The sequence below is a fragment of the Corvus cornix genome, chromosome 6, assembly GCF_000738735.6.
Source record: "Corvus cornix cornix isolate S_Up_H32 chromosome 6, ASM73873v5, whole genome shotgun sequence".
Lineage (NCBI taxonomy): Eukaryota > Metazoa > Chordata > Aves > Passeriformes > Corvidae > Corvus > Corvus cornix.
Genome location: NC_046336.1, coordinates 9,186,484 through 9,258,572, shown reverse-complemented (window position 1 = coordinate 9,258,572; position 72,089 = coordinate 9,186,484). Strand labels below are relative to the sequence as shown.

At 40.2% G+C, this 72,089-nt stretch overlaps 1 protein-coding gene across 7 annotated transcripts; it reads right to left on the bottom strand.

Annotated features, from left to right (window-relative positions):
* Positions 1-17,924: 17,924 nt before the first annotated feature.
* On the bottom strand, positions 17,925-65,211 carry GPAM (glycerol-3-phosphate acyltransferase, mitochondrial). 7 transcript variants are annotated; one of them, XM_039553567.1, is made up of 23 exons: positions 65,124-65,211; positions 60,903-60,975; positions 47,523-47,693; positions 46,022-46,152; positions 43,940-44,062; positions 40,907-40,980; positions 37,944-38,057; positions 36,603-36,752; positions 35,801-35,897; positions 34,655-34,791; positions 33,248-33,347; positions 32,299-32,511; positions 31,810-31,923; positions 29,813-29,898; positions 28,761-28,876; positions 27,926-27,996; positions 26,530-26,794; positions 25,883-26,025; positions 24,463-24,540; positions 23,567-23,707; positions 22,628-22,817; positions 22,460-22,518; positions 17,925-21,290 (listed from the first exon to the last, which is right to left on the bottom strand). In XM_039553567.1, the coding sequence occupies exons 4-23, from the start codon at positions 46,121-46,123 to the stop codon at positions 21,174-21,176; spliced, it is 2,490 nt and encodes an 829-aa protein (XP_039409501.1). In that variant the 5' UTR covers positions 46,124-46,152; positions 47,523-47,693; positions 60,903-60,975; positions 65,124-65,211; the 3' UTR covers positions 17,925-21,173. The 7 variants fall into 7 exon arrangements, with proteins under 7 accessions (XP_039409501.1, XP_039409500.1, XP_039409499.1 ...); XM_039553566.1 differs by lacking the exons at positions 60,903-60,975; positions 65,124-65,211 and adding an exon at positions 48,361-48,448 and having other exon boundaries at positions 47,523-47,690; XM_039553565.1 differs by lacking the exons at positions 60,903-60,975; positions 65,124-65,211 and adding an exon at positions 48,361-48,439.
* Positions 65,212-72,089: the final 6,878 nt, after the last annotated feature.

Sequence of the window (72,089 nt, the reverse complement as noted above, 5' to 3'; positions counted from 1 at the left end):
TCTGAATCTCCTTTACCTGTAGCTTTCCCCTTAGAAAATAAGAGGAAGCTCAGAGATGCATCCAACAGCTGGAGGCAAACAACAAGCAAACTTTTATTTCTCCACTCTGCTAATACAGATGCTATCAGCTCTGTTTGGACCAAAGTGAAGCTCTCCAACTTCCCAGGAAATCCATGGAAGCAACTGGGCAAGGAGATGCATTGTTAGATGTGTTTTGGCATTAAATATACCATGGACAAAAAAGCTGCATTTCTGATGCGTGACCTTCCACACTAGCAATTAAATTGAGTTTTAGTGTGAAAAACAAACAAAAAAAAAAACCCAAACAAAAATCTCAAAACCATTTCCCTTCCTCTTAGTCTTATTAAAGCTATTTCTTTTTGTCCCAGCATTTTTTTTTGTGTGTGTGTGTGAGGAAGTGTCACTTTTTAATTAGCTTGCTGTTCTTCTGGTTCATGGGTAAAATGCTTATTTGATTATTTGTTTTTCTTTCCCTAAGATATTTTAGAAACATTCTATTCTTCCCAGGTACTATAGGCATCTTCAATAAAGGAGCATATGCTTGACCTTCCAGTCACTGTAATTGAGGAATGCTCCACTGGCCCAAATCAGCTTCCCAGAGCACAGCTGAAAATTCAAATGCTGCCAAACATTTGGTAAAATCCCATCCAGAAGTGGCTTCATCAAAGCACTCACCTTTCACCTCAAAGGAAGAACAGGAGAACAAAAATTACTTGGTCAGGGTAGTTCCCTGCTGTGGGGTGCAGGAGGTGGCCAGGTGGACGCTTCTTTGGCTAAGAACTGTTCAGCAACTGATTTATCTCCCCAGAGTTTGGAAACCTTGAGAATATCTCTTTCCTTGATCCCGGTTCTCAGCTGAACTACTGTTTCCCGTTCCAAGGGATCCATGACAAACCTACAGTGAGGCCTGAGTGTTGGCTGCTGCCTTTCCTTCCACAGCACTTAGGAGTATCTGCTCCACAGCATTTTAGCCCAAAAAGTGAAAAACAGTCAACCATCCCAGAAAACACTGGAGAAACTCTTTAGTGGATGACTTCTACGTCTGGGATAAGACAGTAAGGGGTGTTTCAGAAAGACTGAACTGGCAACAAAGCTAGGAGAAATTTCCAAGAGATCAACCCAGGAGACAGGCTCCTTACAGGGCAGGTCCAGGTCCAGCCAGGAGCCAGAGTCACAATCACAGCCCTGGCTGCCTGCTGTGGGTCTCCTGGACCATGGGCAGGGGTGGGAGCAGCTGGGCAGGGACACAAAGGGACATTAGTGCCCTCCGGGGCTGCCAGTGTGACCCACCCTGCATGTGAAAGATTACATTTGCAAATTGTAACTCCAGTATAAAAGCCAACAAAAAATAACCTTCAATTTTATGATCTCAGCAGCTTTCTGGGCTCTCCTTCAACTACATGAACACGTGCTGGGATTAAGCTTTTTTTCAGTTTGTTTTTTCACAAATATTGCTAGGCAATTATCTTCAGTACCAGATTAGGTGATCCAGCTAACAGTTCTCAAGTGCTGGAAGTCTTCCTTGCTCATCATTAGCACTCAGTTCACCAGCTGACTGAATTATTGCTTGTAAGTACTTTTGGATTAATTATCTCTTGTGGGGTATTTTGAACTGTTTGAATCGTGGTACATTAATTTTTTGATCTTAAATTGTAAAACACCAGAGAACTGGACCCACAGAAATGCTTTATTCTACCCTATTTTATACTGTTTACACTATTTACATGGCTACTTCTGATTCCTAGTTGGAGTGAAATGTATATTCCAAAGTAACTGTGTCCCGTTATACAGTTAATTAGATCCCTGACATCTCTAAAGTTTTCTCTCAGAACTGAAAGGTCAATCCAAACTATGCTGATTTTCTTTTTCCCTTTCCTACATCAGGGTTTTTAGCCAAAACCTTTAAGAATTACAAAGATTTCCTGAGAGCTGGCAGACCTGTATGAGCCAGGGGTTAGAAGCTGGATTTCATTCTTTGCCTCTGACTTTTCAGGCATTCTCCGGCCTCTCTCACATCTCTGAATTCTCTGATTTCATTTACCATTCACAGGGGTACCATTTGTCATTCACATTTATTTCCCGTCACATGGGAAAAAGATATTTAGCAGCATTGTGCAAGGACATGACAATCCCACAGAACATTTTTCAAACCTAACATGAAATATACAAATGAAAGGGAAAACATTATTATTCAGTTCTAATTGTGTGATTCTTCTGCAGAACACAAAGTTGTCAGCTACAAGGTCGATTTTGTACAGTTCATCACAGTCTGTTTGCTTTTTTCAAATTGTTCATCAGTGTTTGGATAGAGAAAATTCATGTCTATCACTGTGGGATTAATACTGTAAGATTTCCTAAAAGAGAGCTGCACCAAAGAGAATCCTGTCAGGTATGAGCATACAAATTTCATGCATCTAAACAACTCACTTTTTAAAATGTCCTATTTTGAGTCTGCCATTGGTGGTGTGATCCATCCTAGGGCTGTTGAATTTTTCTGCTCCTGGATTTTCTGGAAGTAGAAAATCTTTACTTTTTAAAACTAGCAAAAAAGAAACAATTCTATTTGTAAATCCTCAAATGACAGAAGATCAATATGAAATCTGCAGAAGCACAATCTTTCACAATTTTAAAACAAGCCTTTTTTAAGAAGAAGTTCAAAGTGCGCCTCCCAGAACAGCTATTGAAACAAACCCATTTCAGGTCTGAGATGAAAGTCCATGATTTTTGCCAAGTTTTCCCAGGATTTATTCTGCAGTTTGCATTGTGCAACAATGAGTGATTCTGAGCATCACATTTCTCATTGCAGCAGCCTCCAGCAGTGGGAATCAGACCAGACACAATCTGTTCAGTCACATCTTCAAAGCAGGAGTCACAACAAACACGCAAAATTCCCACTTCACATGGAACAAGCTGGAGCACTTACATTAACCATTACTGCAGGCATTTAAGTAGATTTGACAAAAGCTACAAGAGAGTTACCAATTGGTACCTAAATGCCCCCAATCCGAGTTCTCATTGCACAGCTTACATGAAATGTGACCCTAATAATGGCCCCCCTGCTTGTTATGGCAGTGGTGCCCGCTGCTTCCCCCAGCTGGAGCCAGACCTTCCAGATCACAGTTATTACCACAAACACCACTTTTTGCTCTGTGTAGACACTGCCAGCAGTGCAGACGAGGTGGTCTTGTGCTGAAGGAGGTCTCCAAGCACTGCTAAAGATAAAAAATAGAATGTTTACTCCTTGGATAAAGTCACGTAGCAGCCAACCAAAGGGACATGTGTAGCCCAGAGCAGCAGAAAAGAGCTATTAAAAGATAATTGCCTAGTTAATTAATTGAAGACTTCTGGAACATATGAAGACATGAAATTGAAGACTTGAAGGTGCCACTGAAGATCTGTAACTGCTGTGGCTTCGCAGCTATGAAAGCAAAGCATTTCATATCTTCATGAAGGAGCACGTCCTCCTTCTTGCTGGCTGCTGGAGTTCTCAGCTCCCGAGAGGCCCTGCCAGTGCTCACCCCCGGGAGCTGGCAATGAGCTCTGCCAGTTTCAATATTAGTCAAGCATGATGTTCAAAACCACATAAGGCATGTACAGGCCCAAATTCCAGTAATTGTAGAAGGAACTGAATGCTCCAAAACCTTAGAGACCATCAAGCATTTTACCCTCATTTTCATGTCTAAGATTTCCTTTAAAGGAAAGCTTTTGGTAAGAGATTCCATGGGGAAAGCACTGATTTGCAGCTCTTGCTGAAGAGAAGCTACAAATCAGTAACTTCTGATTACCACAAGCAATGAGTAAATGAGTTTTCTTTGTGGTTTCTTAGTCCTGTTTGTAGAGGTGATTTTTGTATCACGTCAAAGCTCTCCATTGGAGGTGACAGCTGCAAGGTGGGATGAAGAGAGACGATCTGTGCAAAATGCGCTGGCAGAAGCTAAAGCATGAAAGTTTTAAATCACTTGCTTATGACAAGCAGAAGGACTTTGTGGCTAAGGTTTACTGACTCTCTGACACAGCAGTTTATCACTCCTGGCCATTCTGTCTCTCTGCTTGCTTCTACCAGGTAAAGTGCTACTAGAAATGAGACAAATGACAGCGCAAGCTCACGCACATATTTTATTACTGATGGACCCAAGGCGCTACCACAACCTTCAGATGTTTATCCTGATGATTCAAGGAACACAAACATTCAAGTCTCAGATTTTACTTCAGCTTGTTCTAAAGATGGGGATTAGCCAGGTAAGCATCATTTGCCAGGCCAGTCATATGAGATTTCACAGGAATATAGTCAGACTGTGATACTTTTGTCAGTCCCACTGCGGATGCAGAGAGATGACTCCTACATAAAGTAGGTCTTTCTGAATGGCTGTGTAGTCTGGCACACTAGAGACTCACTGGAGGGCTCCTGCACTACAGCTCTGCACAAATAATCTGAAGTACAATTCTCTGCTCAGCAGTGCTGTGCCTCCCTTCCAACCCTGTGGTCCCTCTCCAGGATAATATTCACTCTGCCTGCAGGGGTAGAGCACCTTATTGGTGCCAGCAATCACAAGAGCCTTGCTAGAGGACACAGGTTCCACAGGATTCAGTTAGGTGGTTTTTAATGTTCTACAGGAGAGCAAACTTGGGATGTGGTTGGAAGCATTTGTTAACCTTAGCAGACTGGTATTGTAAGGGCAGTAACCTCCTCCTGTCACCATCCTTATCCAGGTGACAAGAAATCTGCTGCCATGTCTTTCCTCTCAGACTCATTTCCCTTGCTGCTTTCAGACAGTTTCATACGTGAGCAAAATTGAAAGAAAAAAATGTAAAATGCCATTCTTAAAACATCTAAACAGGGATTTACCACAGAACAGAGTAACAAGAAAACTCCATCTTTCTGCCACACAAGCTCTTTTTCAGGAAAAAGGGTTCAAGGTTCAAGGGTTCACATTCATTGTCCTGGGTGGTTTTCAGAGGTCTCTGCGTGAACAATTACAGTCATTGAACATATCAGTTCAGTGGTCAAGACTTGAAGTAACCCAAGAGCCTAATTCCTGAGTGAGTAGGGAGAAAAATCTCTTTTAGGCTTTTATGACAGTATGAAGATCAGCAGAAAGGATGCACTCAGTGCTGTGGCCTGGCACCAGGCAGAGATGGGAGCCTGCAACCCACACTGACAATCTGCTCTTGGGAAGGAGGACAGGCACTGCTGCAGCCTGATGGGACAGAGGGAAGTAAAAGGATGAAACAACAACATGTTTCTCAATTCTAACTTTAATTTTTGAAGGAAAAGTCCTAATTTTACAAGTCCTAATTTCTTCCCCAAATCTGGCAGCAGCTTTACGAAACCAAAAGTGTAACATAGCCCAAATTTATGGGGTCAGAGTACACCCTGGCAAGGAGGGATTAGGAGGGACTCTGTTCCTGCACACACACAAATACCACATGCAGGGCACATCCACACTACCCAAATCTCACTGTGGAGCAGGAGCTGATTCCTGTTATGTTTTCTTCAATTGGCTGAGTCTCACTGCCTACCACTACTTATTTCTTTCTCTGTTGTAGAAGTGAGGAATATTACTGACATTTGCTTAAAATTATCCCGCAGTGGGAAAACTTATCCTGAAACAGTGTCATCCAGTGCCCCCCAACTAAAAGGCAGCCTGTGAGTAGAATTGACCATCAGAAAAAATAAACTTTACAACATAATTCAGCATCAGAAACAATAAACAATGAATTTCACATCTATATAGACCAGCAAAAGACCTATTCCATACTAAATATCTCTTTCACATATGCTGATGCACACCCCAATATCTAATCCAAATGATCATCTGCAGAGCAGGAATAGCAGTTAAAAGAGAAGAGAGAGAGATACAGTTGTAAAATATCAAGTGGGATATCGAAGCAGAGCTCTCCTGCACACATCCCTACGAAAGGAAAGAGATAATCGAGTTAATGTGAATTGGAAACCCAGTGCAGCGTGGTCAGAGGAAATGCCTGCCAGTTTACAGGAGCAATTCATGCAAACACTAATGAGCCTTTGAAACTCATTGATGCTGCACCGCTGAGGGATGCAGGAGATCACACAATAAAAGCTATCCTGCATTTCAGCCTGTGCTCTCGGGCATGAAGGTAGAGATTTGGAAATGAATTTTTAAGGTGAGTTATTTAACTGTGAGGGTTTTTTGACTTATGTCTTAGCCCATGCCCCAAGCTGCTGTCAGGGGCAGGATGACACAGATGGTTTCCTTACAGCAGGACAAATCCTGCATTTTGACACTCCATAGAAAATAAAGAGTCATGATAAGGGTTGTGTTTATTAGCTCTACAATATCACAGATAAATTGCTTTATTTCAGCTCTGCTGAGCAAATGAAACTCCTGGGTTCTTCCCTTCTTGAAACCTAATTCCCCCAACCACTTTGGAGAGGTACTCTGCAGAATTAAAATTCTCCCCAGGGAGATTTTTTAGGTACAGCAACACTGTTTAAAGATCCCTGCCAGGCTGCCCATGCCACTCAAAATCCTCCTGGAACTATTTAAAACAAGTGGAGTGGAGAGGTTGAAGTGAGGGAAATGTGAGAGTTGTGCAAGTGTGCAAGTACGTGATAACCTTTCTGAGAAACAAAGACTGTGGTGATTACCTGAGTCAAGAATCAATTTCTAATGCAGCTGAAACAGCAAGCTTGCTTTTTAATTTGTGATAAGAAGAAACAAAGCTATAAGGAAACTCTGATAACAATTTTATTATAGGTTCTGTAAGAAATTCACTAATAAAAGTGTATTAAAAACACTTTATTAAACTTTTGTGGTAGAGATTGAAGAGACTGAATCCAAGAGCTGGAGCAAAGTCTACCACATTTTTATGAATTCATAAAATGTTTCACAGGATCTCATGAGCAAGACCCTGCAAATTTGGAGCCTGAAGCAAATTTTTTTTACAGTTCACATATATAAAAACAGAACCAGAGGTTTTTAATGGCAGTGTTGACACATTGTTAACTCTACGTGAAGCTCGAGATGTTAAAAACAAAGAGGGGAAAGAAATGCAAGAATTTCTGGGTTACTCTGAGTACATCTGTTTTTTCTGTTATTTTACCTGGGAGCCAAACCATTAATTGAAACAAAGACAAATGGTAAATCACCGCTGAAATCCTCCTTCATGTCAGTGGAAATTAATAGTGCTCTTCACAAACACCTTTGGATGAGACAAATTTATAACCTGACTGAGCTGCTCCCAGCATTCTTTTGTTACTATTTGTTTCTGTGCAAAGACACACTCCTTTTTTTCCTGACTGGAGAGGCAAGAAATTGGTGTTTGTTAAATGCTAGTTATGTAGCATTACTTTAAAAAGTAAAAATTTTAAAAAAGCGCCAAAACCAGAAAGGGGATACAGATCCAATAGAGGAGGAAGACAGAGAAATCTACTTAATAATTAACTTAATTTTTATTTACCTAGAGTTTTGTTAGTTTTCCTTTACAAATATTATGTATAGGAAAACAACTGCTGTGAAATGAAATACATTAAAGTGGTGTCAATCCTCTTTTTTCACAGAGACAATCATGATTGGGTTATCGTGCCAAGAAGACAGAGAATTGATTGAACTGGGACCATTTAAACAAAAAAAATTCACTTTCACCTCCTTCCTCCTTCATCAGTCTTCATGTATTGTGCCTTGCATGGGCTAATAAGAGATTCATTGCAGCCATGCTGTAACTGATTGCTGAATCTTTGCATATTTTCCCAATGTGTATGAAGATGTAGCACTGAGGCTCTCAGGATTAACAGATCCATGCTTTGAATTACTTCTCATTTCCATTCAAAGTCCATGCAATTCTTTACAAGGGCTCTTCAAAAGAAGTTCTGGAGGAAACAAAGCCATAATATTCACAGTAAATTAAAACTCAGCAGGGCTGAATTCATACGTGGTGAAGAAAGGAAATACAATAAGAAAACTGGTTTCACTTTTACATTTTTAAACAAGCAGAGCAATCATGGCCTTACAGTGATCATAATTCTCACAGCAACACAAAATTAAGTGTCTCAAAGGCTGCCCATGTCTGCTAGTTTGTCTAAGGATGTCCTGGAGATCTAAAGCATAGAGATTCCACAGTTCTGTTCCAGTTCCCAACAGGAGCAAAATAATGGAACAATGTAGGTTGAGAGGAACTACTGGAAGTCTGGTGGTCCAACACCACCCTCCTCCCCCCCTCCCCCGCCTCGACATAGGGCCAGCTTAGGACAGGCAGCTCAGACCTTGTCCAGTCTGGTGTTAGACCCCTCCACAGGCAGAGATCCACCAGCCTTGCTGTGCCCTTGCTGCAGGATTTCACTGCCCTCACTGGGCATGTTTTCCCTGGTACCTGATAGGAATTTCCCTTGTTGCAGCTTGTGTCCGTTGCCTCTGTTGTCATTGAAATTTTAAAGCATATCAAGATTGCCTTGGTGTATCTGGTATACTAAAAAAAAAAAATCCCTGGATTTTCCAATGTAATTTCTTATTCTGTACCTTACTTTTATCCTGGTCTGTTGTTGTCTTCTTAGAAACCATTTATCCATAGTGGCTTTAGAAGACACAGCTGGAGAAGTCCAGCTGAGGAAACAATCCAGTACCTTTCTCAGGCATTTGAAAGAGAAAGTGAGAATAATTGCAGTAGGACTTGAGAAATTTGAGTAAATATCGGATACCTCTCTGAATTCATTAAATGCCAGTCTCTACTATGAGTTAAGTTTTTAAATTACCTGGAGTCCAAGCCCAAGTTCTTCATCTGGCTGTGGTAATTGATTTATCTAACACATGGTATGTAATTGGCCTGCAGTTTGCTCTCAGCTCATCTCTTTGGGTAAGCCTCTGTGATTCTGATGACTGGGAATAATCTTGAAATTCCTTCCCGAAGAAGCAGAATCCCCTACACACTGATACCACTACACTGACAGCCCTTTAAAACACTCTGTTCTGCTATCTAAGGAGGTTTGCACATCATGCCTGGCTTCACCGTCCTGCTCCCAGCTCCGCACTGCTCCATGGAGTTTCCTTAACTCCTGCACTACCCCAGCATCTCCAGCCTGTTGGACCAGCCCTCTCTTCCAGCAGTTCCTGGTGTCAGCCATCAATAATATTCTAGGAGTGGGATAAAGGGTGAGGATTTTATTAGTATTTTCCCTTTGGCTTGATTCCTTTCTGAATGAATCCCTAATCTTAGATAAATTTTACCCAGGGAGACAAAGTTTTCCCAGAAAGCAAGAGGAGAGACAGAAGAAGAGAAGAGGAGGAAGAGAGGTCCTCATGTAGCTCTTCATGGCCCAACATTACTTTTTTGCAAGGGTGGAAAGATATAGTCCAGTTACTCCATTATTTCTCCTGCCCAAAAGTTTCAAGCAGGTGTTATGTTCTTATTTACTGAACTGGTGTCATTTAATGGTGTCTCAAATTGTTAAGCAGTTTCTGAATCCTCTCTTCTGATGGATGAGGCAATTCTGTCTTTACGTAATTCAGAGGAGCCACATGAGACTTAATTAATATTTATAAAGCATTCAGGATGCTCAGTTGAAAAGGGTGATGATATAAAAGCTCTATAAAAACACTCACAATTTTTCAAATTCTCTGATGTTGCAGGTCAAATTAAAGACTCGTTTTTCCCCCTCATTTTCTAGCAGCAATTGTGTCCCCTATGGGTTGTGTGGAAACAGTCAGTGCCAGAAGCCAGTAACAGAGGGAATTTAAAAGGAGTGGATGATCTATCTATACTTGTAATGGATGGCAGGCCACGAAGCAAAACCAATGAAATGTTGTTTCCTGTGAATCTGTGTCCTGTTTCCTCTAACCACCACCTCATCAGACATCCTCCCACAGCCCTTTGACGTCTGCCACAGGCACACAGTGGATCAGCAGAAGCTGACCCAAGGGCACCGAGGGCTGGTCAGCATGAGCAGTTCAGCCTCCCAGCTGCTGCACCCAGAAAGGGCAACCGAGCTGAACTGCGTCGTGATGACAGGAGAGCTTGTTAGGACATCTGCAATCACCCTGGCTTGTGCAAGTTGGTTGAAAATTGTCTGGAAAAGAAGACAGACATCCCAGCTGTCTGAAGAACCTCATTTCTTAGAATTGCAAAGCACAGCCACAAGCAGATCAGGCCGGACTGAGGCTCTTGAGGCCTCTCGATGATGTCAGGCTTCTACCTCTGCCTCACTTGCAAACAGCTCTTGGTGCCAGCAGAGAAATAAAGCACTGTTTAACTGAGGCTGGAGCAGAGTGGAAATGGTCCCATCCTGCTGCAGGGCAGTACCAAAGAGATGTGGTGGGGATCACAGCGACAACAGCAAAGGCACCGGACTGGAAAGGATGTGTTACAGCTGGCAAACACAAGCACCAGGCAGAGAAACATCACAGCCCACAGGGAAACGTGTGTTTATTTTTCAGGTCGCATCTACCACACAGAGGAAAATTATAGAGAAAGAGAGTGTGTTCTGTGTGTTTGCATCTCCATTCAGCTGTGCTGAAAAAGGGAAACCATCAAGCCCATAGATTTGTCTAATGTAGGATGATTTAATGGCATATGGCATAATTCAGCAAGTAACCTGAAGCTATCTGCCCCCACAGCAGCCTGTGTTGACAGCCTCTAGTCCCTCAGGAAAGGCTTCCTGGGGCTCCCCAGGGCTCCTTGGGATGTGGCTGCCTGTCTCCACAGCCACCTGCTGTTGTTTGATCCAAGAGCTGCTCTCACCCCTTGTGAGGAGACAAGGGGTAGCATGAGCTGCTTCCAAGACAGAAAGGCTTGGTTTATTTCTTATCATACAATGCCTGCAGCTGCTTCCTGCAGACAGTCAAATGATCTTGTCCCTGTCCTGTATCAAGTCAAGGGATCACTGGACCAAGCTCCCCAACCACGGTGCCTCGGCAGCACACTCTGATTGAAGTGTGGGGCACATGTGGGCCCATCTTGCCTTTGCTTTCCTCCCCTGGTGCCAGCTCCAACATGTTTCTGTCCATAAGCATGCTGACAGTGACCAGCGGTGCTTTGCAGGGAGCTGAGCTGGGACTTTGGTGTACCTGAAAAATAATCCTTAGGAAAAAGGGATGGAGGGGGTGAAGATGCAGAGTTTCATTCAGCTGTGCTCCCAGCAAAGCCTCAAGCCAGCTGCCTTGGAACAGGGGGCACAGCACTGGGGAGGAACTGAAAAGGGAAAGGGATGGGGAAAGAGCAGGATTTGTTGCGATCAACACTCTTGTCAAGACATGCACATGAGTGACCTTTCCTGGGATCACAAAGCCACCTGGACACTGGGACAAAGATGCTCAGCAGGGCCCCGGTCATCTCCCTGTCCAGCTCACACCCACGAGCTGTGCAGCAGTGAACAGCACTCTCTCCCCTACCCTGAAGGATTTCCTAAACTCAGTGGACTCCTCAGTTTTTACTGAGGACATGTTCAAATCTGCTTTGCACTAGAGGGGCCAACAGAAGGATTTTAAGTAAAAAACTTCTGTGTGCTGATGAATTAGCATGCTCACTGGTGTTTTAATGACTTCTTTCTGGGATACTTGAGGTCAAAAAGGTTATCTTCACAAGGAAAAGCCTGCAGAATATTTTAAAATTGAATTAGTGCTTGTAATGCTTTGCAGAATATTTATGAAGATGATGTGATACTGTGATAACACCTTGTACCCATACTCAGACAAAGTCCTGGAGTTGTCCTGCAGCATCATAAGAAGATTTATATCTAAAGGGGGATGTCTCGGTTTTGGAGACAAAATTTCAGGAGGAAACGCTCTGGAGTGAGTGTCTCCTCCAAAGGGAAAAGGGCCTCCCCTTTTCCTCCACCAGTAAGACAAGTGGGACACAGCAAGTGAAAGTGGAAAAAAACAAACTGTTTATTAACACCAAACAAAACAGGGTAGAAAAAAAAAAAAAAACCCTCAAATACAACAAATTCCCAAGGGGGAACAGACACACAGGCTCAGACCAGCTGGGGCCACCCTGCGAGCCTGCTGGGGCCACCCCCGCAGGCTTCCTGGACTGGCAAGGAGGGAAGGGAGGCAGTGAGGCAAGGGGAGGGAAGGGGAAAAAGAACAAGAGAAAAACCAACAGAACCTTTTCCTGCTAGCTGGAACACAAAAGAAACCCAAAGAGCAGCACAGCGCTCCCGGTGCACTCCCTGCCGAGCCCCGGAGCCCCCGAGCCCTTGGGCTGAGCCGTTCAACCGCCCCGCACTCGGTCCCGTGGCTCCGGGCCTGGGTCCATCCTAAAGGCACAGCGTCCTTGGGCATTGAGAGGATGGTTAAGGAATAAAGTGGCTTCATAACATCAGCCCAGGACAGGGGATAAGCTGAGCTGGCAGCCCTGCCAGTCCCTCTCCTTTCCACCTACCATGCAGAAGATCCAGTTCTCTGCCTCTCAAAGCTGTAAACCTGCCCCGTTGGTTTACATGGGGCAGGGGGAGGGGGTCTGATACAGATCTTCAACCCAGAACTCTGGCCTTGCATCTGGGACACTTCCAAACTTGAGCCATGTTCTGGCCAGGTCTTGGAGTGATAGCTTAGTTTCTTAAAAATGCCTGTCTGGACCAGAGAGCGCAGGAAGAAGATGGGTGAAGAGCTTCTCTCCTGATGCACATTTTCACTTGAAGATGAGTAAACCCACATGGTCCTTCAAGGTGGTGGTGGTTGTGTCAGGTGTCAAACACTGCCTGACTCCTGCAACTATAAAAATCAATCACAGCAACATATAAAACCAATTCCAAATGAAGTGCTTCCTATGTCTAGCAAATATTGCAGCTGGCTGCCCAGGAAATGATGTTCTGTTTCTAAGGGACAGTCCGGGGGCTGAGGTTTGGGAATGGTGGTGCCCAGTCCCTCAGTGGGAATCGCAGCTGTAGATGAAACTCCACCACCATCTGCTGGACACACTGGGGATGGAGCTGGGCTTGTCTGTGTTTTGCTAGGAGCAAAATGACAACACTTCTCTAAAGAAAAAAGTTTAAAAAAAATGCTGGGAGCAAAGTCCTTAGTCCCCTGTTTTACAGTCATCAGGAATTTCTTCTGGCCATGGATGAAAGTGGCAACTACATATCTCCTTTGGAGAGTCTGGTTTTATTTAATTTTACTGTAGCTGTGATAGATCTCAGATACAATTTGTACAAGTACAGCCAGAACGCTAAAGCAGGCAGACGGTCGGGGAAGAGTGTTTTCTTAGGCAATTTAAACAGAACCCCTTATGTTGTTTACACAGCAGTGAGCAGGCAGACTCCAGGTTAAGAGCTTGTGTGAGAATGAGTTGGGAGAAAGAAATCACTATACCAGGGCACACAGAGGACATTGCTGTAGTCAGAGAGCAAGAACGGGGGAACTGAAGAAAGTGAGAGACTGTATTGAAGAAGAAAATCACCCTGAGCTAGTTGGAGCAGGAGTCTCACTGTGCCAGTTATCTCCAGGAGGTCCTGCATACCCAAAATTTCCTGCACAAACCCACCTTCCAGCTTTGCTGAGTCTGCAGCACGGCAGGACACACCAGGCTACTGCAGCAGCAACCTCTCAGGCCTGCTGCATCGTTTAGATCTGATTCTTTAATAAATGAAGAAGTGAGGCTTTAATAAGAGATAAGGGAGCCTTGGACTGCCGTGCTCGGACTAATCTTTTAATGGTTGAAAATTATAGACAAGCTGCTCCAATTTCTTATCTAGCATTTTGCTTTGAATTATTAATAACCAATTTGTACTTAAGTTACTTAGTTCAGAAAATTAACTACATGTGTCACTGATTCCAACATTTTTCATTTTTACTGCCTTCTGCATTGACAAAGGGATAACTTCATATAAACCAATTAAAAGACAAAAACGCACACACAACCTCCTGCCCTCGTGTGCTCTCCCAGCTCTCTGGAATATATCCAGAAATACCAGCTTCTAATACGTCTACGCTTCTTTGCTTCAGACTTCTATAAACTACAACTTGGGTTAATGATTACATTAGGATAGAATTCTCCTAATACCTAAACCAGTTTTCCTAGGCTCCTGGACAAAAAAGAAACATTTTGGGGTAAAAGGGACAGATTCTGCAGTTTTGAGGGAAGAATGCAGGAGTTTTAAAGCCCAGCACCAAAAGTAATTCACATCATATCTAACTACTACAAAAATGTAAACACAAAACGTGTCTAAACTTCCTCCTCTCCTAGAAAAGGGAATATTCATTTTATTACATGCAGTGATTTCTTTTGGGGGATTAAAAGACATTTTTTCAAGGATAAACTAAGGAAACTGGAGGCTATAAATGGCCAGCCAGCCAGCAAGACAAAGGAAGAAACTTGCAGGCAAAGGTGCTGAACTACAATAATTTAGTTTAACGAAGGGGAAATATCAACACAGAAAAAGGCTTTTACTGCCTTCCAACAGGTAGTAGTTTAATTTGCCTTCTCCATCTTGCAGAGACAAGAGGAAGCCTGATTTAAAAAAAGCTGAACACCATGGCTAAAATTAGGCTTCAGCTAAATTAAAAAAAACATACATTAGCATGGTCATAAGGTGAGCCCCTGAAACTTTACATAGCTATGCAAAATGTTTAACTGGGGAACAAAACCAATCCCTCAGCCTCTCCTCAGCCTCGTCCAAAGAGGGACACCGAGTCAAAGGTGTGACACTGGTTTTACAGACAGCTACAGTGAGGAGATAACAAGCCATCCCAGGTACCAATCACACAGCAGCCCTCACACAGCACAGAGCTCTCTGAAAGAGGCTGCTTAAGTACTTTTGGGGAGATCCTGGAAACTCTTCCAACAAAAATGCATTAAAGTAGTGCCATTGTCAATTCTGTGCCATTTATAAATGTTGTTTTCTTTGGGTAGATACAATCACTGGAACCTGAACTCCTGAGATAATGCAACAGTCAAGCCAGCAGTAAACCTGAAGCTCAGGAAATATCACTTGGCTTTCAGTATTTCCAGAGCAGTGCCAGAGTTAAACTGTAAACTGTTAACAGATTACAGGGTTAATTTGTAATTTATTATTGTTATCTGCCAGGAACACTCTGGAAGATGAAAATGCCAGGGGCAGGATTCCTCTCCCCTTTTCCAGTCACCAGGGATTTTACTACTGACAAAAGTAGGAGACTCCTACACCTCTCTCTATGAAAATGCTCACACAACACAGTAAGACAATGCAGAGCCACAGCGATGTCTGATTTCTTCCCCAGTCCTCTCCTGCTCCCTGCTGGCACTCCATCTGGTTTTAGACCAGAAGAGACACTAAGCAAACATTTTTACAGAACAACCTTAATAAAGCCTTCATATATTTTACTCCTCAGTGATTACAGGAACAAAAAGTATAATTCATACTACAGCTGCTCCTGATCTCAAACACAAAGAATCAGCCAGACCACCAGCCAAAGCAGCCAGACCAAGCTGTTTCTGTACAAACACGTTCCTACTTTGCCCAGGAAAGATGCCCAGAAGGCAGAGCTTCACCTGTCTGTTCTGCTCACCACCACACAGCAAGGTCCAACCAACAGGAACAGGGACAGGAACCCAGTGTTCCCCAGGAAAAGGAAGCATTAGCCCTCCCAGGCCATCTATCTCAGCACTTCTCTTTGCCCACAGTAAAAAGATTTTACATTATCTACCCTGGTTTTTTCCCACTGCAACTGAAGACTAAATTCACTACTTTTATCCAATCTAGGTACTCCCATAGCCAAGGAATAACCCAGATTCTTCTCCATACAGGGAGCTGAGGGGAAGCCTTTTATTTTTCCCTTCCACCTTGCCCGCAGCATCCTTCAAATAGAACTCCTCAAACAGGCCATGGTATCCCAGCTGAGACCTCATGGACTGGAAAGTTTTCCCCCATGTTTGTCATTCATGTGCAGGAGTAAGGGTATCATTATGTGACACCTGCCCTTTCCACAGCAGCAGCACCCTTCTGAGTCACATTCTGCTTGTGGTCTGCCAGTAAACTGGAGTTTTCTCCCAAGAATTGCTACACAGCTGGTTTATTTCCTCTCCTGTGTACATCCTCTCCTGCCTGTACATCAGTTGGTCTCTCAGACGTAATACCCTGGTTGGAACTGCTTTCTTCTTTTTGCCTTCTTTCAGATCTTTCAAAAATGTGTCATTACCACTGGGGTCATGATGACCCCCACTGGACTACCTGGCTCTCCTAGATCTTGTTACCTACAAATGGAAGTGCAAACTCTTTTCTGTTCCCCACTTTAGGCCACTAATGAAGGTACTGAACAGACAAGATTCAAACCAGATGCAGAATCGTGTCCAGTTCTAATAGTAATCCTTCGACTCCAAAATTCTTTCATTCTGACTGTGGCTTGTGTTTCAACGAGAGGAAGAAAAACCACTTTATACCTGTACATACAGTTTTCCTCAAATTACTCTCAAATGAAAATAGAAAACAGCATCAGAAGTGACACGTGTCTAAAGCCATGCATGGGTTCAGTGAATCTTTGGGCCTAATTTACACAAACTGATCTCCATATCTGCATTTCCTCACCTCTCAGGGACTGTCGCTCTGGAAAACATTTGAGACCCAGACATTGCAAATACTATCAGTTTAACAACCAATATTATTACTGTGCTGGAGAACAACCTTTTCATGCAAATTATTCATAGCAATTATGCTTTGTATCTTTTACTGAAATTTTGCATTGCATAATTACATGTACATAGATTTGTATAACTAATAGTTATTCAGTAATTAATTAAATTTGTTTAACAAAAATGTTTCTGTAACTGTGTATGCTTTATGACAGATGAAAGCTGGAAGTCTTTTTGGGATTTATGGTCTCTCAGGCCTGAACTCTGGCACAACACACAGTGATGAACATTTCCTACATGTTTCTTCAGAAAAGTCCCTTATTCTAAAGATAGCCTCAACTATGATAATACCTTTTGGATAATTACATTAACAGGTTGGCCAACTTACAGGAGAATAAATAAGGACAATAATTCTCACCCAGCACTGCAAAACACAAGGAACATCTATAAATAAAAACTGAAAAGAAAATGTTTCAAGCAGCAACTCAGATCAATGTGGATCTTACCTTCAAAACACAGTTACTGAAAACACGATGTACCATGAGAGAACAAAGCAGAGACCTCAAAGCAATGATCCTTCTAAATAAGCCTGACAAACTTTTATTACAGAAAAACTGAATTAAGCAAAAACTAGAGATAAGTGCTTTATCTGACATTTGGGATTTCAAAAGACTGAGAAATAGGAAGACATTTACAGAAATAACACATAAGGTCATCACCAACAAGAATTGGGTTTAATTTAAGCTATTGACAATAATTGAATTCTAAGTTTCCTGCTTCAGCCTAGAGTTGTCAATTAATTGAGCCTTGCTTGCATGTGAACATTGCTAGAGGCCTCTTAAAGAATCAGCTGATTATAACTTTTTTTCCTGAAGAGTGAATCAGCATCCCTCCTTCTCAATTTAGGTAATGATCATCTATGCAGGTTTTATTATATTAAAGCCCCATTCCAATTAATTCACATTTGCCAGATGCTGTCACAATTGCTGACAGGTGCTTACTGGACTCCAGGTCAGCTTGAAATCACCACAAGAAGGGAAGTCTGCAGCATCAGAGCCATCCCAGGCTCCTGAATGACACACACACCCATGAGGAGAGAGAAACTGCAAAAGAACTTCATGTACATGGGGATGGGGAACACAGAGGAAAAATGGCACCTCCACTTTGCAACAAAACAGTGGCTCAGGAGTTGGGATGTCACCTCAACCTGCTTTTTAAGTGTCTCTGCTGCAGCACATACACTGGTAGAGATACATCTACAACAGAAGATTTTAATGCTTTAATTTCAGAAACTACCTGCAGTGGGACGAAGTTATTGAATGAATTCTCTTAGCAAGTTATTTAAAAAAACAGAACAACAAAAATCAAAATAACACTAGAAGAGCTTGTTAAATGTCATATTAGCAAACGGTTTAATTTATTAAAATGACTCCAGTACACCTCTGTGCTTCTACAACAGACACGCATTACACATAACAGGTAAAACAGTAACATTCTCCAGTCAGCAGTTCCAAGCTCATTAGCTCAGGAACACAAAACCAACAGTATCTTTACATCACCTCCCAGCTCAACCTTCTTCCAGGTGGTGCTAGGGGCACTTCTTTGAGGGGCAGGTAGGCAGTTGAATGCAAGTGTGTGTCTGTGGTTCCTGCTCAGAGAGGGTGAGTGCAGCCCTGTGCTGCCCAGAGCAGGCACGTTTGCCCGGACACTGTCAGGGTCAGTACAAAGTCAGGACTACGGGCAGTGAGGACGGGGATCACTGCGGCCGCACGGGGAGTGCAATTCTACATTTATCATCACCCTAAAAACGGGACATCTACAGGATGTGCATGGAAAGGTTAAGTTTCTCATAGCATGAAAGACACTGGCCCAGAAAGATTTGCACACCTGAGTATTATGCTCACAAGAATGACAAGACTCATGAAAGTCTTGATAAAGTCTTAAAATACAGTTGTGGTAATTCAGGGCCAGTCCTTCCTCTTTTACTGGTTAACTTTACTGAAATCAACTCGACCCGGAATTCTAACAGCAAAAGAATCATGAGAAGTTAATAAAATCAGAAGACACTGAAGGTGTAAATACAGTGCAAGTGTTGGTTTTAGTTTTTTTTGACTGTTACAGCCTGATAATTTTACATTCTGTGCTTTAATTTCAGGGGAAAGCATAGATGTTTTGTGTCAGAACATACACACTAGCATATATACACATATACATACACACTTGCTGCAGAATGCAAAGGCTTCCAGTGGTATATGATTCATAGTACCAATCTCTCACATGCAGGTTTTTTTTTCATACAAAACCAAAACAGTTTTAGAGGTGCCCCCTCCCCCTGCATATGTAAGTATTCATTAATGTGTATTCACATGCATTATTACCCACTCATTGATTTATGTTAACCAGATTTAGATTTTTAATTTTTTTTTTAATGTAAGCCATAAATGACTTTAGTTGCAACACCTAGCCAGAACACTCCAGTGACCACAGCACTCCTGGGTTTTATGGTAACTAATGCCTCAGTTGGAAAAACATTCTTAATAAAATGACTCAAGTTTTGTTTGCTTCATATTGCTTCATTTAAAAAAAAAAAAATTATGTATAATCTTTGCTGTTAGTACACTTCAGATTTACTGAAGTGCAGTAAACTATGAGAGCTCGTTATTCAGAAGCACCTAGACTTTCTTGATATTAAATGGAAGCCATCAGCAACAAACATTGTATGGAGAATTCATCAGGTGGACAAACAGTGCACATCAGTGAGTATGAGATGAAACTGTTTTCTAAACAGCTGGTAGCCTTCACAAAACAAACGATGTGTGATGTAGTCACTGTCCTGCTGAGACAGCAGGACACAAGAACACAAACAAGTGACTCTAGGGTCAGTGTTTATTCGTATTAATGTAGCTTTGGTTCAGAAATTCTTTAAGTGTTGTAGAGCACCTGGTTTAGTGACAAAACACATGCATCTCACAGTGCTAACAGTAGAATGCTAATAAACTATAAACTGCAGGTTTCAAATATTAATAGCATTTAATAAAAAAATTTACAGAAATATTTTTGTTGACAAATGTGCAGTACAAATCCAAGCTCCTTGGCCACAAACTCTAATTGTGTGCATCAGTTTTGTGCTGGCATAACAGTGCAAGTGCTGGGATTCAAGTATGCTTTTCCATGTTTGTGTTAAGCAACAGAGATTACATGATGAAGTTTGGGAGATTTTCTGCTCAAAAGGCCAGGATGTGAGAATCAAGCAAAGCAATGCAGCAAAGGAAATGCTTAATTTCCCTCATCTAGAAGGCATAAAGGAGGGAAAATACATTTCACAAGCAAACCAGCTTCACATTCCACCAAGTTATTGCTTCAGCTAAATCAGCTGTACTAAAATACAGGACTACAGGTTGCGATCTAAACTGCCCTCACATGAAGAGAAGATGAAATCTGCAGTGCAAGTTCTCCATGCAAAAGGATCAAATTGCAACATCAGAGTCCTGTTTCCTCGGGCAGAAATTATTTGCCATTCAGTTTTGCCTATGAATTAATTTTTTTCGTCAGTTAGATCACAGTCAAAAGTACATTGTTTATATTTCTGTGTTTCCAGAGGTACTACTTCATGCCAATTTAGGTCTGCTCAACAACAGAATACAATATGAACACTTGTTTCCAAAGAACTACGAAGCTGAACTGACGAAGTTATTGCTGAAATTTTTAGGGCCAAAATTAAAACCTATTTCACCAAATCAAGCCTTTACTCCACTTAAAAAAAATCTGGCATCCTATTAATTAAAAAAAACAAAAGAAAACACTCCCCCCCCCGAACTTAATAGGTATTCTTTTTTCAATTAAATAATAATCTAAGATTTTACAAGATATTCACATTCAGGCAACTGTCACCTGACTTTCATCTGGCTGAATGACAGATGCCATAATAAAAACAAGAACACTACTCTCACATTCTTCCTGACAGCAGTGATTAGTGCAATTTACCACTGCACTACACAGTTTTAATAGTGCAAGGTGTGCCTGCTGACATTTCTCACAATCACCTGCTACATGATCGTTATCCTCAGATGTCTGTACCTGTAATTTTCGTTAGAATTTTGGCATTTATGTTAATATTTCTGAAAAACTATGGCTTTATCCATGAAGTATATAGCCTGCCTAAGCAAAATTTTTAAACCATTTATTTAAAACAATAAAACTGAATTGGAATGAAAGTTACTTGGTTAAGCCATAAGCTGTGTTGCCACTAAACTCAAGATCTCAGGGTTAGCTACAGAACACCAATTTGTGTATTTGTGCATCTGTTACAGTCTTTAAAAGTTCATTTAAAATGTAACACTGATAAAAGTCACTCTTTTTTTACATCTAATTCTAATAATTTATCTTTTTTTGCAACATGTTTAATTACTTGTATCCAAAGTGTCATCTGAGTATCACTGTATTACAACAAGACTGGGACTGTAAGAAACCCATAAATGCACACGTAAGAAGGCACTTGTCTTCCAGTAGTTCAAGTCAGAGAAGGCCTTACCCAGACAGTGGCACCTTACACTTTGAAGGATTTGCTAATGTCCCCAGGCTTTGCCACAGTCTCAAAAACTGTCCTTGTGTCCCTGGACAAAGGTGCAATGTGTGGTCTATAATACCATGAAGCTCATGACGAATTCCAGTAGTTTCTGCCTATTGCGCTGAGGTAGGAATGTAGTGCTGAGTTCCAAAATGATGTCTTTCCTTTGCTTAGTCTGCTTGAAAACCTAAAGCACAACATGAACACATGTAAGCATCAGCATGGTACAGGAATCTCCTTTCTTCTGAGATTAAAATGTTACAGTCTATACTAAGTTTTCCCTCATTTACAAGATTTTTTCTTTTCATTTCTTGAAGGCTTAGATGGCAATGCCTTTAGGTGTTATTAGAATTCACTCAGTGTTGAAGCCCTTCAAGTGTTATGGAAGAAAAGAAATTGAGAAATAAGTACAGTGCGTGATAAACAGCCAAAACTCAACAGTGAAGGATAAAACAAGCAATCAAAGGCACTTACAAAAGTGCAAGCACTTTAAAAAAAAGAACTCATATGCTATGCTACAATAGATGCTCAGCAGACATTATCTAGTTCTACTTTTCATGCTAGTTTATGCTGCTGTTGGAAAATGATGGCTTCAAAATGTGCTTTCCTCACAGCTATTAAGAGTCTACAGGAAGATAACTTTACTAGGCCAACTATTTTGGATTATTAAATATATCAGAATTTAAAGGCAAAGACTTCAAAACCCATATCTAGCAACATTTTGCCTAAATGTCAAAAACTTTCAAAATTATAATGCTATATCTTATCTGGCATTCAGGAAGCCATGCCATTCTGATGAAAGAAAAACACTTCACTTGCAACATCTACATGGGTGATTTAAAATACTGGTGGTAAAGTACAAAACTGAGTGTTTATCTTAAGAACACCTGCATCCTCATGGTGAGCACTGAAGGTGTATAAGGATGGTTCTTCTGGAGCATCAGTCACTGCTAAGCCAAAATTCAGTAACTAATGCTTTTTTAAAGATTTAAGTAGACTTCAAAATTAAATTTAGCTGTTACTGAGCACAGAACATGCTCTCAGCCTTTCAATATTGTCCAATAGAGACATGGAGTAAAACTGAGGAACTTCACTTGCTGTGAATAAAAACGTCTAGTCACCCAGCTATCCAGACAGGCCTTCCCAGGGGCAAGAAGTGCCCTGTTCTACAGCTTGTGCTCTCTTTTACAGCCCTCAGCCTGAAGGAAACCAAAATGCTCCAAACCCACAATACATTTCTGCAGATACATTCACTGATTTTAAACTGACACTGAATAGATTCATTGAAATGTCCAAATTGTGCTCCTTATTGAAACAAAACTTAACAGTCACCAGATTTGAGCACCAAACACTTACTCCAATTTCCTTGAAGACTTTCACCGCATTTTTCACGTGACTGTAGGTAGCACTCTCAGCTGCAAGAAAGAAAACCCAGAGATAAACAAACTGCAGTTCAATTGGGGCTACCGTGTGGTAGAAAGAACAGAATGAATCAAACCCAGTTCCAAAACCAGTTCAACATACCATACACAGCAACATTCCTCTCTGTCCTGCTTATTAAGTGCCTGTGTAGCTTCTGAATATATTCAGATTCTAAAACAGGACCACTAAAATTGTGCACAAAGATGACAGCAGAGCTGTATGCCTCCAGTAAAGGTCCCAGTAACCTCTGCAGGAAAGTGATGTACTGCTGGTGCTCTTGAGACTGGCTAACCTAAGAAAAGGCAACAAAAAGTTCAGTGACAGAGACCAGTGGAAACCAGAAACGACCTGCAAGGCAGAACATGGCAAAAGAGCATCCAAAAGAAAAACAAAAGCTCAAAAACTTGCACCAAAACAAGTGTGGTGGCACAGCACAATATGAGAGCGTAGCAAGAAAAGAGGTTTATCATGAGGGACAAAACAGGCACTGAACTTCACAGACCAATGCTATTTTTTCCTCCTCCATGGTATTATACTATTTTTCCAAAATAAAATTAAAGACATCATGCTGTTCCGCAGCCAACAGAAGGGCTGCCCTACATTCACAGAGTTGGACAGAAGTTTTCAAGTGTTAACAAGTATCCTAAAGAGTGTTTGTGTCAGCTCTGAGAAAACTAGTAAAGTATCTAAAATCAACATAAGCAGCCTATGAAGTGGAATATAGGCTGAATATAAATACCAGTCAGATGTGCCCCTTTTAGAGTGCATGTTAAGAATAAAACCAAGATACTTGAGTCTTTATCAGTTTTCAGGACTCTAACCATTGCTCTTCCCTGTAAAGATTATTTGATGTTTCTTCAGCTCTTTTCCTCATGGGAAGCAGACAAAGGTATTTTATGGACTGTACAAAAAAACTACAAACTAAGATTGCAAATCAAGAAAAAAACCCCAAATAAAGAAAAATATCAGTACCTGTCCTGAAAAAGCAATTTGTATCTCTCACAAGAGGGTTTAACATTATTAGCCTAAGGAAAATACTACCTTCAGGTAGCAATCTCTCTGTTCCTCTCCAAAATCACTGTCTTCATCTTCCTCGTCACTTCTCCAAGATAACGGCTCAGGGAGTTTTTTATTCCACTGATGTTCTGTAAGACTGGGGCTAACATCCTCCTGATCATCCTGCTTAAATTTCAAAGACAAGGTGGTAAATAGGTACAACTTCAAATCCAGGCAAGCAATAGGTTTATTTTATAATCTCATCTGACTTATCAATGCATTTATTAACCAGTATTTAATGGAAGCAGGTGAGACTCAATTATAGGAAGCAGTGAGAAACGGTTAGAAAAGAGACATTTGGTGAAAAAGACTTTTTTCCTTGCTTCCTCCTGGGTGCCAAGGTTTGTTTAGCATGCACAAAAAGAAGTTTATGAAGCAAAGATATGCTGAATCAGCTGCCTCTGCTCCTAAGGTCTTCTTTGCACTGTGCACCTCTGGCAAACTGCACCACACAGTGACTCCCCTGCAGCCCCAAAACTGCAATTTGGGGAGTTTTACAGTAATTCTGAGATCAATGCAAAGGAATTAAAGAATGACAAAAGGTCTGGACTCCTGACTCCTGTATAGCAGAAAGTAAAAATCCATGTAGCTATGCTACGTTTGAAAGGGCTCCAAAAATAAAATAAATCCCAAGTTTCAAGACAATACAAAAATACTTGTCTTCCTAAGTAGCCTTATTGGTAAAATGAAATTATACACAGAGTCATGAAGCATCACAGGCTGACTGCACCCTATGCATTGAAGAATGAAGCAGTCTCAGTCCTGGGCACGTTGTTACAAGCTTTCAGTAACAATGTATATTTAGAACAAGTCTCACAACTAAGGAGCATGAACTACCCGTAGTAAAGTACAGAACTCCTACAGCATCTCTGCCATTTTACCTCGGCCACCAGAAGAATGCCATACTGGATCAGCCTTTCCACAGATTCATGGCAAACTTGGTAGATCACCTGGCAAGGCTGCACAACATAAAAGGAATGCAATGAAAAAATCACATCCATTACACCCATTATGGCAACATCATTCCCTGTTCAGTATGAGCCTTTTAGATATAGCAGTATTATTCCTTTTATGCAAGTTGTTAAACTTTTATCAGCATAATCCCAATGCACCACTCTTGTGTTTACCCTGGCAGACATTAAAAAAAATTATAGTGAAATAGGATATTTAAAACATGTCCAAGATTTTTCCGAAATGCATTACCACTGGTAGAAAGCCACATTAAATATTCTCCCCTTTTAACAGCCTCTAACCAAATTTTAGTTTGTTAACAATTCTGGAATAAAATCATCATAAAATTAAAATTATTGAAACTCGGAACAGCGACCTATTTGGAATTTAAAGGAAACTACACTTTCAAGAAATTCTCTTATGTGTTTTGAAACTGAATAAACAAAAACAACCTCTTTTACATTATTCATCACCATCCAGGAAATATTTTCTTAGTTAAAAAAATAATAATCTATTACTAACTCTGAAAACAGAAGGATAATAGTACTAAAGAACTCCACTATATGAGCTAACATTACTGCCCAGACAAAAATATTAAATTTGGTTTATGCATCTGTTAAAATGCACCAGCCAAATATGAGTACAAATTTAAAAACTGATTCAAGAATCTCTAGAACTTTAATTAACTTCTACACATAAGAGAAAAGAACATTCAGCACTTAAAATTGAAAGTATGCAGTGTCTGAAAAATAAGGTAACATCAGCTCTTGTCAGTGTTTTGTAACACAACAAAAACTGAAGTCAAGCCATGTTTAAAATTGCAACTAAGTACTAGGTGTGGCACAATGAGTACTGCACTCCTATGCAAATAAGGGATATCTTTAGAATATGGAGCCTTGCTTCCCAACATAATTTCAATCATCTGTGCATACTCATAGTAGCTGGGTACTCACAAAGACTTTTGCTTCTTTAGGTTAAAAAACCCCGTAAAATAAATAGTTTGGGCAGAATGCAAATACAGCTGTGATAATCCAATTACATGAGTGACACAAAATACGTTAGAGAAGCTGTTCTCTCAGCTTCCCACAACTCGAGGTGGGCTTCTTAATGCTGCCTTTCTCAGGAAAGGCCTAAAGCACAGCAGAAATATTCCAGCCCCAGCCCAGCATTGCCCACTTCAGCAGCTGCAGGAGCAGCAGGGGGCACTCAGTGTGTGATACCCATTGGTACCCACCACCCTCAGACTGCGCTGACAGTGAACAGATCAGAGCTGGGACACTTGCAGAAAGCATCCTGTAATTTTTAAGGAACAAGCAGGAAAAAACCTGGGCAATTAATGCAATTACTTACCAAAGATACAGTGAATTCATTAGAAAGCAAGTAGCACAAGCTGGCAGCTTTTCGGACCAGGTGTTCTTGACTGATCAAACTGGGAGAAGCAGCACTGGTACCATTTCTGTACCTCCTGCTCTGAATCGCGTGAAGGCTGCAGGCTGGAGCAGGAACAAACACAGGCAAAGTTTAATTTTCCAAAGAGCTTTATGGCAAAGGAAACTTCAAACTTCTGGTTTGTCTACTTCTGAGGGCTAAAAGCAGTCAAATATTACACATGCCATTCAAGAATACAGACAGAATTCACCACTATTTTGTGTCCAGTAATGTCAGATCAAAACAAAATCTCATTAAAATACTGCTCATCAAAGCACAGGTTTTGCCATGTTGGCACAGACCTCTGATAGTGCTTTGCCTATGGCAGTGACCAGTACACAAATACTTCCAAGAAAGATAAAGGATAAGGGGAAAAAAGAATAGAAACGTTCCACAAACAAAATATAAGTTTGCTTTAAAATTGTTTGTTAAGGTAAACATGGGCTGAAACAGGAAGTGAAAAAATATATTAAAGTAAGTAACACAAGAAGCTGATGAGGTTTTCTGTGCAGATACTTTGACTTCAAGGGTTACAAGAAAGTCTTTCCTTGATAAACCCCAAAACATACCAATAACAGCCTCTTTAATGAATACATGAAGTATTCCATTGCTGTAGAAGTTGAGTTCAAAGACAGCAGGTATTGTGATGCTGGGAGTGACGAAGAACTCATTGTTTCTGCTCGTGTTTGTGATATTTACACAGTTCCCCAACAAGTGGATGGCATGCATGACAACATCATCCGAGTTCCCTGAAAATCCCAAGTCAAAGTCACGGGCTAGGACCTCCTCCTTCATGGAGAAGAAATCTTCTACCAGCCTGGAAAGATCAGTTCCCTAGAATAAACACAGAATCACAAAGTTAAACAATTTTTCTACATAGGAGACTACCAGTAAACTACATAATCAGGTATATATCAAACACAATACACTAACTATCAACAACCCCAAGCACCATAGTCATAGCAGAAAAACTGATTTTCACTGAGGTTTTGATGAGCAGTTCCACATGTTTTGAATTACATGCAATTATATTTTACAGCCATGCAACTATTTGGGGATGCAAGATTTTTGTTTGCTTCTTGGTTTATTTCACAGTCTGCAGAGACTTGAATACCTCAAGGCCATGCCAGAGGTACCATATTTCTGTTACCTATGCTATAAAGTGAATGATCAATTAGATGGGAACATTGCACTTAACAGAACTGAACAACTGCTGTGGAACATGAGGAAAAAGCCTTTCCTCAGGAACCTCCTTTTCTTGTTTTCTGTCAAGATGGATTCAGATCACATTGTAAAATGCTTCTTTGATTCCACTATTTTAGGAAATTGGAAAGACTGGACTGAAGAGAATGGTGACACTTCCTCCACAAGCAGGATTATACAACTGACCAATATTTTTCCATTTATTCTCAACTTACATGCAATAAAAGCTTCAGATTAGAAGGAGAAGGAATTTTAGAAAAAATGCAAAACAAACTTGTAGGAGAAAAAAATTTCTTCCAAGTCTCATGCACAAGACTTCAGGTAAACATTAGTATCATTCTGCCATTGTGATAAAATATTTTAGTACTGAGGAACAGCAAAATCAATTTGGAAATTAATGGAACAGTTTCTAGAGTATTCAATAGTGAATGTGTTTTGAGATCTAAAAAACAATCCTAACACAATAAATGAAACCCATGTAATCTTTTAGAAAGGCATAACATTTTGAATTACAAAGATCTATTTCCACATAAGCATTTATTATCATCCCATCAATATCAATGCTTGTGTTCAAGCACCCACTGCTAACTAAAATATCAGCACTCAGACTACCTCAAATCCACTTTAATTTAAAATTAAATTAAATTTTAATCTTTCTTCTTTTATCAGTATAATACAATAGTAAAATCCATACTGTTTTTTTTTAGTAAGTTATCAAGGCCAAAGCAATGTTTGGCTATTTAAGCAGCACAGAAGCCTTACCTCCCTGTGTCTGTACAGCAACAAACAGGCAACAATGTGGGTAGACATCACAGCACAGGACTTGTTAGCAGCTAGAGGTGAACAAGATAAACTTGTTAAGGCCCTGAGACACTCAGAACAGCATTACAAATGAAAGAGCACCCACTATTTAAAAAATAATAATAGCGATGTGGGCACGGAACTGAACCCACCAAATGAAATACAGTGTATCATGTCTATCAAGAAACAATATTAAAGTAATCAGATTAAATTCAGTAAGAAGGCCAAATAAAGCTTAAATACTTACTTTCCGTGTATCTCTTGTACCACAAGCTACAGAGCTACTGACTGAAGCATATATCACATAACCTATAAAACCTGGCAACACTGGTCCATGCAGCTAGATGAGTTCATGTATGACCTTAAATAAAGCCATTAAGACACTCCAATAACTACTTGCATGAAGAGGTAAGAAATGAGTGAGTGTATCAATATGACAATCAAGCACTTCAGAGTACATAAAGTTTAGTGTACTAGTCCAACAAACAGAACAAAAATCTTCTACTTGATCAGAAAAAGAGTTTATTAAACTTTGAAGAGGAAGGAGAAAGACAAAGGATGGAGAATTGTCAAGATCATGCAAGTCATTAAATGATCACCTGAATGGAGACAATTAGGAAGTATGACATTACCATGCAGACAATTCATGCAGTCAGCAAAACAAAACAGGCAGCTGATAGCAACCTGGAAGGTGTCCCTGCCCATGCCAGGGGGGTTGAAACAAGATGATCTTTAAGGCCCCTTCCTATCCACACCACTCTATGATTCTGTGGTAGTGATACCCTTCAACACTTACTGAACAAAATGTGCTCAGCCAAGTTGGATATCAGCTCTCTTCTGAAGGGTTCACTGGTGATATCCCTGGAGTTGGGCAGTGAGGCCTCTGCACCTTCATCCACAGTATCGTTGGGTCTGAATACAGAATAAAAATTGACATGATGACATTTAGATTTTTATCAAAATGTAAAATAATCTAAATTGATTTTTTATATATACTAAGTGGACCACAGCACAAAATACCATTATAGTCTGGTAAGGGCAGAAAAATGTTATCAAGGAAAAAGCTCTACCGACCTTTCCAGATTATTTCTTCGCACTAAAAAACAATCCATAGTAAGACTACCATAAGAAAAATTGCAACCATTTTCTATGGCTACTCACAACTTTGCTGCAATACCAACTGCTCGCTTTCCTTCAACAAATATGAACAGTAGAATAAGCAAATCTACCTAAAAGACAGAGCCCAGTCTCTCTACAAAGTAGAAATGGTCTTTTGTATGGACTTAGAACTTTCTAAAGGTACAGGACTGACTTTGTCTCTACCAGGACCACACAGGTTTGTGTAAGTCCTGAAAAGACAACTAAAATGTGTATCTATGTAACAAATGCAGAGCTAACCCTTGAGCAGTTTTTCAGTTCTGAGTGACAGTCACCTCCTTGAAAACAAGGAGTACTCACTCCCAGGTCCTATTTGCTTTGGAATTATTCCAAAAATCTTGTGAAATGTTTGTAAGGTTTAAAAAAATCCTTCACTTACAGTAAGCATGTAATTTTTTCCCTGAGTTATTCCATAAAATTTATAAACAAACCAACAGACGTCACTAAAATTTAAAAAAAAATTTAAAAAGTCTCCTTGAATTTATTTAAACAGAGCTCATCAGGAAGAATCTAACTCTTATAATAAATTGCATAGTTGTAATTGCCTAAGTTTTGCACTTTTCTATAAACAATTAGATTATCCATGGGCAGTTCAAGCTCTGCTTGGAATGTAATGCAGAACACTAAAAAGATAAACAAACAAATCCCAACCTGTCCTGCCTTTCAACAACATCCAAAAAAAATCTCTACCTTGAGGGAAGTATAGCTGGTAACAAAGCTTGTTCCAAAGAAAGAGAAGCAGGCACAGGTTTTTGGCTTTGGCTGTTTACATATTCCTGTTAAAAAAAAGACTTGTTATTTTTTGTACATTTTCCACCCTATTCTTGCATTCAATTGATAATGCTATTACAGAAAAAAGGCAATTACTCAAAAATGAAACCATGACCAAAAATAGCTCACACCAAACAAGCAGTAATAAGGTCAGAGATATTAAAAGTTTTCAACAGCTTATTCACTTTTGACTTTATGTTATGCACAAAGCAGACTTCCCACAGCAAGGAATCTGTACTTCATGAAAAAACTTGCAATGAAAACAACACATAACCCCTGTCAGCACCCTGCTGTGAACAACTCCTTTGAGATGAGCTGCTCCGGGATTAAATTAATGAGAACTTCCTCATTAACATGAGTGAGAGCAAAGCCCATTCAAAACCAACGTGGAGACTGTAATTACTGCTTGCAAATGCCAGGATAGAGAACTTCTCCAGGGGTAAACACGAGTGTACAAAACTCCAGTTTCAAGACACAGACTAAAGCCCCCAGGAAGCAGGCAGGGTACCGCATGCTTGGAATTCCTGAATCCCAAATTTCTCTAAAGCCAAACTCCTCTCCTTATAGGTTAAAATTTACATTATTCTGTTTTCAGGACACTGTGTTCCCTCAGTTTTTGTAAAGAATGGGAAACTAAAGAGCCACTTAACCTGCTGGTCAGGAAAACAGTTCCCTCCCAGAAAAGCTGCTTAAAAGACTTTCACAGCCTCTTTCACACACTCTTCTGCTTCCAAGCCTGTGCTCATAGAACTGCAGACAAATTAACCCCCAAAGCTCATCTGCTTTAGAAAAACCTGCAGTGACACAACTGAAGTTACACTTGTGCAAATCTGAACTAAGGCACACTCTAATGATTTATGTAATTTATCACCATTCTAGAGCACAATAAGGAACACAGGTACAAATGAGATCTGCCAGAGGCTCTGGGAAGGTATAGAGTGATTAGCATTTCACTAGATTCAGAGGGCAGATAACCTTCTTTTCCTTACACTGATCCAAGAAGAGTTGTTAACTCCCAAGAAGAGCCCAAGCCTTCTCCTTTGGAAGTGAATTAGTATCTTTCCCTACTACACTAATTATAATGCAGTGCAGCTGGTCACAATAATTTCATGCTGTGGTAACCGAACCCTCCAAAGCTCTCTAACCTACTGCTTTTTCTGAGAGAAGTAGGGCAGAAAGAAGAACACCTAATTAATTTGAATAATGTTCTAATAAGTTGCTGTTACAGTGCTTAATCTTATTAAAGTTACACTAAAAATAAGGTATACTGTGGCAGAATACAGATTAGTGAAATCTGTACCAGCAGATTCTGCAAAGACATCGGAGAAAATTTAAAGTGAATGCAGACACTGCCACATGACCCCATTCTCTGAGAAGCTACAGAACAGTATATGGTGAAGTAGTGTAGGTAATAGCTGTGAACTAATAATGAATGACTTTCAAAGAATATACAGATTTTTATGATATACTACCCATGACACTTTTATAGCTACTAATTTTCTTAGCAATTTTAAAAACCCAGCGAGAAAAATGCCCTTCCTCAACCATAGCGTATGTCATTAAATTACTTAAACTGGAAAACAGTATTCAGCTTCCTTCAAATGTCTCTACAACATAAAGAATTAATACAAGGTATAAAGATCATTTTAAAGATTGCTTGTTAAACAAAGAACTCCACAAGTAAGAATACTCAGACCATTTCAAAACTAATATATCAACTCTGAGACTATTTCAGCTGAGTCCAAAGACTCACACATTCATCAAAAACAGGGATACTTTTGTCCCACCAGAATGGACGGCAGCAGATAACGCTAGTGATCATAACCCACAGAGAGAAAATCGAAATAAATGTATCCCACTACTGAAACACCAAAAACATCAAACTTTCAAAAAGACCTTCAAGATACCAAACTTACTTTTAAGGAAAATGGTTGTGCAAAATCTACTCTGACACACCCATAATTCTTCCGCAGCATTCTGAAGACTCCTCTAGCTATACTCCAAAGACTTTCATTCTTCTTAGGGTTGCCCTAGAAAATATAGGTGGTTGTTTTGCTTTTTTTCCACTTTGCAATTAAAAGGTTACGTTTAAAATTAAAATGCACGCAACAGCAGACAAAGCAAGGCCAAAGCTTTTGACACACCTTGTAACTTCAAGTACATCTAGAGAACTATTTTTCTCCATACATATCCCCTTGAACATATTACTTGTCATGAACTTGCATTTAGAAGTGTGTCACCTGTACCTCAGCACTCCTTGTCAGAGAGGTTTTGTGATTCATGCCTCAACACTAACCCCAGGTCCATGGGACAGAGGACCAGCATAACATTTAACTATGTAACACATTTTCCTGCACATAAGCAGAAAATCCCCCAGGCAAAACAAGTCATTTGATTGTTCTTACCAGCTGTTCACTGTTATAGTGACCTTCAATTATGCGATCATAGGAGATTCCCACAGGTATAATTAGGACATCAGGAGTAGCATTTGAGAAGAGAGCATCCACCACCACGGACAGAAGACCTGCTCTAGCTCCAGATGTCTTTCCACTTCGAGACCGTGTGCCTTCCAAGAATATTTCTAGAAACTGCTGCTGTCTCAACAATTCTTCTATGTGCTGAATACAAAAGGATTGGAAAAGAAAAAAAAAAAAGTTTAAATTAAGTCTAATTATATTGGCATTTATATATATATAATAACATATAATTATATTTCAAATATATTGTCAGAAACCTTTCCTTTCAAAAGCATTGGAAGATCACGACTTGGCATGAATACTTGTGGGAAAAAACCCCAGTAATTAACTAATGCCTGACACAAACCCAGACCTATCTGCAACTGAATTTGCATCAATATACAAGCAGTATGATGACATTTGTTCAAAAAGCATCTCTAACAACAGTTGATGCAGTTGATTTGCATTCATCTCTCCTTCTGGTTCCCCAGAACACCCCATCTTCCAAGATGTAAATACAGCTACTACACTGAATGGCACAAAAGATTACATCAACCCATCATGAACAGAGACTTCCATTGTGTTAACTGAATCAGGGTAGAGATGCCTCACAACAAAAGACATCAGAGAAACAAGCATAAGTTAACTCAGAGAGTATTAACTCCACATTCTTTAATAAGGATTATGCAAGGTGGAAATCTGCTCATCCTCAAAGGGGCTGAGCATGCAATTTTCTTTATTCTATAAATTCAAAACTTCATACAAAAACAAATCCCCTTTTTGCATCATGAAACTTCAGACAAATTTAAAGCAATAAATACAGAGTGATACAGCTCACTTTCCCACTTGCCACCCAAGTGAAACACTACCTACAGAAAGAAAGACAAGAAATACACACCACGTAGAGCAAAGCTCTGTACAGGAAATCCTTACGACCATCAGGATTCTGATCCAGCTTCCGTCGAATGAAAAATCCTCCCAGCTTGCGGATCAACGTGCTACACACCAAAGAAGGATTATACTCACTGATTTCAGTTTGCAGAAAACTACTACACATCCACAAAAAATTCCTTGCACACAACAAGGATTCAAATAACTGAAATTCTTAAAGACTAAACTGTATTACACTACTTGCACATGATGGGACTACACAAGTATTTCTCTGTTTCACTTACGAACAGGCTTCTTTACCCTGTCTTGCTCCATTTCACTGCCTTGACAGACCACTGACCAGGAGATTCTTGCACACTGAGATGCTGGTGACCCATGTAAGAGTTAACCTGAGCTGGCCCCAATCTGTGCACAGACAGCATGGCCTCCATGCCCATCATGTGCTGCACACTCCCCTCAGCTGCAGCATCAGCTCAGCCAGCTAATTTTAACAGAGCAATCTGCAGGCAGCTCCCACTTGGCACCAGCAATTACACCACCTGCATGGTCCTGCATTTATCTCACAGTGTAGCAAGAAGTTCTCATGACAACATCCCTTCTGCTTGACAGAAGCAAAGATGAATAAAGTTATTTTCTTGCAAGAAAATCCTTTACTGGCTCAAAAGACCAAACGTGGGTGCTTCTTTCTGCAGACAGGGTGCTGTGTATGGATCGTGGGCCTGCTGAATGCTGCAGAACTCAGGGTTCCCAGTGCCTAAAGTAATGTTAGATTATCTATGCTAAACTCTCTCTCTTTATTCTGCTGGCCCTAAGAACTAGCATTTTAATTGATAATTTGTATGAATGCCTTTTTCACTGGGATTATTACAGACCTGCACTTACTCATGTAAAATACTCTCAAAGTCAAGGTGTTTCCCTTCTTTTCTCATAATTTCCTATAATATCGTGTGGTTTTTTAGGTATCAAATATGCCCAAATTCTGTCTCAATGGCAAAATAATACCCAAAATACCTCATGTTCTTCAACCACCAGAAATGTAATTTAAACACAGACTCAAGTGGAATACTTTTCACAAAGTATTATTCACCCTGTACTGTTGCTGCTCATTAGCCAGCTCACTAAACTGCATGAAGAGCTGTCCATTCACAACTCTTTTTCCCGTATCATCTTTCCTTAGTCACCTACCCATTTTGAGACTCCAAGAAAGGAATATCCTTTCTGCTTACCCTACTAAGGTTATAACAGATCTTCTCAGAAGGATGTTGTGATGCTCCCTCTCTGAACATGTTACAGGAACTGAAGAAGTTCTACATGATGGCCCAGTAACAGCCAGGTAATTTTACGCTTGGACATTTTGTGCAGTGGGTCAGATCCCACCACTTCAGTCTTTTTTCAAATAAGGAGAGGTTATTACCTGAAAATGGGGATGTTGAGATTGTTCCCTGCAGCTATGTAGGGTGCTTTGATGTTATGGCAGAAAAGAATGAATGTAAGAAGCAGGTAGTCAATGTGGGACTTGTGAACCGGCAAAAAGATAAGAGGCAAATTCATCTGTGGTGGGGAGAGAAGGAAAAAAGAAACAAGTCAGTTGGTAAGAAAGATGAAATATTACTCCTTTTCTTAAATCCACTGTTGAGATTGCTAGCACCATCTTATCTGAACTGATGGTATTTTCCAGTTACCATAATTGAGTTTGTTTACTCCTGGTTTTCCTTCAGCTGGGACAAGGAGAACCTTTTAGGCAACTTGTCTTTAGCCAAGTAAAAACAAGTCTTTAGTCTTAGTTTTCATGGACTGTAGTTTTCAGTTGTATCCATTACATTAACAATGATTAATACTCCCAGTTTCTTCAGACTCACAGTGTTGAGACACCAATCAAACAATTAAAGGGATGTGGAAATCCTCACTGTCACCAAAGTACTGGTATTTCTATTAGATATTAGCAAGGATTTATGAATAGTGCATTTCCCAAACACAGCATCCAAAAAACAACAGAAAATAATAGGAACTTTTTTTATTTGTTCCATTTATCTAATCAGTATTTCTAAGGTAAATCCTGCAAGAAGAGTCAATTCATTTGAGTGTAAAGAAAATGGTAGCATTTATGAGTTTGTTCGACCAATTCCAATAAATATTGAGAAACTGGAAACAGATGGCTAGTAAGAAATAGGAAAAGTTTTTTCTTAAAGTTTTTTACTCTAAATCAAGGTAAAAGTGAAAAATCCTGACTAGGTCTACTAATTTATTACTGGCTATCTCAGCTCAAAAAACTGGAAATTATGTTGGATGCAGGTTACTTGAGATAATCATTCAGCCTGACAGTTAAAATTTGATCCTGAATCAAAGGTAAACCCAGAGTTCACACAGTATTTTAGGTTATGTAACTCTCAGAGCATTATATTTAATTAAGAACACTATTTCACAGATACACATCAGTTCTACCTACAATCTCATTTCATACAGACTTAGGAAAACTCTCACAAAAAGTGAAGTGCTGCAAACATTATTAGAAACTACTTCAGAAATCTACCTTACTGGACTTTTTCCCACCCTCCCTTACCTCTGTTGCTGCTTTGACCATTTCTATTTGACCTCTGTGGATCTGGATATTCCAGAAAAAGCTGTTAAACAACTTCAGTAACACCCAGCCAGTCAACCTAAGGGAAAACAAACACAACTCAAAAAGCTTCATTTATTTCTGCTTCTGTAAGACTAGAGGCAAAGCCTTTTAATCTGATAACTTATATTTAAACAAAATTACTGTAAAATCCAATTGCCAAACAAGGTTTTCCCTATGGTTAGTAGCCATATTTCAGCCTCCTGCAGTTATGAGACAAATCTTTTTATCAACCTCAGTGAAGGCTGGGAACTAGGAACATGACAGAGACAAAATCATCCTTAGTAGTAAATGCAGACACCACAGGAGAAGATGCTATCTAAAATAAGACTCTCTCTGAGATATTCATATCTACAAATTGTAGTATTGAATAGGCTACTGGAAAAATTGTCTTTCAGTCTGTGATGCTGCAGATAGCTGCTCTTGCCCATATGAGCCTGAAACAACAAATGATGCCAATACTGGTCTAAGCATTAGCACCAAAACTAATTTGAGAAAAGAAAAAGTTTGTGTTTAATCTTGTAAGATTTATTCCTTGGAAAGGCAGAGTGCTTCTGCTGCATCTGAAAATGAAGAATAACTACTATTTTATTAGCTAATATTAGAAAGTGGATTTTTATGAATAATGCATTTTTAGAGTAATTATTATTTCTGCATAATGTGTTACGAGATCTGTTGGTATTATACAGAAAGAGCTTGTCCATCCTTCCACTCACTGACAATATTGATGAGACATAGTTCTTACCTGATTAAAGCAGGTGACACATTTGCTACCATTTCCTGGAGAATTTTCCTAGCTTTTTTCTTCACTTTGTTGATAGCTTTAGGATCCGTCTGAACAAAACTACCTGGAGTACTTGGTTCAGAGGCTTCATCTACAATGGCCTTCTGGACTCTAACATTAAAAAGTAAAGTTTATGAGACAGTCCCACAACAGAAGAGTCCAAGACACACACAACAACAGCTTGGAATGAGCATCCACACTGAACAACTGTGTACTCCAAATGCATTAAATTTAATTCAGTTTTCTAAGCTCTAATGTAACAGGCAGATGATGGTTGAATGAGCTCAAAGGTGAGCATATAAAACAGTATGTACACAGTTCACAAGTACCAATACTAAGTGACTGCCAATTTTCCTAAATGGTTAATAAAGTTAAAAATCCAGGGAGAACAGGTGCAATCTCATCTTTGTTAATGTTTTCTTTTGCCTGCCATAGCAATTTCATTGACCTCACTAGATAGATTTACACAGTTGCTCTTTTGAACTTCTACAGTATTGTTCCCCTTGAATTCTCAGTTTTACCAAGTCTAACAAAATTTTTAAGGACTATTTTCCCCACTTAAAACACACCCAGGAGACAGTAAGTGGTTTAACATACCATGACTGTGGCACAACACAGTCTGTTTTACTTTTCAAAAGCAACACTATCATCTTCAGATGGGACACAAGCATTAAAAATTCAGGAGAATTAGGAATGTTAATGTAGGCAGATTGTGCCCTCTGACAAAAGTAGCCTCGAGGAGTGAGCATGTGGTTGAATTTCTTTGTGTCCAAAGAAAACTGATACCTTAACAGCTGATCAGGGGCTCAAGATGCCATTTAAAATGAGGCATATGAAACAGAAAACAAGCTCCACAAAGTTAAGGGTGGATACTCCATTCTAAAGCCTTTTTCCATTTTTTGCTGCACTCTCCTGGTATATACTCAGGGTACTCCAAAATGCTGCTCTCCTCTTATTTCTGAACACTGACAATTTCTGATGACTGCCGTATGACTTCAGTGGTAATGATTTACATGAATTGGACAAATAGAAGTTTGAAGAGCTCTCATTTAGCAATTTATTTTTGTGTGTACTGTCTGCTGTTCCCCCACTACACAGTGTTCATTTAGAGACTTGTAATTCTTAAACTCCCCTTTTACTATTCCAGCTAAAATTGCAAGCTACAGTCCTGAAAGGCTGTGCTAAAGAGACTGTATCTTCTAATATTTTAACAGTCTGATATTCAAAACTTGCAGTTTCTAAATTAACTCACATTTTAATGTACTGGTAATGTAAAAAACATTAAATTTTGCAATATCTTACCTGCTATTATTCAGCACATTTTCTGTCAGATTCTTGGCAAACATACCCTTATGAACATCCCTCTCTTGCACAAAAAGGACATAACAAAAGCGTCTCGCAAGCCACCCTCTGTACCTACAAAAGCATGAAGGGTATTTCAGTGTGATCCTCAAAATATTTCGCTGTCAAAAAAGTAGCATTAAAAACAACTAAAAATACAATTAAGAAGCAAAAGTAAGTAGAGTTTTATGAATGGCTGTCTAAAGGCTTCTGTATCTTCTAATAAATTGCCAGTATCTTCGTGTTATGGATGAAACAACTGATACATAGCACAAAACATCTGAGACAACTGGGGTCTGCATCCTTCAATTCAGGGTGATACTGTCTGAAAACATCCACAGAATCATAAGGAAGTAGCAACCAAACTAGCATATACATTTTGTCTGTCTACTGGAACTGACTCCCCAGCTCAACGAGGCCAAATGAAGTAATAGTGTTGATTTCCAATTTGGTGCCCCTTTCCACCGAGGAAAGAAAATGCCCAGCAAAGAGGTTTGTCAACTTCTTCAAGAAACACCGAGTCCTCTTGGGAAAGCTGCTCACGTAAGCGCAGGGTAAACTCTCACAAACACTTTTGAAAATATGTTTGCATTAGTCACCAAAACTAAATCCACTTTTTTAGTTAGCTTTTCTTCCTTTACAGTGTTTTCAAACACCCAGTCCTATGTGTCTTCTCCATACCTTCTCCTAGCAAAGTTTTAGCAAGAGTAGAACCACTAAATAATCAGTAAATCTCACTATAAATTCAAGTGTTTAAGGTAACTTATGCAGACAGTCTCTTCTTTTTAAATTAACTCTGTCCTCTACTCTAAATCATATAAGCAGCAATCACCTGAGAAAATATTATTTGGAATATCAAACATCACAGAAAATGCATGTGACACAAGACCGGTTTACATCCCATCCCCAGCAGTGGATATTCATTACTATTCTTCTTCTCACCTCCCTCATTTACCAGGTCAGGAGCGGACATGCCACCGCTTACACAAACCAAACTCCTGGGACCCCCAAACAGCAGAGCTGATGCGACTGGGCAGAATTAACAGCTGGATGAAAAATGAAATCCTGGCCATTCCTAAGCCCAGAGCAGCTAAGTATTATGTAAAACCCCTGTCCTGAGATCTGCTGGTGCAATGGCTGGCTGCTGCTCCAGCGAGCGTCCCAAACTGAACCGTGGGTGACAAAGCTCATGGTGGTTTCCATGCTGGAGCGCCGCCAACATCTCATCCCTTGTCATCACTCGAGTTACTGATTTTGGTGGTTAAAGCTCCCTACCACATTTCAGTAAATTTATACATGTGTTAAAAACAGCGAGGAAAGATGAGAAGGAACTTTTACACTGTGAAAGGCCAAAGCCCTTGAGTGCACTGTAATTAAGATGGGTGCATATGCACAAGTCATGGGCACAGAGTAGCACGTAATGATTACACAAATATTCAGACCAGCTATTTGTGCTGTAAGAAGACTGGTGACTGTTTTAATTGCTTCTTTTTCCTTTTTCCCCTTCTCTTTGGGGTTTGAGAGACTTATTGATTTTTTTAGAAAGCAAAGATACGGACATGCTTCTTTCGGACAACGATTTTGGTAACTCTGAACATATCACAACAGCACACAGCTACTGCAGGGATCTGTCAAGCTTCTACATTCATTTTACAGCTTAGACACAATGTAGTTGAATTGGAAAAATCTGTTTTCTGATCATACAGCAAAGAGAGAAGACAAAACCCACACAGAATGGACCAGTCACGAGACATTTAAAACTGGAAGTTGTACCTCAGACAAAGGCTATGATAATGTCAATACAGTTACAGCGTGCTAGCAGTAAAAGAGGACACCTCTTGCTTTCTAAGGCCAGGAAACTGTGACTATGCAGCCCCATGGGACCTCAGAATTTCATTAAAATTGTCCATTTTCACACTATGACATTCTGAGCTAAATGCGTTTATTTCAGAGTAATTCAGTAACCCATATTTTTTACTCCTTATATTTCCAATTCAAGTAACTTTGACCATTCAAAACCATTCAAGCATTGGACTTTTAAAACTAATTTTTAAGAAGTTATATAGTATTTCTGTTATATTTCTGTATTCTAAACTAGAAGCTCAACTCCTAAAAAACATAATTAATTCAAATTTAATAAGAACAGCCTCTAACATTAGCTTCCTCCCTCTCAAGCACACACAATGCTGCCTTTCTTCCACTCAGACACTTTGACTCATTTCTTTCAGGCTGCTGGCCTCTCTTTGTTTGCTCTGACTCTACAACAAACACTGCAGGACTTGCTTATGCTAATGATTACTGTAAAAAAAACTTAGCAAGAGTTACTAACTTTCCAAAGAACAGAATATTTTTGTGCAATTCCAATATCCTCATCCCAGAACACAACATATGATTCCAATAGCGGAAAGACACGTCTTCATTTTTTAGATTTTTTCATTTATACCCCATTTCTCAGAAGCTGCACTCTGCCACTGAGGCAGAGAAGAGACAGACTCATAAGACATATTTAGATTGAATTGCCATTAGTGATAATAGTCAACACCTAAATTGTGAGGCAGATCTGCTTAGTAAATTAATTAATGCAGGCTGAAGTCATTCTGCACAAGGGAATAAATCCAGTCCCCTCACCATTATGCTACAGATGCTGCCATCTGCACTAAGGGAGAAAGAATTTAAAGGTGCTCTGTTTTTTTGTGAAACAGGTTTGACCCCTACACTACTTGTCTATAACCTCAAAGGACTTTGCTCAGCTCACAAATACACACAGCCAGATTTAACAAGTATACTACTGAAGTCAGCACCAAACTTCTGCATTTTAGGACCCCAATATATATTAACTCAGTCCAGACCATAATAGAGATTTCCCTGTCATAAAATCAAAACACACTGAATTTTAAAAGCAAAAGCAACACTTGCTATATTACCTCGTATGTGTTTCATTGATGTATATGACATTACGTAGACCCAAAGAAGGAATACTAGAATTGAAGAAGTTATCCTGTAAAACCAAGAAAAAAGAAGACTGATGGACTACTTCATTACATAAGAATAGCTTTGTCTGTTACATTCACCATAAAATATAAGATAATGCAATGGTTTTCATTTATACTATAAGCAAAGCCAAACCAGAGAAGTGCTGAACCTGCTTAGTGCTGAACCTGCTTATACAGTACACAAACTGTTCTGAAATGAAAATGAAATTCAAGTCACTGTTCCCACGTCCAGTACTTTCAAACCATTCTCTAGGCTTTACTGTGTGGTTGTACTGGTTACACTCTTCAAGCCACAACATTTCATCAGATTCTGATGTAATATAAACCAGGACTTGTCATAATACAGAACTCCTCTTTGAGACAGAACTTTATTAAGCCACATTGAGCATTAGTGTAACCATGAGCGTTTGACGCTCAGTCTGAGACATCCAGTTCGCCAGCAGATCATGTAACAGTAGCCCAAGGGTCAGGATATCCATCCATGGTTAGGTGGCAAATCTCCACATTCCTGCTCTGCCTGAACAACAAACTCAGTCCAGCCTTGTAGATCCTTGTTACAGACTCCACAAGCCAAGGTATTAACTGGGATGAGTTTAGGAGCACTTCCACAACAAATATTCCTTAGCAGGAAGACCTAAACTTTACTCTTCCATATTTCAAGTAAACACCTCGACCAAGAGGCTGATTTCTTTCTACTTAAATAACACATAATTATAAAACTGGTACCTTGTCAGCAGTGAATTACAGCTAAAACTACTGTAACTGTACATGTCAAAGAAGACAAAAAAAGGACAGCAAAGGAGAAAGATGGTCACCAGCAATAGGAGAGCTGCATAACAGCCTCACCACCAACTCTGCTATGGGAGTCAGGTAAGAGTCATTTGTATTTTGTTTAGGATGCAGCATTGCCACAGAATTAAAATATATGACCGTGCTATGTCATTTGCAAATCAGGTAGAAATGATGTGCTACAGCAGGAGCACAGAGTCTCCTGCTCCCAGCTAAAGCACAACTGGACTGTACAATCAACCAATTGTTGCTCTAAGCTCTTAAGAGGAAACTTCAAGGTAGTGCTAATTTCTTTGACTATACACTGGTGATTTTTTTGTGGATCTTATAAGCTGATGACATGTTCTAGCAAAGAGAAGCAAAGTGACTTGTTCTTGGTCTCCCAAACAATCAACAAAAAGTTAAGTATCACTGAATGCCAGTCTATACCAGTCCATACCCGTGCTCTAAGCATCAGGTTAAACCTCACTATGAAACTCATCCTCCAGCTGTAATGCCATACTTTAGCTTTTCCTTATTTAAACTCTTCTCCAATCCTGTATCAGGCAGAGCATGTGGTGAGTTCAACTGAACCAATTCAGGATGTCCCTGCTGGCACAAAGAAGAAGCCCAGTTCCCACCACCACATCCTGGCCTTTCCTGCTGATCACTACCCTTCGCCTCTTAACTTACAGCACATCTAGCACACCCTTTAATGTCCCACCTTCATGCAGACAAGACAAAGAAACTAAGATAGACAGACTGAATGAATAAAGCAGGTAGTTTTCTGCTTGGTTAGTGAACTTGATCAGCCCTCAGGAGAACAGGAAGGAAAACGAGAGAGAGAAGCAAGACTTCCCACTCTCAGCCCTGGCAAGTTGTTAGTTTGGCCAACACACTTAAGGAAATTTGTCTCATTCACTACTTTTCCTTAAGAAAAATAATGAAAAAGGCAGCTCAAAAAAAAAATTGGAATCTAATGAGAGGATTTTCTTAGTTACTGTCTATGCAAGGATGGTATTTTTTCCTTATAGCAGAAGGCAATAAAGGGCTTAATAGGTTGTGCCCCTTTCTTAAGTGGGATCTCAGGACAGTTAATTAGTCTCTTACTAAATGGACGAAATACAGAACAAGATTTTTATTTTTAAAGCATAACTCCCAGTTTGAGAGTAACAGCCTAATTACTAACAGGCTAATTAATAAATGTATGAAGCCCTAAGCTGAGGATTCACATATACCTTTTCGTAAGTCAAAACACTTGACTTATCTGTTTGAAGTAGTCTCAGTTTATCTAACTGCTTGTCTTGTTGCCCATACCATACACAGCCTTCACGGCACATTTGGATTTCTATATCACATTTGTATGTCATTGCAGCAATTTTCTGTTCTAGCAGAGGAATAGTGAAATAACTTCTCTTTGGTCAAAGAGTAAAGCAAATTTTCACTCTAGCCCAGCCAGTGAAGGTGTAACTGAGTGCAATCCAAAGCCCAGGGTGTACACATAGTCAAATTACAAGATGAACTGGTTGCAAATTGCATTATGCCATTTATCAGCATTTTGCATCTTGAGCTTACAGAAAGCCTGCCCAGTGCAGTTCAATAAAGTTCATATTTTAAATCAGCTTGCACAACTTCTCTAGAGCCATCCTGACACTGTTCCCAGCAGACAAATATCCCCACTATCACAACTGGCAGTCCTTGTTTCCAGGCTGGGCAGAGAGGCAAGGAATCAGCCAGGTGTAGAAAATTAACTTTTCTTTCAAGTACAGGACTGAGCAAGTTGGAAAGGAACCATACTGCTCAGTTTCAAAACTGTATCTTTCTGTGGATAGAGAATTAAAGTGTCCTAAAAGCAAACCTTCACACTTTCCTATGCACCAAATTCCTATTATTAATCTAACAGACCAGATAATTTTGCTATCCCATGTCCCAGTGATCATTCTGAGGAGCTGAAGAGTTTTGTGCAAGGAGTAAGTCTGCACTGAGAGGTGGGAGACCAAGCATCACAACAGATGTGTGCCATTCTTTAATTCCATGACAAATTAAATGCAACCACAAACAACAGTGAAAAACTACAGCACTTTATAAAGTAGAAACATTACGACCTTAATTCTGAAAGTAAGGAAACTACTGCAACTTCATTATGCTGCAACTATGCATTATTGTCAGACATAATCCATTCCATAATCTTCTTACCCGGCTCTGGGGAGTGCATACATAGCAACATCGTCCCACAAACGGCCTTTTCCTGCTCAGCAGAGCCTCCTTCCATTTTAAAGTGGCAGATCGGAAGAGAGTGGGACGAGAGTTACACTCTCCCTGCAGAACAAAAGACCACTGTGTAAATATGCAGAAATATGTGTTTTACTGTGTAGGGGAAAACTTTGAGGAAGAGGAGTTGATGGAGGCACACAAAAAATTACCCCTCGGTTGTGTAAAGCACAATTTTTTCCAAGGTTTTTCTACAATTTAGAAAAACAGAAGTAAAATCTCAGTGTTGTACTCTACGTATCTAAGCACTGCTGCATGGGCTGACACGCAAAATTTTAAAAGGAATGATAACTGTAATTAAGAAACAGCAAAGAAACTGCCAGCTGAGGAAAGTGAAAGAAATTAGCAGTACACTACATTGTCAATAATGTAAAGGTGCTTGTAATATGAGCAATGTATTTTAAGGTTCAACTGAACATCACCCTGAAAAATTGCAAGAAGACTCAATGTATCCAAAACATTAACTCCATGGACTCCGTAGGCACTTTCAGCAGTTTCACGCAGAGTGACAGGAACTCCTGTGCCTTCTCCAAAGTTACACTGTCTATCTGAAGATTACAGAACAAAAAAATCCAGAGTGACTGCATTCACAGAACTCACTCACTGTGTTAGGACATAATGCAAAAACTGTAGTTAAGTATATTTTCAAAGACATTGATTGCTTTCATTAAAGTCTACTGAATTATTGCTTGCCTGAGAATGAGGACTGGGTTGCCATTTTTAAACTACGCATTTTATTGAGAGGGAAGTTACTTTCAGTATTAAAAGAGAAGTTACAGAAACAAACCAAACCAAAACCAAAATGTTGTTTAAAATAGAACTTTTAAGTGGAAGAGCAGCAGGGTAGAACAAAGGCTGGACACACAAATAGAGATCAACACATACTCAGCCCAGTGAGAAACACCTAGAGACTCAAAAGCCATGCTGAAGATGCTTAAAAACTGAATCGTGCATTTACCACATTTGGCAAGCATCATGAACTAGCAAATACTCCAAGGCTAAGTCTTCCATATGAAATAAACAAGTATCAAGATGCTAAGCTTGCCATAATCCCTCCTCTATCACCTTCTTTCGTGGTAACTCCAAAACAAACCAACTTTGTAACAATGACATCTTCCTTCTGCTTGCCCCCAACCCCTCACTTAACTCCCCAACGTTTTCTTACAAAACCTCCTTTTTATTTCTTCTGACTTGCCTGCCCTTATTCCACTTTCTCACAGACCTCTTGGTTATTGCAGCCTGCTGTTCCATGTAACTTAGATCCAGCTAGATAGAAATCCCAGCTGCCAGGACATCTGTCCTTTCCGTCAACTCTGACCATATTTCCGATTCTTCTTCTGTATCAAGTTCAAACTCCTCCTCTCCAGATCCATGTCTAATTCCTCCTGACCTATGCTGCTAAACCAACTGCCACCATCCCAGTCCCCATGTGGCTCTTTTGGCTCCACCCAGACCGCTCTGCTCACTGCCTCCTTTGTCCCTTCCAAATCCCAAGACTCACTCAATGGAGGACACAGACTTTTAATATGCTCCTTATTTATATCCACCACTTTTTTCCTGCCTTCTGGACTGCACAGAAAGCTCCAGCTTCAATGCCTATGTGAATGTGCAACTTCAGCATCAAGCTCCTTTTCACCTGCACATTTTAAACTACAACACTCAGAAGCGCAATAAACTTCCTACTTGACTTTCTGTTTGACTCTGGCTACTCCAGAGTGGGATTCTGTACATTTACTGCTATATAAAATGATTAGCAACATCACACCAGAAGACTGTAAGACTATCAATAGGGTTTGACAGGATTTTTCTTTTCTAGCAACATTATTCTTTGGCACAGAACTGAACTGTTGATTCCTCCTTACATTTCAAGTTAATTAAAACCAAACTCTATCATGCATGAGGGAGGTAATGCCTTATCTTCATTCTTCATAACAATAAAAAGTCCACCTCCAACTTGAAGAAATAATAAGATAAATAAGGTCAGTAACATTAACAATTTTTACTTACCCATTCTTCACTGGAATGCTTACATCTACTGATGCTGCAGTCTGCTGAGGTGGACAAATAGGAAACATCTATTGTTCCAAGGGACAAAGCAGTTTCATCCATGACACAGGAGTTGAACTGAAGATCACAAACTGCAAAATAATATCATGCATGTATTTGTATTTTATATATACATATGCATGCACAGAAACACACGCCTAATTTCAGTGATGGGCATCTAGCAATAAGTTAGCAAACTGGATTTTTTTCACCCTTCAGTAAAAGTTCAGTTCCAAAGACACTTCCTTGCAGCTAGAAATTGGCATGATTTTAATATGCTAAAAACCCCAGCACATTTGACTTTCATCAACACAGCACACCAGTCAGCTTCCTGCATGCTTTTCTCTCCCTGCTCTTCTTCCCATAACAGGTCACTATAGTCCCTTTGTAATTTTCCACTGTTCTTTACTGCATGGTTTAAACCATGCAGCCATAAAGATACACGTCAGACACTTTCAGAAGTTTACAATTCTCTTGCACTCTGTGACCTTGCTCTTTCATAACTTGCTTCTCAAGGACACCTACGATCCACAAAAACTGTCATTAATGTTCTCACCTAATCTATCTCACAGTATATTTTATATGTCTGGTCTAGCTGTAGTCAAACCAGTTTGCAAATTCCTCGGAAAGAAGGAGTGCTCTATACAAAAGCACACCCCTAAATGTGAACACGCTGCTAACAAGTGACATTTCAGTCTTGTGAGATTAACGAGCAGTAAAGAAATCTAAACTTGCATTATTATTTTGAAACGGAAGTTTTGAAGTTCATATAATGAACACAGTAAATAATTATCCCTTGGCCAAAAAAAAAGGAAGGACAAACATATTAAAACAACTTAGCTTTTTTGAAAAGACTACAAGTTAAACTGCTTTGTTATTGAGAGCCACTGAAATAGGAATCCCAGCATTTTCACCAAGAGAAACTGTAAAGAGGCAATACCTCCTCTTCCATCTGTCACTGCAAGGAAACTTCTATCATGGCCAGGCTGTGGGCCACCAAGAATGAGATAGTTCCCACCCTGCATGCTAAGCTAACATCTGCAACAGCAAGACCTAAAACTTTAGTCCAGCGTTTTTGCCTTTCTTAGTGCCTTCCCCAAGCTGCTACAAACGCATCCCGTGACACCTCCACGCAGAGAGCTACCACTACAAAGTGGAGTCTGAGCCAGTATAACCATGCAGACCATGCATATCCTGACACAGCCTAAGTACCTAAGTTATCCCTTTGTCTTTGCTGGCTCTTACATTCAATCTGCCTTTTATTTAAATGACTCCTCAGACAACTACTATCTAAACCTCCCGATAAATACAAAAAATGTCTGTCAACCTCTAAATGATGGAACCGAAATGCGTCCCACTCCTGCTCAAGGTGACCTTGGCTGCATCGGTATATACTATATTTAAAAAATACGCAATTAAAAGCCCATGTCAGCAGCAGCCGCCGCCGCCGCCGCATACCTACCTGTGAGCCAACCCGCCCCCCGAGCGCCCGCTCCCCGCTGCGGCGCTGGCGCTGTTCACCTGCCGGCCACCGCCATCCCCGCGGGCTCCAGCAGTGCTCCGGGATCACCAGGGCTCCCTCAGCAGGGCTCCGCAGCGCTCCGGGCTCCAGCCGCGCCGCTTACCAGACCTGCTATAAATAAAACCGCGGCGCTGAGCGCGGTGCGGGTGCGCAGCGCCCCGGCCACGGCCGCTGCCAAAGGGGCCGCCCCGCCGGCCGCGGGCGGGCACCGGCCGCCGGAGCCCCGCGAGGACGGCCGAGGCCCCCCGCGCCCGCCCGGCCCCACGCCGGCCGCCCCGCGCCCCCCGCACCGCTGCTGCCGCTGCTCCGCCGGCGGCCCCGTGCTCCCCGCGCTGCCGGGGCCGCACCGCCCCTCCCGCCACGCGGCAGCCGCTGCCCTGCCCCGCCCCGCCGCCGGGGGCAGCACCGCCCGCCCGGCCCGGCCCGGCCCGGCCCGCACCGCCCCTGAGTGCCGCCTGCCCCGTCCGCACCGCCTGCTCTGCAGCCGGCCCCGGCCCCGGCCCCGGCTCACCGCGGGCTCCACTGCTGCCCCAGCCCGCCCGCCGGGCCCGCGGCGGCGCCAGGCCTGACGCGACTTCCTGAGCGCCCGGCCCGCAGCGCGGCCCTGCCCGGCCCCGGCGCTGCCCTCAGGGCCCGCGCACCCCTCGCACCGCTGCGGTGCCCGTGCCCAGCCCTGCCCGGAGCCGCTCCGGCCGCCCCGGCCCTGGCGCAGCCGCCGCATGGTTCAACAGCCGCTTCCCCGGCCCCCTCCCCCAGCCCAGAGAGAGCAGCGACTCACGGCTGTTTTGCTCTCAAATCTGAGCTGCTAAACAGGAAAACGCTGGCAAAACGACGTGAAATGGTGTTTAAATGGGTCTGCAGCGACTCAGAGTTGGCGCTGAGAACAACTGCAGAAATTTCGGGACAGGTATCGATTTGCCTGCCCGGCCTTGCAGCAGTGCCAATTTGCCTTCTACTGAGAGCAAAAGTAAATGTTGATTGAGATTGCTGCATGTAACCAAACAAGGACGAGAGTATTTTTTGGCTTTTGCATTCTTGGACTGGTTAAAGATAGTTTCTCTGTGGCTTGAGTTACAGCCCAGCGTAAAGGCTCGTGCCTACATTTCTTCTCTGAATGTCCAAATCACAGCAGTGCAATACAGGAATAAACTGACGAAATACACGATATCATTTATACTAATGCAAATACTCTGCTTACAAATTTAAGTACCACGAGGTGTTAGTTTTCCTCTTAAGGTCTTCTTTCTAGATGTTGTTTTGAAATTATTACAAATGAGAATTGTAAAGTAAGAATTACAACTGCCTTTCACACATAAAAGAAAATGCATAGATGTGATAGACAAAAACCTAACTGCTGCATGCATAGGGGAGCTGCCCTAGTTCCCACAACTGAGTGCCTCCGGGGGATACCAGTGGAGTATTAGATCTGATAGTTTATGAAAAGCGTTCTGCAGTTTGTGGGTCAGAAGGGATTTTGAGTCTGAAATTTCCTCCTTTAGCAAGAAGAAATACTTAATTTTGTTGCAACGTGGACATTGGAATAAAAGACACCAAAAAGACCCTTTTCAAATTAAAAAATACAATAAGATATGAGCTACTGAAATGTACAACTCCTATAAAGTTTGTATTTCTGTGTAATAAGCAGTCCAGTATTTGTGTATAGCAAATAGTTTTCTAAAACATAACATTTTGTACAAAGAAAAGATGATCTCTAATTGTATTTCTTAGAGCACATTCACATACTAAAGTTTTCATCCAGTTTTCTCATAATCTGGGCCAGGAATTTCAACTTTGTCAGGTCTGGTGAAGGAGAGTTGGTGAAATAGTGCCAAACACCCACTTTCTAATTTTGGTCTTGAAAAGGAACATACCCAGAATCTCTGGCCACTTCTAAAATACAAGCCCTTTGCTGTCCAGCTTTATAATAAAGCTTTTGAATTTATGTCAACTTTTTCTTGGAGTGATTTGTTGAAAGTCAGTTGGGAAAGAGGGGGCAGAGTCTGCTTTCAGCCGGCTCTTCTGCAGCTAAGAGGATTTGTAGCTGCTTCACTAATCAGAGCTGAGCCAGGAGGCCGTAAGTGTTTCACCGACAGTCGCAGTGCTGTTGTCACATCTGTGTCCTCTGTCACTACACCCTCATCTCGGCTTTGCTTGCTCAATGAGCATCTCATTGCCTTAGTGGGCACCAGAGAAGGAAATGGGTGTCTTTGATCCTGTGACCAGCAGCAGGGCCACATCCCACACCCAGGGGTGCGTGTTTGACGCAGAGGTGTTGGAAGCATCGGAAGGGGAAGCTCTGAACTCCACTCAGAAAAGTGAAATCCGGCGTTACATCGTGTTTTTGTAACTCTCTTCATCTAAGGAGCAGATCACAGAAGTAGTCAAAGTCCCAATATGATGCTGCAGCCCACATCCTGATCATTGCTTCCAGCATGAGTCTATGTGCAGTGAGAGAAATCAGAGCTTGAATCATGATAGAAATCACATTGGAGGAGATGATTCAAGAGCTGGATTACATGAAAACTGAATGTAACAGAGATGGCAATGAACACATATATATTGAGTCTAAGAAAATGCAGGAAACATAAGGCAGTTAAAAATCTTACTAATGTGTTACTTACTAATTTAATTGTTTCACTGCATTTGTATTGTTACATGGGAATTTCTTAGTAGGTACTTTGTAAAAGACCCTCAATACTGCTTACATACACCTTCTCTAGGTATGGAATCACACTGATTTTTTTCCCCTTCCACTCATAAAAATAGGGGATCAAAGGGGGCACTTGTTTTCATTGTGCTGCAATGTAACTCAGAGCAAACTCTCAGCCAGAGTATAAAGCCAGCTTGTCTGCTTTGCTTCCCTCTATAAAAGATGACCTATAGTACATTTAAAACCTAATATGAAGATTTTAGCATGTTTTTTCATTGTACACTTTTACACTAGTGTATTTTTTTCTGGTTGCAAAAGAGTTATTTCTGTAATATAAGTTAATACAAAAGTCAGGAGAAAAGCCTCAATGGCTTTATCATAGTTTTGTGCAGTTTCTAGAGTCTGATTTTAGTATCATTTACGAGAAAACTGCTTAGGCTATTCTTTGGACTGTTTTGAAAAGCATAGTAAATAAATACAGTGTTTTACTCAAACACAGTGATTCTGTATAATAATGAATGTTTCTTGTATGATTGTAGAGCAGCTTTCCTGTTTTTCTAACCTTAAAAAATTCTTGGCTTACTGTAAAATAAGTCCAGACAGAGATAATTTTGTCACTCATTTGAAGAGGATCCTGAATTAGTCTAATGGGAATTGCAGCTTAGCAAGATCTTTTTACACTTGTATAAATCCACAGGCTTAGTAGTAAAATCGCATTTCAGTATTGAAAGCTTGGTGGTGATGTTGTGTTGCCATGGAATCAGGCAAATGGGAAAAATTTTGGAATGCCACGAAGGAACAGACTTCCAGAGCTGCATGTGCTCCAAAAAGCTCAAATACTGCTGGGTTTCACTTCCAGAAAAGGGAGATTTTATCCTGCTTCCATTGAAGCCAATGGGAGGTTTGCCACTGATCTCAGTAGGAGCGGGAGCATGCCCGAGTTTTGCAGTCCATCTTTTTAAAGTCCTTAAACCGAAGTGTTTAGCATGCCAATGAGTCCAGGGAGGTGATTTGCATATGATGGCCAATGAGCAGAACCCTGGCTTTGTGTGAATAAGCTGCTGACCACATTTGTGCATAGCAGCCTGCAGAAGAGAAAGAGCTGGCAGGACTCTTTTTTCTAAAATAATGATTGGTCCTTCCTATGTTTAAATTCCTCATGAAGCTTCCAGTGAAGTTCGACAAAGTACCTGTTTGCTGGACAATGCTGTGGGGAGGAGGAGGGAGCAGGGACAAGGGGACTTCTTTTCACATTGGCTGTACCCTGGGTCTGTTCTCCAAGCTCATTTCCAGCGATTCCCATGATGTCACTTTTAGTAATGGAGACATGTTTACAAAAGAGTACACAGCATCCTCTTTAAAAAGAAACTTTCAACTTGGGGAGCACTACAAAAGTTAGGAAACCAAAAGCTGTTTGAGGAGGGAGTAAAGATCCAGACAAAGGTTCTTTGTTTGCAGTGACCGAACTTGACCTCACATGACTATTAACAATAATGAATATGCAGTTTGGCAGTGGCAGAACTCAGTGTCAGCATTATTGCCTGTGGTATGCAATATATTAAGAGCATCTGAGAGTGGCAAGTGGCCACGAAATGGGCTGATAAAATTGTATGTAAAAATGGTTTTTGTATACTTTATATCTCCTTTCAAGACAAATGATTTTTTTCTCTTCTATTTCATCCCCCTTATCTTAAGAACAAATACAAAATTCATTAAGAGTAGAGTGACTCTCTCCTATGTAATATAGCATATCATGTTTCTGTAATTTTGAAAAGATAAGGGGCATTTCAGCCCAAGCTGCTCCTAGCTTTTCCCTTGAACTTGTTACATTAGTACAAAAAAGGCTTTTGTTCTAACAGAAAGAAACAGTGTAACTAACTGGTTTAAACCTAATATAACTAACTTTTACACTTCCAAACTTAGCACCATTTTTCTATCAAGAAATTACACATATGCATTTTGCACAAATCAGAAAATCCTAACTATCCAAAGGAATTTGCCAGCATTTTTAATCTAGCAATACGGCATGGCAGAATTTGGAACAAGATTGTCCCATACTCGTGCCTTGAGCAATTATCTGCCATAACAGTGCAAGCTTCCCCATGCCTGCTGTGAGCAAGGGGGACATGTTGTAAGGGTGGTTAGTTCAGTTCTCCACTTTTGTTTCTTGAGAGTATTTGCGAAGCTGACACTCTATCCAAGAGCTGATTTTATCTGAAAAACAACAGATGAAGCAACTAATTTACTGCATATAGGCCCTAAATACTGCTGGATATTCAAAGTTATTACCCATTTGTAAATCATTAAAAATTGGTATGTGCGGGAGACTCTGGTGTTAAAAGGATACATTTCATTTGCAGGTATTTCAAGTGCCACTAATAACTTTAATGTCAAGCCAAATAAACTTCTACTTCTTGTCAACTTCTCTGCAAAAAGCAAAGACTTTCTTCTCATCTAGTTCCCTCTTCAGAAATCCAGAACTGCTTTCTACCCTTCCAAAAGAGAAACCAAGGAATATAACAGAAAATAGAGAAATCTGAGACCTAAGGGCAGTATGGGCAATTTTGAAAAAATGGCATCTCATAGAAAAATCACAAAATTGTGATCTTACCAAATTTGCTGTGACTCATCCTTGAGTCACAGAACTGCAAATTGTTCTAGAATAACAAAATCCCTAGTCATTATGAGGTTCTAGGCAAGTGTTTCATCAGTATCTCAAAAGGAGGCACTTTTCACTGCTGAGGTTTGCTCTATTGTGAAGTTGTTGGCTTTAGATGGACTTGTCACATCTTGTAAAGTACTGTAGATATTGAAAGTCAGGATCACAGACAGCTCTTTCAACAACAGTGCTCAAGAGGCTTTGCAACAGACTGTGTGACCCAGGTATTTTCAGGAATTTGGGACCATAATCAAGGCAGTGTTGGGTGGGACATTGGAAGAGTCTTAATGCCTTTGATGTGAAAGACACAAGACCTGTTGGTTGGGAAATTTTCTCAGAATTTTGGAGCCATCTTTTGAAACACCTTGGGAGAGTTAGGAAAGTGTCTGGGCATCTGTTCTGCTCTGATGCAATGGTCCTGATGCAGACTGCCATATATTCCAATGAAGGCTTTACACTCTCAATACTTTCCAATCCCTTATGTGATTATCTCTTATATAAATGAACAGAGAGACACCTCCAAAGGTGAACACGCCCTGCTCCCCAGTTTATCCAAGCAAACAAAATGGAATTGTTCATTTTTGGTTTTGGAAAAAGCACAAAGAAACTAAATATCCCCATACATGTCTAGATATATTTCCTTTTTGTAAGTCAGTGTCACTAAATAATAGGTCTCCAGCTTTAGTTTACCATAGATATATATAATTAATTTTATGTAACTGAAATTTTATCTATGAACACAATGAACAAAAAGTAAACTATAAATTTTGCCTCAGCATGACAAAATTAACTGAGAACCCTGACAAAAAGCAGTTTTTTGCTCTTGGCCTTCTCTCTGCACTAATCTGGCTACACCACTTGTTACATTCCAATTCTGACACTCAAGTCATGTTGAGCAATTTTCCCACAGTGTGTTTCCCAAACAAGGGCATTTTTCCCACTCCCACTTATGTGTCTCTTGCATCTGGGAACTGCAGAAAAATGTCCTTGTTTAAGTCCTAAGATCCAGCCAACCACTGTACTGCAATGCTAGATCTCAAAAACTGTGGGTGATCATTTGACCAAAACGGTACCAATTGGCCCAGCAAAAACATACTTTTTCAGTTACTAAATTACAGATATTCAACTCATATCATGATAAAATCTAACATAGGGGTTTTTTTACTGTTGAAGCATAACCTAATACTTTCCCAAGCACCTTATACCTTCATGAGAGCAGAAATCTTTTTATTTGTATACCCTAAACTCTTGAACTGCCTAAACTCTTAAATTGCCTCTTAAATTATTCCAGGATATTCACCTCAAATTCCAGAAGCCTTGAAAAGGGTAAAATCTCTTTCTAGAAGATGATGGTTTTGCAGGTCCTGTCTTTCCCCTTTATAAAAGAACAGAACATATTACTAGCTTTGTATTTCACACATGACCAACCATGGCTTCAGGAGAATTACATCCAGCATGACAGGCTGGATTCATAAAGCTGCTTGTGGGCTAAGTCACCCCACAGCTCTTTCAGATTTAGGATAATGAAGGGTCATACGTGCCTTGTTTATTCTTACTACACTTTCCCCTTTCATTATTTCCATAGGTTGAATAAAGCAAGAGTGGTTTCTGGAAGGTTCTTGTTTATTTTACCTTTACCTACAAAAAAAGACTAAACATTCCCTGAAGCAAAGTACCCCAGGCTGTGGGACAGGGATGTTTTGAGACAGGTCTTTTGAGGAAGAGAAGTGATTGATGCCTTTGATTAGAACATCATCAACTTAGCTTGAGCTACAAGAGAAGATTATATCAGATTTTGGCTTTAAAAGCCCTGTCTTTCAGAGACACAAAGTTACAAAGAAAAAACATTTCATCCAGCATAAAACAATTGAGCAAATTTGAGCATCTGTTTATCAGCATAATTTACCAAAAGCATCACAGTGGTTCAGGTAAACTAGAATGGGGGTTAACTCAGGTTGAAAGACAAGATGAGGAGCCTCTTGAAGCCACAGCGTTTTATTTCTTCTGAGGAAAAACATTAGCAAACTGCAGATAACCACCTCTGCATTTTGTGACTGAACTTTTTAATTAATGTTATGGATTGACTACACTGGTGTGGTTTTCTCATAGAATCTTAAGGGTTAGGAAGGAACCTTAAAGAGCATCTAGTCCCAAGCCCCCCTGCCATGGGCAGGGACACCTCCCAGTAGACCAAATTGCTCAAGGCCTTATCCAACCTGGCCTTGAACACTTCCAGGATTGGGGCATCCACAACCTTCCTCAGCAACCTGTTCCAGTATCTCACCACCCTCACAGTGAAGAATTTTTTCTTATATCTAGCCAAAGTTTCCCCTCTTTCAGTTTGTATATAATAATAATAAGTATAATGTAAATGATAAATGATAAACGTTATGTTTATATTATGAAATACAAAAAGTAATGAGCAGACCAGTGCACTTTGAATTTGCATTCAGAAGTCTGCTTTAGTGGTCCGAATATACTGGGCATGCATACCTCTGGCTCTTCCTTGCAAAATGTTATCTTCTCATCCTGAGCTACTGCAGTGTCTCTGAGTCAAACTGAGCTTCCCCAATCAAGCTCAGTTGTGTTTCCCCACCAGCTTTTTTCACAGAAGAACTTTCTGTGCATTTTCACCTGTGGCATTTCTCAGACACATATTTGTGGATAGATAATGTTTAGTATTTCTTACATGACATATGCTTAGAATGTGCTAATTAAGTTAATGCATAAAAAATATTTGGAAAGCAGCAGCCAGATTGGAAACTGGAGAAGGCTCCTGTGCACTTTAAAAGTAATTTCTGGAACCATCTTCCGAGAGAATTATGTTGCAAATATCAGCCCCATGTTCAACCTACATCATGGCATCATCTGATTATTTTTGGCCATTCCTCATTCAGTTTCAGCTCCTCTAGTAGATCATTAGTATGTATGGGCCAGGAGGTACCATCAGTAATCCTACCCAGTATGATGAAACATAGAGCAAAATTTCATAGCTTGTTTACCCAAGCAATACCTGTTACTAAAAATAACTTGGTTACTATATTTTAACTAATACTTCAAGGACTGGCATAGATATCTTATCTGCTTCTGATCAGCCCTCAAAATGAGAGCAAATATATTTTGAAATATAATTTATTTTCTAATCTAGGTGTTGTTAAATCTCATTAAAAGGCAGATATGGAGAAAAAGTCATCCATGTCTATACTTAGAATGTTTGGAAGCAGAACCATGCACAAAGAGTCCGTATGCAATTTTGCAACTCTGTGGTCAGTAGCATGATCACTCTCTTTGCTTCTCTGCTTTTTCTATTCCTCTGAGGACTCTATGTAAGAAGTTTCCTGACCATAGATATATGTGATATCCCTGTGGTCAGTTAATATTTGGAATTTGAAGAGGCTCTGTACAAAGTAAGGTGTGCATTTTCAGAGAACCACACTAGAAAATACATCCTGGTGGAGCCCTCCAGTGAAGAAGTGCCTGAAATGTAACTTGTGTTTGCTATGGGAATTCAAATGAATCATTTAGAAAGGTTTTAATTAATGGTAGAGAAAAAAGGAGGTAATGTTATAGCTAAAAAATTTTGAATTCCAACTGTGTCTATAATCCTTCTGATTTCGACTTAAAAAACTGTTTCATTTTTGCTAAACTGAGATTCCTTTTCTCATCTCCATTCTCTTCACTTTCTTCCATTTCAGGCTAAATGCTCTATTTAGTGCAACATTCAAGCCGTCTTTAGACTCTTTTTCCTCAGTACAGATCTTGACTTAGCCTAATTAAAATTAAATACAAGAAAAAGAGCTAAAACAGTAAACTTAGTATAAAATAAATTTTAAAACCCTCTTTTGAATATTGACTATGTCTTCTGATGTCTTCTCTATCTACATGTTATTTGTGTAAAATCATAGCATTTGGGTAAAATCATAGCATGGCAAAAGCCAATGGCAAATCTCTCCCCTGACCAGGAAAGCTGCATCCCAGTGGTGTATGATAAAAATATTACAAAACTTAAATACTCTGTTACAGGACAACCACAGCTACCTACCTTCCGAGCCCTACTTGAGCGTACACTCCACACTTCTGTATTAACCAAGCACTTGATTTATGCAGGGAGGGCTTAATTAATGTAAAATTTTTTCAACCGAGAGTAACCTTTGAAACCACGCTTACCCTATCAGTTGTGATTTGTGCAGGACACCTCACAGAGCTGCAATCTATGCATCCTTACGTAACAGGCATTAAGAAGCAGTTACACAACTTAATGCAAACACCACCGGCAGATGAAAATCCATGGCACAGACAGGATCTTGAGTAATCATCAAAGCAGTGCCAGAAAGCAAATCCTACCTGCAGAAAACATTTTTTGTGTTAAATCCATTTCCTGGGATGCTCAATAGTTCTGTTGCTGGTAGCCTTAATAGTCTGCCACAAAGGGGATTTTCATTGTCAATTTTTTATCCTTCAAAACCTGTTAATACAAACTTTGACCAATGCTGCCAGAAAATGTGTGTGCAATTCAACTCATATCTTTACTGACTGCAATAATAAACTTTTGGTCTAAAACAAACAGGTCATTAGCAAACAGATACTTTTGTGCACTGAGGTTACTTGGGCCTCTCTCCTCCTGTCATCCCATTTTTCACTCACTGTTCAGACACTTAGAGTTTAATGTCTGAGTATGTCTTCAGGATGCCAGGGCACTGCAACTTTCTCAAATTTAGTACAGGGGAAGAACATACTCCATTTTTCAGTGCACAAAGTTTATTAGTGTCCTTTAATTGAAACTCTTAATTCGGGAAATACTTTTATCTCAGGGGTTAACTTAGGTTGCAGGGTATGCCTAAAGTCAGGCAGTTGTGGCTATCCATACATCTGTTCTAAATTGAAGAAATGGTATCCAGTTTTCTTTGTACTATGTTCAGAATATTTTCTTGATAAAATATTGCATTATTAATGAAAGGAGCATTCCAAAACCCACTTTAGGTACTTCACAGCGCAGAAGTTGAAGTGCTATACAAAGTATTGTATGGGAAAGACTCTGGTCCCTTTTACATCAGTAGAGATTGGGATGACTCCAAATTTTCACTGGTATAACAAAGTAGAATTTTTTCCTCAGCCAAAATGCACAGGGATGGCAAGACATAACTATGTAGTCAGAAATTCTAGTTGAAAGATGAGTAGTTTATCACAGTTTAACTACATGACATCTTCAGAAAACACTCAAGTATTTAAAACATCATCAGGCCTCAAATAAGACATGGGTGGGGTTTTTCAGTCTGTGGCATTGCTTGCTTCCTTGACTGATGTGTTCATAATGGATAGAGGTGATGTTTTTGAATCAAATATATTCAAACAGCAATAAAATAGTAATACTAGATAACTAAGGCAGGCACAGTTGGGCTGCATTAAGGGGGATAGGAATGCTGAAAGATGTTTGGGGTTTTCCTTTTTCACAGCCTCATAAGAATCCACCCATCCAACTTTGCTTCTAACCCACCAGTCTATTTGTCCTGTTGAGTATCCTGTTTTAGTCTTCCATCTCTCCAAACACAATCGCTTCGAAATACTGGAATAAATACATTCAGTCACTGAACAGCCTACTCAACAAAGCCCAAAGACCAGGTTTAAGAGTCACCTGAAGACCTGACCCTTCCTGGTTCACCTTTTCATTTTTTTCCCGCCTCTCAACAGAAAGAAAACACTCCATTCCTTTGGGATTTTTTGGCTAAAACATGCTAGTGGCAAGATATATCCCTCCTCAGAGATGTGTGCAGTGATCTAGAGAGAGGAAATGATCCACCTGAAAAAGAAGTCCTCATCAACACGGGTCCAGCTTTAGAGACAGAGGAAGAGTGTGAGGAATACCTGAGGGAGGGGCAGGAGCAGTGCAGAGTAGCAGAGCCAGTAGAAGAAGTGTCTGTGGTGCTGTGCTCAGACAGTCACATCCCACTGCTTGTGAGGAATAGCATAGTTTCCTGTTATTGAATGAGAGTATAAACATGGGGGAGAGGGAGCCCCAGAAAGAAAACAGACTTCATGGAGAATGAGGTCAAATTGTGGCTTTAAAAAGTACGTGCTTTACATGTTTTATCCAGGTTAGGGCCTAATTTTGTTTTCTGGGAGTAAAAAAAGGAAAATAACTTAAATACTGATAACATATCTTTTCTCTCATTTAAATTCCCAGTTAAAAAAAAATCCAGTTTGTTTGCATGCCAACAGTTCAATTTACCAGAATCTATTTGTATTAATTCCCTAATTAAAACTACATTACATTTGTCAGAGCCTTTTAGGCCACAGTAATGTCAATGGGATTAATCACCAAAGCATTCTTTTCTTGATCAAGGTGTTTTCCTCAAGTATTGCTACAAGTTACATCCAATTCAGCCATGATTGAAAACACTGTAATTGTGTTGAACAGAAACATTGTTCTTTCCTTAATTAAATGGGTTTCCAAAGTGGTTTCTACCACCTACAGTTTGGAAACCAGTGCACTTGCCATATAGGATGGCTTCTTTCCTTTCCTACTATTGGCAAACTGCTATTTCATCTCTGTATGCTCAGTTAACACCTCTACTTACAAACTAAAGGATCTATGAGTACAGAAAAAATCTGGGAAATGTGATGAAGCATTTATGTATCATCTTCTGACCTTCATATCTTAATTTTTTAAATGTTTCTTTGTACTGGTTATTCCAGAACTGTCTTTTGTCTACAACATCCTAATTGTATTGTTTTAACTAACAGGTACATACAAACATCATTCCACAGACTTATTTTTAATCAGGGATTTCTCGTGCTCAATTGAAAAATAGCAGTAAAGGAACACATAAGATAATTATAAAACAGGCAGCAATTCTGAAAGAATTAAACTGCTCTGCTTCACATATTGCTCCATTCTAAGACACCTGAGAAACATTTATTTTTCAGCCTGCCAGTATCCTGAGCACTGTATGGACTCCTCTAATTGTATTTTCTTTAATACAAAAGCAATGGCAAAATAACCAGTGTACTTCCATGGCCTGCCAATCCTGCCACATATGTGGTCATGAGAAAGGACATAAATAGAATCTACCCAGATAAAGAATGATTCATACATAGAGAGGAGGTACCCAGGAGAGGTGCCAGAGATGATCTCTGTTCCCTGCTATTTTATCTGTCTTGCTGAGGCACTTACACGGTTCCCATTGCTGTGATGCCAGAATATATAAGGACATACAGCTGTTCTTTCAACACTCAAATGGGGTGGACAGATTACCTGGGTTATCCCGGGTCAGAAGTTGGAAGAAGATCATTGCACAAGCTTCACATGTTCTTGATGGGTAAAAGATGTTTAATGACCATTCCCATATAAATCATCACCTAACCTCATTCCCAAAGCATCCAAGTGTTTCTCAAGTATTCATGCTAAATAGTCAAGAAGTCCCATCTTGGAGGTTTTATTGGACATGAACCAATGGCTGAAATGACTTGTAGCAACTTCTTTCAGTGCACAACAACTGCTCTTTTGCTATGGTTGTCAAGGTAAATATATTCCCTAACGAGGTTTCTAAATGTCTATTTCAGTCAATCATTTCAATCATAGAGTGCTGAGTAAGACTATATTTCCCCCATTGTCCATGTGGTCATGGGGGCAGCATTGTACCTGAAACTGCTTTGGAAGAAAAACTTCCCTGTTTACAAGCATGAAGAAGTTATCCCCAAAACATAAGTACATGAGGATGATCTTGTTAATTTACTGAAGCCAGCAGTGACATTTCTGCATGGGACCCAGGCATGTTACTGTCTACTCTGAGTGATGTAAGTTGAGTTTGATGACTGGATGCCACCTGGTAGCTTCTCCTGTAGAGGCACTCATTGCTGGTGGGCTGAGTAACACATTAGTGCATAAATTCTATACATGTGCTTTACCACAAGTGGGGGAATAATGTCCTTTATGCAATTGCTTATGATTCACAGTCAGAAATTTTTAGTATTTTTATAATTATCTTTATCTGTAAGATGCCAGAATACTTACCACCCTGATGGGATGTTGGGTAGGATAATTAACTGTTATTTGGAGCTGTTCTTAGACTGATGAATGTTGAGTCCTGCAAGAGAGAGAAAGATGTGATCCACTGACACTTGATTAAGACACACCTATGTCATCACCTCTGCAGCCTTTACTGCAAGAAACAAGCAAGGCTGGATTGCCCAAAATTAAAAATGGGTTTGGACAACACCTGTCAATGAAAAGCAATGTCTGTATGTTTACATCTTTTCCATTAAAACACCTTGTTTTACAGTTTCATCTGAACAATTTTCATCCAGTACCATCTTTCTAGCACAATGGATTGCCCATCTTTTGGGAGCTGGACTAGATGACCTCTAAAGGTTCCTTCCAACCCAAACTATTCTCCGATTCAATGATTTTACTGATGCTAACACATGTTCATGCTCAATAACCTTAGGCAGCAGTAATTTGCTTCAGATTTCATGATAATTTTTTAAAATAATTTTTCTTTCTAAGCCAAATTATTTTTTATTCTTGATTTTAAAGCCAAAAGGATATATTGTAGCTACCTAGACAAAATCCTCATGACAGAAAACCTGCAACCAATAAAGGTACCAAGGCAAAAGCATGCAAGGACAAATGTCATGAACTTCCAAATGCCAAAGACACATTCTGCAGCAGCACCATTGCAGCAGTGTCATGAAGGATGTTTTTAGCATGTATTTAATACATTTTAACTTTTACTGGTGACAGTTCAAGGTTAATAAAAATCAGAGGGGTTGGACTGGAACTGATGGCAACTGCTAGAGCGTTTCACACAATGCACCCGCTCAAATGACTTTAGAAGGCCATGGGCTTCATCTTTCATATCTTCATGCTGAAATATCTTGGCTATTTCAGCTGTAACCAATGTAAGCTTTAAGACTAATTTAATACATTAACCTTAATATGGTGCAGTCAGATGTAGGAACCAACAAAATCTAAAATGTTCTTAACAGGTTTTAATAGCATCTTGCACTAGAGCTGGTTGGATATTTTTGCATGAAAGAATGGATGGAATTATTACATAAAGTCACTCTTTATGGGAATTTTTGTTGTTAATCATCTCTTATTTAATCTAAAAATAAGAGCAATTTTGTCCCAATCACTTGCTGAAAAATGAAGATGTCAGCTCAGAAATACTGCAACACTTACGGAGAGAGAGGATGAGTTCACAGTTTAATAGTGAGAATTTAGTATCAACAATATCATTGTGTTTCAGGAGAGATGCAGTCCAAAGGCAACTTCCTGTCTTCATTCTCCTCTTCCTGGATCCTGTCAGGATCCTTGTCAATGTTATATGTTCTACAACATCTGCCCTGGTGTAATGCATCTTGAGAGATTTTGTCTGACATAGAAGTTCATGCATCTAAATGCATCTCCCCAGGCCTCTGCAGTGATATTTCTGCATAGAAAAGCTTTTCAGTTTTCTCTCTTTGAAATCTGTGCACACGTCTGTGATCACAGACTAACTTTTCTCTGTTCTGTTTACATGGGCAGCATTGCACACATACACGGCAATATTTCCAATAATTTCAGACATGCAGTCTTCTGCCAGTTTGAGGCAGAAAAGCACCAATAAATAATATGGATACAAATTAAAGTCCTGACTCTCAAACACTTGTTGAGCTGAACGGTTCCATGTCAGGAGGGGAATCTCAGTGATGCTGAAGAGGCCTGTGACGTATGTATTACTCACAGGAGCCATGGTGCAAGACTGGAAATCCACTTCCAGCTCATTATGCATGTATGGTTTCAGTTGTCCTAATGGCAGGCTCACACAGATACACACTTTAACTGTACAGCAATGGGAGTAACAAAGCCTACAGCCATTCAGCACCAGTGTAACAGCAATGTACTGCAGCAGACACCTCTCCACAGCAACTGGGATGAGCTGGTGGCTGCTGCTATGCCTGACTTTGAACCAGCACTTTCCATGGACAGGAAACAGGGCAGAATGAGAGCTGTGAGGAGTTCTCACATTTTCACATCAGCATGTCTAAGTGTTCACAACACACCTTCGAAATTTCCGGTTCAACCCCTGGATATTCATTTTGGAAAGAATAAAATTGAAGATGCAATGGCAATAAAAGACAAGATGGAAAGATAGACACAGCTCACTCCAAATCAGAAGATTCATTATTTAGTCTTCTTAAATGTATCACTATAAGAAATTAGATTATTATATACTAATGCCTAGGAAAATCCAGTTGCTGATGTATCTAGTAGATATTCAGATGAGTGAGAACAGACTTGATGCTAATCAAGTGGGAAAGTCTGAAATAGCAACACAGAAAACCATTGTGGGTTCTTAATCTAGAGGAGTTAACCATCTGGGGCAATATGGCTTATGTTGTGACCATGATTGTAGCCCCAGATCTAGCCTGAGAGGAGCTGTGATTCTGCCTCTCTGGGCATCTGTGAGACCTACAAGGTCTTCAAGGTAACAGCTGGTGCTCTAGTACAGTCAGAAGGGGTAAAAATTTGGAGGTTTTTTAAAAGCATTATTAGCACAAAACTGGGGTGGACTTACAGGGCCGAACAAGTTCTATAAATGATTTGCCACACCTTGCTCTTCCATCTCCTTTGTCTGTGCCTCCTACAACCTAGAAAAATTATCCTAAGTCCTGCTGAGTCCTGCTAATACTGGGAGATTACTCAGAGGCTAAGGAAAAGATGAACTGGACTGAAGGACCATCGCACTGGGTGAGCTTCACCCAGCTAAGCCTTGATATTTATATCTGTCTCTCACACTAGAAAGAAACATTCATTTCTAGGGCACAGTCCTGATCCCAGAGTAGATGCCTCAAGCATCCAGATGCATTGCTCATAACAGGCTCTGAAGGACCCAGTTTCTCTGCACTGAATATAAAATTTGTTTAAGTTGACTATTCCAAATACAGACAAACCATTGACTTCTAGTCATGCCAAACCCCATCCCAGCTGACAACCTTGACAGTCCAGTATTAAAGCAAATCAATGAAGAGTTTATCTAGATGCACAGGACTGATAGGAAACCCTGAGATGTTTGTAGTTACCCAGTGCTACAGCTCATGGAAGTCAAAGCCTGTACTTTGAAATACAGACAACTTCAGATTGATCATCAAAGGCTTTAACCAGCTCAAATCTCCTCCAGCAGAACTTTGCTGGTCCATCTTCCCTGCAGGGTTGCTTCTGTCCTTGGAGAAGACACTAATCCTCCCACAAGGATCTCCAAGGATCTTGCTGTGATGGAGCTAATTATAGGTAATCTGCTGATATACAATTAAATATGCTCACCAGCACAATTTGTGGGGTGCATGGTATGTTCTACTATGCCAAGCAAAAGGATCTGACAGTGGACAGGAATAAATACCAGCTTGGACTGCAGGAGATTAGTGATCTGAAGCACCTGCTGTGTGACAGAGACATCCAAGCTTGGATGCCAGTTCAAACAAATTCCTTTAAACAAGGATGCTTTGTCATGTAGTGTTAGGAAACACAATTCTTTGTTAATCAAAATTAAGGAATAATTTTTGAATATTTGCTTTTTACTAGAGACCAGAGGAGGAGAGAACAGAACTGCTAATCCACCCGGTGTGCTACAAATACTGTAAGAAGAGACAATTGTCCCAGTAAGGAGACTGAAAGCTAAAAATATAAGGCAGAGGCTGAAGGGCAGCCAAAGGCACAGGGTGATATTCCATGTCTGTGATCACACAGCTGGCTTGTGCCCAGGGCCCATTCTCTGTCACCGCAGCACTGCTTAAATACATCCCAGAGTGTGACAGTACAAATAAAAAAGCTGCTAGAGACTGTAGGGAAAAGAAGGGTTGCATGGAATGATGTCTTCACTGTCCTTAAGTTAACATGAAGCCAAAGATTACTGTCAGTGCAAGGGCACAGCTGGCAGAATCTGCTGCTAAATGACTGATCCCACCAGCACCAACCGAGGACTGATGGAACCAGCAGTGGGAGTGGATTATGAGCAGTCTCCAATTGGATCAGAAAGTTGTTTTACAGAAACCATGGCACAAAGCATTCCTTACTGAACCGGACACACAGGTCTGGAAAGGGGCTTTGTATTACCCCAGAGTTCCCCAAGTACTTCCAGTCTGAACACAAGGAGATGTAAAAAGCAGGAGTGTGTTCTACATAATACGACAGAGCCTTTCTGTCTTCTAAAATTTAACCAATAAAAAAAGCAACACAAACAAACAAACATACCTTAGCTGAAGAATCTTGGTGGGAAAGTCAAGCGGAAATTATGTCCTCCCAAAAGTTTCTGCAACTGTCAAAGACACCCAGAGGTCAAAAATACCCAAGAGACCTCAGTGAGAACCATGAGTTTCAGAACAAAGTCCAAAATACTTTGTTCAAGTCATTTCTTCAAAGTTAGGATCAAATACGAAGCAGCCAAATTAAAAAAATAAAAGCATCAAAGGACTAGTTACAGAATATGAAAAATCCAAAGAAACTGCACAATGCACGTGATTCCCTGTGCCAGGGCTAGCACCTAGCATGTACGTACTTGAACATAACAGGATTTATTCCTATCCATGGACTACACAATGTATTTATGTTTGCAATTGAGGTATTGCACAATGCAATGAATAGCAAAGTAATAACAGAGAATAAATCAGTTTCCTTGGCACCAGGTTCTGGATAGGACTAATCTGCAAATAGCACGACTCATTGGCAATTCCCTTTCATATGCTAATTTAAAGAGAATGATATAGAAGTTCATAAAATTCTGCCCATACTGACATCTATATCTGTTCAGACAACCAGTTTATATAGGTGTTGGCTGTGAGGTGTATTGTCCACTAACCAGAGTCCTGAGCCAAAGATATTTAACCAAAAGGAGTTCCCAGAGAAGGATGAGCATGGAATAAGTAAAGTCCTATCTTTAGGCCATTACATCTATGAAAAAACAACAGTCATCACATAAAAGCAGATTATAACCTTTAGGTGAATTAACAGCTACCTGTTTTACAGGTGGGAGAGAATTAATTTTTTCAAAAAAGAAGGCGGCAGGAGATTTGTTTTGGAAAGGCTGAATGCCCTCAGTGTTAAGATCATAAGACTTAAGCTACCACCGTGGGTTGTTTCGACAAGAACAGCACAAGACATTCCAGCACAGCACAGGAGGATTCCTGGCCTCCATGGCATTCAATCAAGAAATGTGTCTTTTCTGAGCCTTGCTTTTCATTATTCTTTGTAAGAACAACACAGGGAGTAGAAATTTAGCACAGGGGAGGCAGGGGGTGGATGCAACACACTTCCGAACACTGCCTAGTTAATTACAGCTGTGGAATCATACTCAATTGTAGCGTGAGCCAAATAGATTCCAGGTGTTTTTAATTACTTGTTGCTATATTAATGTTACTTCCATGGTGATTAGAAAAGCTGTGACTCAGAAAAGAGCCACCACAGGTATGACAAGTATTTCAAACTGGAAAGAAACACACTGGTCTTTCCTGATGCAGATCCACCAAGTGGTAAGGTGGTGAACATAAAAGGGAATCTTAGAGCACATAAAAGAATATTCTACTTAACTCATGCATGTTATTAAATACATATTAAGACATGAGTAGCAAAGAGTCTTGTGGGGGAAAAAATTGATGAAGTCAGGTCTGTCATGCAAGCGGTTCAGGAAGAACCCTTCTAAGCTGAGAACTCGAGTGAGTAAATCCCCACTGTCTGTGCATGACTGATTCCTGTATCTGCAGGTGGGTGCTTAGCTAAGGGTGTTTCACACCCACAGCTCAACATGCACACAGCAGGCTGCACCTCTGGCTCAGCTCAGGATAATGCATCCACACAGGCATGCACACACTGAAGAAGTGCCTGTACACCCCTTCCTGCTCTGCCCTAAGAGCAGATCCCCCATTGCTTGGTGCTCACTTGGCCTCCCATCTTACTTCTTTTTTCTCATTCACTTACCTGGTTGCATTTTTTTTTTGCCTTTCAATGTTTTTCAAAATCAAATGAATGCTATGCAAAAGCTGTGTTAGTGCAATGTTTACCCAGCAAGGTCAGGAAGATGGCAAAAGCTATCAGGCACACAAGGATGGGGGAGAAGTGCAAACAAGAGCAGTTAATGTCAGACACTTCCGGAAGCATAGCCAAAGGCAGGGTCAGAGAGACCAGAACAGCTAAAATCACTCAAGTCCTATTCTGAGCACTGCAGTAAGGCTCAAGAAATACTCATGTAGATCATTCCAAATCTCAGGAGAGTAAAAATATATTTAAATTTTCCCTTGCATTGTGTAAGAAAAAGATTTTCACCTGAGAAGCAGCTATTTCCTATAGAAGACTTTTGACCACAGAACACTGTGTATCTCCTAAAGGTATCTCTCATTTTAGGGCAGAGTTAAAAGCAGGATGCAGAGGCTATTCTTCCACTCCCTATCAGCTGCTTGTTAGCTATTTAGAAACTCATTAACTTCCAAAAGAGACCTTGGCCCTAATTAGTGCCTGGACTGATCAGCCTGGCCCTTTCTCTTTCACCTCTGCCCCTCAGAGCCTTCTACAATGATTAAAGGAAACCACGCTTCTTTTGTACAATTTTAAAAATGGTACTTTTTGAGCTATCCAGGATCTGCACACAGCTGTTGAATTCAGTTCTGCCTTGGAGCTTACCAGACCACTCCAGAATCCTCCAGCTTGCTTTGGCACCCTAGTTCTTCAAGCATACATGTATCACTCTTAAATCCTTCACTAAACCAAGCTCTGTAATTTCCTTTCCTTGGCCTTTCATGCAACAAAATCTATTTTAACTGGGACTGAAGTGTCACCAAGGCCATTCAATCAACTGTAATGTTGGTGCTAATCCTGCAATCTTTTTAACACTGTCAATAAGAAGGAAGTGAATAAAAAATGGACTAATTCCATCTTCCAAAATGATAATGTATTTTGCATGTAGATGTGTACCTTCCATCACAGTGAGGAAAAGAACTTATCAATATAATAGAAAAACAAGAGGACTCCTCACTTTAATTTCTGTCTAAGTGGATGCAGTTAACACTCTCATTTTCAATAAGTATGAGCACTAAAAGATAAACTGTAAAAAAGCAAAATGAGAGAAGTTACAATTCCAAAGCACAAGCACAGTCTTACTTGGGCTCTTATGCAGTTTAATGTCTGTGGCCAGTATCTGTAAATTATTTTTTATTTCTTGAATTTCTTCCAGTTTCTCAGAAATATATTTCACATTCATCATGTCTGCAGAAGAAAATAAAGGCTGCCATGCCCTGAAACTGGTCATTTTGGATAATTGGACATGGGATCCTCTGCTGCACAGCCTAAGGTGCACTCACAGTCCAGCTAAAGCCATCATTTTCCCAGGTAATTGTGATAGTCCTTATTCACCAAAATTAGAGGAAGCAGTGCCCTTGCTCATGGACTATCAAAATAGTCAGTACAAGGGCTATAAAGTAGTAATACTACCCTAAGAACTCTGTAATTAATATAATTAATGTAAATGCTACCTAAAGACTCTTATCTTATTGTAGGTATGCACACAGTGTTACAGGAAGGCAAACTGAAGCTATTGTAATTCATTATCATAATTATATATTAATGATAACCCTGGATTTCTTTTTCCAAAACAATGTTTGGAAAACATCATCACTACAGCAACAGAAATTCCAGCAAGACTGAGGATAGTAAGATCCTGAAGGGTATCCTACTAGTAGCAATTAAATTAAATTAAATTAAATTGCAATCAAAATATTTCTCATCCTGGTAAAAATGATAAAATATTTCAACAAAACATGATGTCATTCCACACAAGGAATTTCTTAACATTGTATCTAAGAGAGCCATGAAGCTACGAGTCCATTTAAAATAACAGTCAGTGACCTGTTAAAAATGTTCCTGTTCTGGCATCCTTACCTTGAGTAGTCACATATTTACCAAGCTTAAGGCAAAGGTATGGTCAAACCACTGTTCAAATATTTCCTGCATTCTACTGCTGTTTTCCTTAGGATTCCATATATGTGTGTACCCTGACCACTTTGCCTATTTTCCTGCTTTTTTACCTTCTCATAAACAAATTTCTAATTCTGTATTAACTGTCCTTTGTATTCAAACACAGTTTCACACACACACTCAGGCATTTTCAATTTCTTGAAGAGCAATCTTTAAAAAGAAACATACTAAATAAGTGTGTTTTTCCTAAGTAAAAATTTCAGTCTATATTACTCTTGGGAGAAAAGACTTCTGCTTCAGAGAATTCTGGGACAGAGAAAACTTTCCCAAACAAGAAGTGCTTCCAGATTTGTAAGCCCAACTGATCAAATACCAGACTTTCAGTCCTGAAGAGCACTGCAGTATTTCCACATTCATTCTCTGTAGAATTTGGTTGAAAATTTGAAATAATGAATTCTATGGAAATATGGATTTATCCTAAAGATATATTTTCCTGACAGGATGGAGCATTATCTCCTTACCAGTTCTCATTTTTAAATAACTTCAGGGCAACAGATCCTCTTCAGAGTGAGCACTGCTTTTCCAAATGGCCCTCTCTGCCAATATTCTCAGGGCAATAACTCTAAGCTGCCCTCAGCAATGCTGGAGGCTCCCTGTGCTTGCAGGAAAAAGACCAATCCGAAAGATACATGGTGGGCTCAACAGCCTTCTTGTAACGTAGTGTCACTGCAGACAAAGTAGCTTCATTGGAAAAGGTACTGGGTGAAACATTTGAGTTATTTTTTGAAAAGCTTTTCTGAGTGAAACTCAAAATGCAACAGATTTATTTGGCAAATACCGAGGAAGAAGCTTCCAGTGCTGATAATAGTGGGGAAAAGCCCATCAGTTTTGCGATGCTGAAAATAACTAGATGTAGATTCCTACCTAACTTATTTTAAAAATATGAGTTAGGCATCTAAATCGCTTAGATCAATTTTTTTTAAAAGGTATTTAGGTTCCAAGCCCCCTAGACTTAAGATATTTGCCCATAAACAGGAAGTTTTGCAGAGAATACCATATAACTTAAAAAAAACAAAAAAACAAAACCCAAAAAAACTACAGCATACTGGCCAAGCAGAAAAAGCTATTACCATCACAATAGTCAACCATTTAAATAAATCATCAACATGATTGATCTTAGTGGCCTTTAATCCAAATGGCTCTTTTCCCAAGCTGTGCAGGACACTCTGTCCAGTATGTTGCATCTAAAAGATAATAACCATTGTAGATAAGATGGCTGTATACAGCATTTAGATACAAATATCAGGGCTTGTCCCTGCACCTGAGCTACATTGTCCACTAGTCAGGATGCCCCCAACTTTGGCATGGACAGGCAAATAAGAGATAAGAGAATCAGAGGAACTGCCCCTCCTATGTGCAAGGGCAGTCCACATATCAGGGAAGGCAGGGCCAGGTTCCCCTTGCACACTGAGCTTCAGAAACCTCCCTGAAGAAGGCAGAGAAATGAAATAGCAGGGTACAGTTTCTCCCTTTGTGCTTTGAGCTCCTGGGGCCAGGCTGTACCTGGCCTCCTCACTTCACTTCAAGAGAGCCTGGTTAGACTGAGACGAAAGGGTCCAGGCTGGCTTTGACTGCGCAATAACGCAGGAAGCACAAGAGCCTTTATTTCCTTCTCTTTGGATAGTCCTGATTAAAAGAGCTTTAAAAGGTGTAAAACCATGCATGTATAACCTGATATCACAGCAACAGCCTGATGCCAGGGAATCATGTTAGCTGACCACCACTGTCTGCCCAACACCAGCTCCTGTCTCTCTGCCCGCAGAGCCTTATCTGGCTGATGTCATACTGCTGGTGAGAGGAGCAGAGGTGAAAAAGCAAGCAGGAAACCACCATGGACACCTGCACAAAGCCAAGGACTGTTGGAAGGAAAGATTTACAACCAGAATTTCACACACAAGCATATTTAAGTAGCACAGGCAAAGTCATGACATGAAGGAGACTGATGGAGCAGCAATATTTCCTGAGCTCAGTGGAAGGGGTGACTGAACAGAAGGGTGGTGGGACAGGAAATGTGGAAGGAGGTGTGAAGGTGAGAATACCAGAAGGTGGCATTATGTAGTAACACCTTCAGACATTGTGGGTTTAGTGGCATATTGGACAGACCATAAGGGTTGCAACTACATGAGGAAAATGAAGACTAGGAAGTGGAGAAATGAGCTGGTACAGGAATTTTCAAGGCTGCCTGAAAGGCTTGAGGTCATCCTGCAGCTGGGGATCTCATCTGAGTTGGCTCCTGACAGGAGGTACAGAAGGAAGGGAACATACTGCATTTGTTGTCCTAGAGAGTAACATGTTTGCAAACTACTTGTTACTAGCCACAAGATTAAGGCTTGGAAGAGAAGTTAAAAAAGTCTGGATGATTGAATTTATTTCACTCACATCTGCTATTCCTGAGTGACATAGGCTTCGATCTATTATTACTTACCTGACAATAAATTATCTACATTATTAGTTAATGAATGTATTGACAAAGATGCAAGAAAATTATGTCCTCAAATCGTTGCTGGCTTGCCATATTGAAACAGCAACGCTAAAGAAATTATTATGGGTAATGCAGATAATCAGAACAGGCCAAGGAAGGGTCCAAAAGATGGGGCACCATTCAGAGGAGGGTGAGATGTCTTCATCAGATTTCATAAGTCACTTTGCCTTTCTGTGCCACGTGTGCCTGTTTATAGTACACCACTAACACCATCTCCTGGCTGGTTGGTGTCTGGACTAAAATCTTTATAAAGGTCTCAGAGAGCCTGAAATGAAAGGTATTTCAAACATAGAAACCATTGTTGTCATATCTTCTCTACATTCATATTCACTGATTTCACTTATGCCAAAATAATGCCATACCCATCCCCAGAATTAGAAGTAGAGTTTGGGCATTCCAGCTACTTTTTTTTTTTCCAAAGGGTTTCCAGGAAGATGTATCAGAATACTCTCAAATCAGCTTACATTTTCAGAACTGACTGTTGATTTGGTTATATTTTGTTTTGGAGCCCACTGAGAAAAACCAAAACTTTTATATTAAGAAAAAGCCTGTGAAAACAGATCCTTTCCCAGTGTTTCAAATTCAGCACTTTAATCCTTACACACTTTCTGAAACATCAGTAATGTATCTTCCCAACCTATTGCTGTAAAATATTCAGTATTCCCTGTTCTTTTTACTTTTTTTTTTTAAGATATCAAGAACATCCAGAGATGCAG

Excerpts from the sequence above, each read along its gene's own strand:
- GPAM (XM_039553567.1), bottom strand. The coding sequence starts at position 46,123 with ATGGATGAAACTGCTTTGTCCCTTGGAACAATAGATGTTTCCTATTTG. Across the intron at positions 44,063-46,021 it reads AGCATTCCAGTGAAGAATGG|GGAGAGTGTAACTCTCGTCC; the intron begins GTAAGTAAAAAT and ends TTTGTTCTGCAG. Across the intron at positions 32,512-33,247 it reads ACAGAGCTTTGCTCTACGTG|CACATAGAAGAATTGTTGAG; the intron begins GTGTGTATTTCT and ends TTTTGTATTCAG.